Source organism: Diadema antillarum, unplaced genomic scaffold (assembly GCF_040938485.1).
Source record: "Diadema antillarum isolate AM-2024a unplaced genomic scaffold, OU_Dant_1.0 seq00000872_RagTag, whole genome shotgun sequence".
NCBI lineage: Eukaryota > Metazoa > Echinodermata > Echinoidea > Diadematoida > Diadematidae > Diadema > Diadema antillarum.
In genome coordinates this window covers 3,802-75,890 of record NW_027271738.1, presented here as the reverse complement: position 1 = coordinate 75,890, position 72,089 = coordinate 3,802, and the positions used below count along the sequence as shown (strand labels likewise).

The window sequence follows — 72,089 nt, the reverse complement described above, 5'->3', positions numbered from 1 at the left end:
ATCTTTGGGGAAGCGGACTTGCCAGGGTAATGTCACGTTGACATGATTTTTGTGAGGTCAACTTGACAAGATAGCGTGTTTCGCCATGTCGACCTATAAAAGTTGATAAGAAAAGTTTATATATTGTGCATGGACAAAATATAAGTGCAGTTAACAGCAACATATCAGAATAGAAACAAGCCTTAACGCATGTTAATACACACAATGTGAGCAGGTAGATGAAACTGAAAATCGTGTGAGTAGGAACCCCCCCCCCCCCCCCAAAAAAAGAAAAAGAAATGTCGCTATGGAGACTGATATGCCTCCGCCATAATGCATGGTTCTCCCACTACAGGTCTAGAGTACGTCTTGACAATGTGAGAAGACAATTTCACATAATTGCCAAAAAATTCAAAATGACATATTTGTCACGAATGTGTTGAGTGTTTACTGTAGTACTTTCTTGGCACTAGGTTTCATTTTGGATGGATGGATAAATTGCTTTTAAAAGAGAGCAGGCATTCAGGGATTAGACCATTGTCACTTGGACCTTTCAAAATATCTTCAGACATTGCATAAATATGGAAAGAAAGAGTAAGATTTTGAGAATTTGACCTAAACCTTTGACCGTAATTGACCTTTAACCAATGATCCAAAAAGTCTCAAGAGAGTCACTGTCAGGATGCACATGCATACTATACTACATGTAGTATAGTTCTATGATGCAACTACCCCGTCCACCGGCCAGCGCCGCCTATTGTTCCAGATCGTGCACGGTAACGTCAGGACAATGTCGGGGTAATTATCCAAAATGGCAAGTGTAGAATTTATCTCGACACCGTCCGAGCAACATTTTGCGGAAACCGTTTTGACAGGCATGGAAAAAAAAAAGATTACCAGGAGGTTACCCGGACGGTAAATCTAGCTTGAAAGGCTCTGTTAAAATGGGGTTTTATACTCTTTCGAGTCAATCATCCTTAGAAGAGAAGCCCTTTCTTCATTCCTCAGGACTTCAACTCAAATGAAACTTACTGAGACTTTTTGATAGATGTCGCTGAGATTGTTCACATCTTAGTGGCTTTGGAGAGTTAGAACGGAGAGTCTTTGACTGCGACTTGGAATCATGTAGGCGACCTCGTCAACTCATTTGAGTCGAAATCATATTAAACCACGGTGGAAAAAAAAATCCTAATGAGATAGAGAAACACAAGGGGGTGTGGAAGATCCCAGCTTCTTTTAACCACCTTTTGTACCTCATATTTTCACATTTTCCCCATGTACCGCTGGACTTGAGTGTATACAGGATATTCCGTTATAATGAATGAAATGAAAATCAAGTCAACGGGAGGAATCTGTGTCGAAATACCAATTTCCGTGAGAATTCGAGGTATACGGGTACTTTGTTACTTGTTCGAGTGTATTAATGACAGACCAACTCGATTTTAAGACACTGTAACTGTATGTCGGCCATGGAATCGGAGGGGGGGGGGGGGGGGGGGGGAGGAGGGAGCTTCCAAAATAATAAGAAAAAATGATTCAACAGGTTAAGTCAGATGCATTGCTATGCCAGTGCATAAATCAACTATTGTTAGGCATACCGCAGGGGGTCACCCCGCGAGAACGACACCTCCGAGCTTTACGGCCCACGAGTTCGATACTGAAAAAAAAGAAGATCCATGAGTCATACAGCCCATGAGCTCGACACTAGGCACATCAAAAGCACAAATGCACCTGTGGAATTATTTTGTGCATCATTAGCAAACTAACAACTGAATAATTACTAACAGTTGGAACTCCACGTCTTAAAAGTCCTGGATATAAGCATTACGAGTTATCTTTACCAACAATCGACAGCGGTCGTCATTCTTCTGATTGTATTACAGATGTGAAAATGGATTTGAAACTGTTTCGTGCATGACACCCGTGACCCCCTCCCCGCACTCTGTTATTTCAATTATTGTTTACCTTCTTAGAACACCTTAGCTTGACTTACGTACATTCATTGTCATTGGCAATGGTTACGGAGACGGAAGGTCATACAATGTGAAGGGTTTACAGAATTTTGCAAGCGTCGTTCCACTCGATTCCATTTGCGAGGTGTAATGACAAACAAGCACTGTCATGTGCAAACATGAATTCCATAGGTTGTGAACTGATTTTTTTTCGTACATTGCTCTGAGTGCTTTGTGATCGTGTTATACATGTATGTTCATCCTATAGAGTTACGTACCAAAGTGATGATGTCACAGTCTTTTGTTATAGCTTGGGTTGAAATCATGTGCGCTCATGAACAATCGGGTGAGGTTATTCAGAACCAGTTTCCATGGTGGTGAATGGTTATGGCATCACACTTTGGTACTTTAGAAAGAAGAACGAGACAGATAACCAACATGCTGCCGGCTCAAAATGGCTGGGGCAAATCAGCAATCATCAAACGTGCATAACAACGTGATCACCGCATTGAAAAGGACAGCATGCAGCCAGCTATCTCACCACGATAATGAAACGCTGGGATACCAGACGTAAAGGCCGTCGATATTTTACGCACATGGCAAAGTACTCGGTATTGCAAACCACCAGCATTACCCATTAACAAACTGAAAATCAAGAACAAAAAACAATAACCACAGCAAAAACCTCAAACATGCAACCAAGACATCTATTTTACCCACAATCACCAGACGCCCTGACGTTCTGACGCTCAGCCTACCCCACCTTTAACCGAGTAACAACCTCTTTAACCGCAAGATCTACCCCACCCTTAAAGGGACTGTACAGTACTGGTTGAGGTAGGGATTCATGTTTTGAACATTCCTAAGTGAAATAATGAAAAGCCTCTTATGAAATATGAAAGAGCATGTAATTTTAAGAAGGATTCAACGTTTATTTGATGAAAATTGGTTTTCAAATGGCTGAGATATCAAAAAAAAAAGTGCTAATAATAAAAGGCGACATGCCACAACTTTATTAGGATCTCTTTGTTTCACCTCGTTTTTGGATATCTCGGCCATTTCAAAACCAATTTTCATCGAATAAACTTTTGATACCCCTTGGAACTGCATGCTCTTTGACATCTCATAGAGTGGTTTCTGAATATCTCGCAAAACGTTAAAAGCTAAATCTTCACCTCGACCAGAACTATACACACCCTTTAACCGAGCAATCCACTATCATTCAACACGTCCGTCTCCAGCCGCTCACTCGGGACACCGACAGAGGGCGCTCGGCCATTCTTAATATACGGCACTGCTTGACCGACTCGTCCAGATCCGTATGATCGAACACGAGCAGCACAAGCCTTTGCTCGCTTGTTGTGCTTCATCGTTCGGGACGGAGAGTCAATTACTTCTAAAACGACGAACCCTGACAAGCCACAACGTTCCTAGAACTTTGTTTGTTTTTTTTAATAAGGGAACTGCTGAGCTATGGAAGACATTTTGATGATGTTGTTTCAAAACACATAGCAAACAAAATGTCAATACCATGAATATGGCTTCTATGAAGAGAACTTGAACTTCATTCTGTTTTATCAAAAAAAAATCTTTTGTGTAACAACAAACTGAAGACAGTGGACGAGTACACAAACATGCAATACATAACACAGTGATGATAATGATGATGATGATGTTCGTCCTTCGGAAGCGAAGACGACCACAACTTCTGGTATCACTACATTCCGTGAGTGCGAAGATTACTAATCAGTCCGATCCGCGCCCTAAAATTTCTAGTGCAATGTGGACATGGAAATGCCAGGAAAGGCTGGGCTGAGAGGTCGCATTACTTTTTCGTCTCTGCCGTTTTTGTTCCTGCTCCTCCACACTTCTCACTTCGTAGCCTGATGCACCAGAGCTGACCACGAATCGCAAGGCACAGATCGGTCTTTTGCCGTTGGTTCCCATGTGTCCGCGTTAATGATACAGCATTTCATGGAAGCTTTTGGTATGTCCTTGTAGCGCTTACTCTGACCTCCTTGAGAGCACTTGCCTTCCATTAGTTCACATAGAGCAATCGCTTTGGCAAACGTTCGTCGGACATTCGAAGTATATGCCCCGCCCATCTGAGCAGGGAGCGCTAGAGCATCGCATGAATTAATACTCTCTATCTTTACTCTCTGAAGTATCTCGGTGTCTGGTACCTTGTCTTGCCATTTCACGTGCAGCAAGTTTCGGAGGCATCTCACGTTAAAGGGGTTCAGCTGCCTGGCATGCCGGCTGTACACTGTTCATGTTTTGCTGGCGTACAGTAGAGAGGGCAAGACGCCTACGCTGTACACATTTGGTTTGAAGACATTCCTGCCGAAAGCCGAACAGGCCATGGCAATTCTGTAGGAGACTTCTTCGTCGATGCTGATATTTCGTTACAGTGTGCTGTCAAGGTAAGCAAATTTGTCTACCACTTTCAAATTCTCGCCGTGGACCGTGATGGTTGGCTCTGTGTAGAAAATTGGAGGATAGCTGGCTGATGCATCACTTCAGGCTTTTTTTATGTTTATCGACAGACCGAAGTCGTCACAGGCGTTGGTCAGTGCTTTCTTGCATGTCAGACTGGGTACTAGCAAACAGGGCACAGTTATCAGCAAAGAGAAAGTCACGGGCCATATCCTCCTGAACTTTCGATTTTGTCTGCAGTCTCCGTAGGTTGAAGAGCTTTCCATCAGTTCTGAATCTGAAATTGACCCCGATGTCACCCTCACCATAAGAATCTGTCAGCATGGCTGAGAATATCATACTGAACAGGGTTGGGGCGAGGACGCAACCTTGCTTCACGCCGTTTGTGACGGGAAAAGACTCTGGGCGTTCACCGTCATCCTGCACGCTAGCTTGCATGCCGTCGTGGAACTGTCTGAGCAGTGAGATAAATATTGCAGGGCAGCCAAACTTGGCAATGATCTTCCAGAGACCTTGTCAGCATATGTACGGTACCGAAAGGCTTAGTCCGGTCTGCGAATGTGGTGTAGAGACCGACATCTTCTCCTGGCATTTCTCCTGGAGTTGACGCGCTGAAAAAAAAAAAATCATATCCACTGTGCTGCGACCCTGTCAGAACCCGCACTGACTTTCAGGTAGTAAGCCTTCCTCTAAGTGGTCGCTCAGGCGTTTCAGCAAGATTCTGGCAAAGATCTTCCCGGCGACAGAAAGCAGCAACATGCCGCGATGGTTGTCGCACACCTGTCCATTTCCTTTGCGCTCGTACAAATGGACGATAGAAGCATCCTTAAGTTCCTGTGGGGTTTTCTCTTGGTTCCACATGGACTGGAATAGCTCAGAGAGCTTTGTAGTTAATACGGTTTTGCCACCAGATGCCTTTTCCACAGGACATATTATGCTTTACTGTCTCTTCCACTTCAGCTTCTGTAGGGATACCGGCAAGAGAGAAATTGATTGGAACCTTGGGCAGCCTTGTGATCGCTTCCTCGCTGATGGCAGATGAATGGTTTGAGGACATTTCTGAAGTGTTCTGCTCAGCGTTCAAGAACCTTTTTCTGGTCCGTGATCAGTACGTTTCCATCTGCACTGAGGAGGGGAGACGATCTCGACAAAGTTGGTCCATATGCAGTTTCGAGCGCTCTGTAGAAATTTTACATGTTTCATTTCTACGATCAGCATAAGACTGGATCTCATCAGCTTTATCACTTAGCCATGCATCCTGTATTTGCCGTAGCTCCAGCTGTACCCTTCTTCTGACGTTGCAAAAAGCAGCTTTCTTGGACGCTAATGTCCGGTCGTTGAGGTGTGCTCGGTGAAGGTGATGCTTCTCTTCCAGCAAAGACTAAGGCCGCGTTTATAAGATTTTGCGTGCCTAGAATCACTGTTTTGAAACACTGTTTTGAAACACTGCTTCAAATCACAGTTTCGTCAGGAGAACGTCCTTCTCTCAGGTCTTTCAGTCCCGGCACGGTCAACAGAGTGCGCACATTCCATGCGCCCATAATTATTGGTATCATCTTTTTAATGATTAGGATGATTTACTGAAGACAGTGGACGAGTATACGTAAACATGCCATACATAACATATGATAACTTAAGAAGTGAAACGTCGAAACTACATAAGACCAGGGGTCTTGTCAAGGTAGTTCCCAACAAAAAGAAAAAAGATGAAACTATCTTCTTCTTCTTTTTTACGATCACGACATGAAACAGATGAAAAATATTACAAAAGCGGATAAAGATACAAAACATTTCTGTTATAGAATTAAGTAATGGTATTTAATTATAATCTACAGAAGAAACAAGCAAACAAGCCAACGGAATTATCTATAATCATCGTGTATTCCGTAAAGGAAAATCTAACCATCTACCAAATATCTTTTAAGATCCTTCTTAAAAGGTACAAGTATCTGTAGTCGGAGAATTTGTAACTGTATCTGGTAAAGAATTTCATAGTGAGGGTCCAATATGTCGTTCAATATGTACATCTCATCTACTTTAAACAAATGATATCTATTTCTATTTCGTGTATTGCGACTATGAATCTGATCATTAAAATTCAAACATACCAGAAATCATCTCAGATAACAAATTCATTTTTTAACATAATACATCAGAATATTAAACTTATTCAGTGGATATATATTCAAAACATTCATTTTCAGAAACAAAGGCATTGACTGCGTTTTGAATCCAAGAAATGAAGAATTCCTTTTCATTTCACACATTTTAAAGTGTTTTCGTGCAATATCCTTGTGTCCCGTAATAGTGTTCTATAATAATATTCCATAAATGGATTAGGGAAATGTGCCTCGGTAATAAAAATTTTGGATTTAGCTTCTTTTGGAACAATCATTTAAGCACGGTGTTGTATAACACGTAAATGTTGAGTTATTAACAAGTTTCTGTAACTTTGTATTTTTCTGTGGTGAATTGTTATCTGTATTTCCCCCGTTCCTCCATCTCTCAAACGAATTCATTTGTATAGAAATGAACCATTTTTACAACTACCAATCAAGTAAAATGTGGGTCATCTGAAAAGCTACACAGGCAGGAAAGCTAGACAGCTGGCATTACTCTGGGTCAGAGTGCGGTAAAGCATGCAGTCGGGTTTCTGATTGGATCCTGGTAGATTTACAGCACCCTCTCAAACAAAACTCAACTCAAACTGCCAAAAGAGTAGCGGGAGTCCTGGAAACCTCTCAATTGCAAGTGGGAAGTTTCGTTAGAAATTTTGCGAGGAGTTTTCGGGAAGTCAGCGGTCCTAAACTTAAACTTCGTGAAGTTGTTGTTTTTTTTTTGCCAATGTGACCGAGACTAATGATGCACTTGCGTTTAATCCTTATTTAGCGTGGTCAGGCGGCAAAAGATCGAGAAGTTTTTGATATCGCCAATTCTTCACGATCCTTTGTCGTCCCTTCACACTGGCAGACAAACTTCTTAAACTGTAGATAGAGAAGTTTGGGTCATTAGTGCGCGTGCGCAAGTGGTGGACTGGTCATGTGGCGAAGTTTTGAGTCTCTAGCGGTCACACTGGCAAAAGATCGAGAAGTTTCGCGGGAAGTTTGCCGTAAAATTGGCAAAAGTGGGATCTTCAACTTCTTGATCCTTTGCCACTCTAACCGCGCCGATTACTTCATATCAATTAAAGTTCCAAAACTGACACAAATTGGCAATACAAATATGAGCTTTCGCAAGGTCTTCGGGCATCTTTATTTTTGGGCTTGCCGAAGATTTCACCGCTCATGAAATTGCTGCCGTAGCCTGAGAAATTTCACTGGTAGCAATACGATGACTTAAGTGACCTTATGAATAACCCGATGTTAATACGATCCGTAAACCGAACTGGAAATGTCCTTTTTCGCGTGTCCATATTTGCTTGGTAATTATTTCGATACAACGTGACGCCCTCATGACAGTAGAACATCGGCCGCCCGCATAAAAGGTTACAGCTACACGTATTATGGTCATGCTATTATCGTCACGAATGCACACGTATCAGTGGTCGGAAGGGTATCACGCAGAGACCAGTCATGTTTATATTATTGTTCTTAATGTTATATCGATTATATCGACTGATGAATCGTTACAGAATCAGGAAAAGATTGCATAATATTATATTAGATATAATATGCGTGTTTTTTATGAAGCTGGTGAGATTTTTCTTTTTTTTTTCTAAATATGAAAATAGTTGTGATTATGATGAGTCGTGTATCCGTGATCGTTACAGCGATAGTAATGTCCCTGAACGCAGGTGCCCTTTAAATCAGCGTGGTTCTCGATCGAGTTACCCATAAGGATTAAACAGTCCTCACGTAGCGAGACTTTCACATGGTGCCCAAGCCTGTTTCAAAATTCTTCGAAAAGACGTTACGGTAGCAATGTCCTTGAGTTACAAGGGTAGCATGTTTGTATCATCGTCACAGATACGTGGACTTGGAGTAAAAAGTTAAAAGAGTGATCTATTTTTAATATGCTTTATTGCCGTTAGTTCCCCCACAGGGGTATCGTTTCTTCTTGGTGTATTCTTTCTGCCTGCCCTTTCCTATAAAGATCTCCTAAAGGCACACGACCCATGACCTTCCAAATATTATATTTGCAGCCAAGATGTATAACGTTCAAAGTGAAACTGGAGCTCAGGATACCTCCCATTTGTTGTCTTGTTTTGTTTTGTTTTGTTTTGTTTATTTTCCATCTGAGAAGATGGCTGGATAACCCATGTTCAGCAGCACCAGCTGGTCGTTCATGGGGTCCAGTTGGGTGCGACCCAGGACCACTTTACCGTGTTGTGCACCCTGCCTTTTGCGATTAATAAATTGATTATTACAGGGAATGTTTCTCATCAGTCTCATCAATGTGAATTCAGCAGCGAATACAGAAAGAGTAGAAAACCACTCAAGGAACACTTAAGGCAAAGCAGACAATAATTCCTTCGGTAGTTTGAAATGTTTTGACCATAAATTCCACGTGCTCGCCTTTCTACAAGTGCAAACAGCTCATGATGTCACAGCAGTAGAAAATTCTTCAGTGAAATCCTGTGTAAATTTTTTTGCTATGATGTTAAGGATCAAATCCTTTAAGTTTTTCTTTAATCTTCTTGTTATCAATAACTCAGGACTAAAAAAAAAAAGAACATTGATATTAGTACCGCATAAAAAGCTAGCATCTTACCATCTTACGCACATTAGTTCATAATTTTGCTCAGTTTAGCACCTAAATGTGAAATCTTTGGGATTAAATAGTTACCTAATTCGTGTAGCCTTTTGTCGAAGCAATTCATTAACATCTGCGACAGAGCGCATAACTTCTGGGTGGCACGGAACATGGATACAAAGGAGAGATTCTGGTTTCCTCTCCTTTTCTAACACCTCCCTAGTTGTATCACATTTATATACCACAGTACTTGTTTTCACCGTTCTCATTGACGAAAAACCACATACTGCAATATATACCGCGGGCAGTTGGTACCGTTCTCATTCACAAAATACCAGGCCCGTAACTAGGATTTTTATGGGGAGGGTTTAGAATTAGAAAAAGTAGACCATTTCCGGGTTTAATCAGCTGACAAGAAAAAAAAAAAGGCTCCCCCGTGCAATTCCATTCGTTTCTCGTGCCACTTCCGGGTTTCATCGGCTGACAAGCAAAAAAAAAAAGACTCATTTTTGTATCTATTTTTCTTTTATCTATTCATTTTGTATTTGCATTTAATTTTCTTTCTTTCTTTATTTATTTATTCATTTTTATTTCTTTATATTTGTTATATATATATATATATATATATATATATATATTTGGTTGTTTTTTTTTTTTTTGGGGGGGGGGTGGACTGCTGGTAACGGGCTGCTGAACCCTCCCCCCCCCCCCCCGTCCTATAATTACTGCACTCATTCTGGCCCGAAACTACACCTCTCCAACTTTGAGAATATAGTGGTGTGTCAGATTGGTCACGTGAGAAATACTGGCATACCGCTGTGTTATATTTCCTGACGGGATTCATACTCAAATGTCACATGCGGAATACGCGCGAACTTTGAATTACCACCCTATGGATACCATGGTACATGTACTAGTATTTCGCGGTCCTGTATTTGCGTCGGGTTTTGGGGTTGACATTGCAAAATAAATACCGCGCGGAATATCGCGATATTTCAGCTCAGTGTGGTCGAGAATAGACTTAATAGTAATAGGAGAACATCGAAATAAAGAGTCGATAGGAGAGAAGGACTTTGCAGACCTTTAATTTGGCAGCGATGAGAAAAAACTGTGATCTCTGGAAATGCGTTTCATAATCACATGTTTAGATTCATGATCTTTTCTCTTTTTTTTTCATGCACAGAAGAATTCCCCCCAAATTACCAAACTTCAAAATAGTCCAACCGAGGATATGGGGATAGTCAAATAGAATAAAAAGCAATTTATTTTGTGAAAAAAGCTAAAGACAAAATTTCATAATAATAGCATAATTATCACAGACAGACCATCTTATTACAGCGTAAGAAATATCACGTATGGATGTTATGATTGGAGGAATGCTTGCGACATAAGGTGAGGCTCAATATTGCATATAGTGTCTGGCATAATCATAATGGAACTATTAAAGTTCAAGTCTACACCATATAAGAGGACCTCATGGTAGAGGTTCTATCTACATCATGATGTGGAGGAATATCACATTTTTACATGCTCTCACGTATCGGTGATTTATGTGGTCGCAACCATTTTAATATCCATATCGGCAAAGGTAGTGATGTAATAATCACCTAACACGTCTCCCATTGAGGTAGCTGTACACAGGCCATGACATGACAGTATATATAGTGAAAAAAAAAATGAAGTTCATGCTCAGCATCAAATTATCGTAGTCTTTGTAATAACCTTGCCACATTGACTGTAATGAGAGCTGCGCAGCTCCCAATTCATCGGCCAAAACACGTTTTAATGATATTTTTGTGTTTACAATAAAAAAAAAAATATCGTGAAGAGGTGACATCATTAGTCCCAGTCACACTGGCAAAAAGATCGAGAAGTTCAAGATCGCGATCTGTAAAATCTCGAAGCTTTGCCATTTTGACAGTGACTATAGACTTCCAATTTTCTGTGTGTGTGTGTGTGTGTGTGTGTGTGTGTGTGTGTGTGTGTGTGTGTGTGATTGAGACCAATATTGCTATTAGAGTGGAAATCCGGAATTTGTGTTGAAATTTCTGTCCGACTCTGGTGAATCGTCTTCCATCATATTCGTGATTTCTACAAACATCCAGTGAACAATCAATTTAATCATATAACGTCTTGTATGTGTGTACTATTCCCATCTTTGCCCATCTCTGTCCGTGCTACATGAACCCCAGAAACCTTCAAGACACGACTCAAAACATATCTATTTTAGCGATACTATTATAGGTAATTGGTTCTAACTGTTTTTTTTTTTTGTATTCTGTAAAATATGAAGAGCTTGCTTCCAAAAGGCGCTAAATCCATTGAAAATGATGGATTTAGCGTCTTTTGAAAGCAAACTTTTCAAATATTGTTACGTCATTCTATATTTTAAAGTGCATGGAGCCTACGTGACATTTTATAGGATGTATTACAATGTCGTATTCTGATTAATACTTGTAGAGCTTTAGAACGTCTAAGTCGGGCATGATATAAAACTATCATGCCCGAGATATTTTCGGACATGAACAGATTTTCGGGATCGTGTCGTCAGTATAACCTTTATGTGAAGGCCTTGAAGCTTACAATACACTTTTTTTTTTTCGACACAAACGTGAACGCACGAGAGAGGTCATCAACACCGCTTTAGCAGGTATTGCAACGAAGATAATGAAATAAAACCATTCAAAATCTAGACCAACTCGAGTGACACCTTGTAAACTGTGACAAAGACCTGCAGATTTCAGGTTCGCCCTTCTTTTCTGCTCTTTTTTTAATGTACTTTATCTTCACACGTTTGATGGAAGGTTGGAAATCGCGTCAGCCACTTGTGGCAAGCTTAAATCTCGCTCATTTACTTTTTATGCGCGGAGGAATGGGAACTGATGATAGCAACTGAATGGCTGACGGTTTTCGGTTGATGTTCGTTATCCCGAAGGTTCGCTAATCCGAAAACGAAAATGAAGTAAGGTTTGTTAATCCGAAAATGATGAACTTTATATTATTTTTGGATGAACGAACCTTCGGAATAACGAACCTTATTACATTTTCGGATTAACGAACCTTCAGAATAAAGAATCTTGGGAATAACAAAATGTAACCCAGTTTTCACTCGTGTGTTTACACCTTTAGTTGCCTCAATCGCTGGTCTCGAATAAGACTCGTGCTGCAACATGTAAACCTTGGCCAGGACGTCCTTCTCAATGACTTGTACGAAACTGTCGAAACCTCATGTTGAGAGCTTGCCGTTTCGTCTCGTACCGAGAAGAAAAGAAAGACGATTCATTAAAACTCACTTATAGGTACCTCGCGTCAATAATCTTCTCTGTGTACATGCCATTCTTAGCTTCTGGAATACTACTAATAACACGTTGTAGCCATCATGATGTCATGAAACCTGTCACTTTAGAGCCAGGCAGCCACAGATGGGATAATGAGTAAACACAAAACCAGGCCGGGATAACTATTTAACCACACAGTGTGACGTAGAGTGCATCCTTTGATCTGATGATGGACCATGTACACTCCGATGGCGGTCCATTGCTGGAATGGTGTGTGTCATGATAACACTCGTACAACAGAGGGCAGCTGTATACTCAATTTATCTGATAAAAGTGTGGGAAAATGTCATTGTTAACGATAAGTCAGGGACCATCAAATGCCCTGTGAATCACATACTGGAGACTGGAGATTCTAATGTCTGAATCCCAACCCCTCCCTCCAACACACACAAGCGCTAACACACGCACACACACACACACACACACACGAACAAACACCCCCCCCCCCAAAAAAAAAGCATCTTTCAGAGCGACTCGACTTTGTTGTGTTCTTTGATCACTAAATGTTGGTTTGAGCCAAGTCCTGTTGCATGCATAAATATCTGAATTGAATTTGTTCTCATTTTCTTTCGATCCATTTAAAATATATTAAACTACATGTAACAGTATCGTTAGAGTTGCCTGAGGGAATCCAAGGTCAGAAATTTACAACTGAAATTTAATTTGGTAGTCTATAACTTGACCTTTTTGATAGCTTTATCCCCCTTTCATTTCAGGTATACCTGATCGATTATTTATTTCTAATCATATTACCAGATAATGAAATAGTAGTAGTGGACAATATCGTATGAAATTATGGCTGGAAATGACACAGAAAAAAAAATGAACCCTGACCTCTGACCACCGTCACGTACATGTGTACGTGCAAACATTGCATTTGTTTCTTCCTTGTCCATCAGCTTAATCACCACTTGACATTGCTGCCTGAAGTAATGCCTGGAATGACATTTAGCCATTTTCAATGACCTTTGACCCTAAACTTGAGGGATTTTGCCCTAAATCTAATCAGTGCATCTTTATCTTATGCACTAAAGCCCTTTTCACACTTGTGTTTCTTAACCCCGTACGTTCTCTGACCCAGGACTATCGTTAGTCCCGTACCATTTTTTTCAGCTTTTTACAATAAATCCCAATAAATCCCGTACTAAGCTCTTGTCCTGGGCTAAGGAGAAAATTGACCTTTTTACACTCGTATTTCTTAGTCCCGTACTTTCCAAACTACATGAATATTCATGATTACGCTGTGCACTTCACAAGTGCACGCACGCACCGGCAGCACTTGATTACCTCGTTTCTGATTGGTCAGTGGGGGTCGGACTTCGTCTCCGTCGCTTAAGGTGCAATCACACATCGCCGGTTCAGATGGCGGTTCATGGCGGTTCAGCAAATCGCCGTGCTCCGCCAAAGACCGTGTTTACACCGTACACAAACCTAGGTCATCCGTCACTCATCCGCCATGAACCCCGAGAACGGCGGGGAACCGCGGGGAACACCCAGAAAAATTAAACATGTTTAATTTTTCGTGGCGGTCTTGGCGGTTTGAAATGGACCGTGTTCACATCGCCGTTCATCGTGTAAAGAACGGCATCCTCCGTGTTTGCACCGCAAGATCCGTGATGATACCGTGTTAACACCGCCATAATTTTCAAGCGAAAAGAAACAATGAACTTAAAAGAGAATAATGGCTCCGGCGACACTTCGTGGCGGAGCAATAAAAAATGGAGAAAAAAAAAGCAAAGATGAACCCATAATCCAAGATCGGGTAAATATATTGAATGCTATAGTTTCTTTACTAGTCTTCTTTAACACATATACAGTAAGAAATAAAGTTTAATGTTCAAAAAGTTGTTAGGTATGTTGAATTACCTCATTTACATTAAAACCATCATTTACATTAAAAGGTGAGTTCATATTTTTTTATTAAAGCTTAACAGCTTACAGTTATACACAAAAGACTTTGTATGTAAATATGTTATGTTGATACAGATAATATTATGTTGAAACTTAAGAGAGTAGAGGGAAAAGCAATGTTGAAACTTGAAAAAAAAATCACCATTATTGTGTTACGTGAACCTGTAAGTAAAGAGGAAACTATGCACACATACTGTATATGCTTCTTTGATAATGTATAATGTACATATGTATTTTTATTGACTATTGTTAAAGATATTATTATTATATTATCATCATTGCCGTTCTTATAAAGCGCACAATACCTTTGGCAAGGTCTCTATGCGATTAAGAGGGGGAACAAGAAGATAAACAGGAAAAGGTAATTTCAGAAACAGCAACATGCTGCATTAATCATCATTTGCAATCACTATGTTACTATTTTAACAGATAAGTTTTTAAAAACATTTTGGACTTATTGATGGAACTTGCATGTTTTATCACTTGGGGTGCTGTTCCACAATTCTGGGGCGGCATAAACTATCGTTTGTCATAGTAGTTTGTTGTAATGGATCGAGGGTATCACATACAGATTCCCCTTACGATTTAGGAACTCTCATAGGCTCATATTTCACAAGGAGCTCTGAAAGGTAAGAAGGAGCAATTTTGTGAAAACATGTATAAAGAAGTAACAAGATCTTAAATTCAATACGCGAAATAATTATGTGAAAACTTAAAAAAAGAAAAAGAAAGATGTTGAAACAAGCAAATACTTGTGCATCACTCGATAAAATAACCTGCAAATGAAGAGGAATCTTTGGAAACTTCGTTGGATTCTGCTTTGATATGTATGTCATTTAATGACAGTTAATACAGATATTTTAAAAATTAAAAGAGAGAAAAAGCACGTTGAAACTTGAAGATAGTTGCTTGTTGCATCACTTATATCAATCTGTAAAACACAGGGGGCTACAACGTTTCATAATTTCTTTAAAATTGTGTTTAAGTAACAAAGCAAAACGCTCCTTGTTGAAAGCCATTGAGGACAAGTGAAAGGGCTCTGATTGCATCCAACTACATGGCCTTGGTATGGACTCCTCCACCTTCCGGGGAGATCCGTGTTCCTACCGCGTCAATGCGCGTTTGCTCCGTGTTCAAAACGTGTTGAGAACGTAGTCGCATCGCGTTTAAGTGCTTTCCGCCATCATTGGGACACGGTTCACGGCGGTTTGAGAACCGCCATGAACCGCCATCTAAACCGGCGATGTGTGATCGCACCATTAAGGTGCAATCACACATCGCCGGTTTAGATGGCGGTTCATGGCGGTTCAGCAAATCGCCGTGCTCCGCCAAAGACCGTGTTTACACCGTACACAAACCGTGGTCATCCGTCACCCATCCGCCATGAACCCCGAGAACCGCGGGGAAGTGCCAGAAAAATTAAACATGTTTAATTTTTCTTGGCGGTCTTGGCGGTTTGAAATGGACCGTGTTCACATCGCCGTTCATCGTGTTAAGAACGGCATCCTCTGTTTGCACCGCAGGATCCGTGATAATACCGTGTTAACACCGCCATAATTTTCAAGCGAAAAGAAACAATGAACTTAAAAGATAATAATGGCTCCGGTGACACTTCGTGGCGGAGCAGTAAAAAATGGAGATAAAAGCAAAGATGAACCCATAATGCAAGATCGGGCAAATATATTGAATGCTACAGTTTCCTTACTTCTTTAGCACATATACAGTAACAAATAAAGTTTAATGTTCAAAATTGTTAGGTATGTTGAATAGTACATCATTAACATTAAAAGGTAAGTTCATAATTTTATCAAAGCTTAACAGCTTTTAAGATGGCCAGCAACGTGTTACACACAGAAGACTTATGTAAATATGTTAGGTTCTGCTTTCGTGATTATGTATGCCATTTTTGTAAGACATGTTGATACAGATATATTAAAACTTAAGAGAGTAGAGGGAAAAGCAATGTTGAAACTTGAAAAAACACCATTATTATGTTACATGAACCTGTAAGTAAAGAGGAAACTATTCACATAATACTATATGATTATGCTTCTTTGATAATGTATAATGTACATAATATGTCTTTTTTATTGACTGCTGTTAAAGATATCATTATTATATTATCATCATTACCGTTCTTATATAGCGCATAATACCTTTGGCATGGTCTCTATGCGCTTTAGAAGGGGAACAAAAAGATAAACAGGAAAAGGTAATTTCAGAAACAGTAACATGCTGCATAAATCATCATCTACAATCACTATGTTACTATTTTCACAGTTAAAGGACAAGTTCACCTTCATGTACATGTGGATTGAGTGAATGCAACAATATTAGTAGAACACATCAGTGAAAGTTTGAGGAAAATTCAACAATCCGTTGAAAAGTTATAAATTTTTTAAGTATCTGCGCAATTACTGCTGGATGAGAAGACTACTACAGTGTGTGATGTCACATGCGTACAACGATATAATGAAAATAAAAAGAATTTCACAAAATTTTACTTCTTGAATAAAATGCACATTTCTTGGACTTGTTACTGATGTATGTTAAGGATAATATTATTCCTATTGCCTTCTGAAAGCGAGAAGTCAAGTAAGTTCTTTTGTTACGCGAGAAAAGTGAATATAAGGTGAATTTTCTTTATACTTTCTTTATACCGTTGTACTCATGTGACATCACAAGCTATAGTAGTCTTCTCATCCAGCCATGACTGTGTAGAAACTTTAAAAATTCATAACTTTTGAACGGATTGTCGGATTTTCCTCAAACTCTAACTGATGTGTTCTACTAATATTGCTGCATTCACTCAACCCACATCTCTGTGAAGGTGAACTTGTCCTTTAAGTATTTAAAAACATTTTGGACTTATTGATGGAATTTGCATGTTCTATCACTTGGGATGCTGTTCCACAGTTCTGGGGCGGCATAAACCACGTTTGCCATAGTAGTTTGTCGTAATAGATCGAGGGTATCACATACAGATTCCCCTTACGATTTAGGAACTCTCACTAGGCTCATATTTCACAAGAAGCTCTGAAAGATAAGAAGGAGCAATTTTGTGAAAACATGGATAAACAAGCAACAAGATCTAAAATTCAACACGCCAAATAATTATGTGAAAACTTAATTAAGAAAGAATTAAAAAAGAGAGATGTTGAAACAAGCAAGTACTTGTATATCACTTGATAAATAAACCTACAAATGAAGAGGAAACTTTGGAAACTTCGTTGGATTCTGCTTTGATAGGTATGTCTTTTTAATAACAGTTAATACGGATATTTTAAGAATTAAAAGAGAAAGAGAAAAGTCACATTGAAACTTGAAGATAATTGCTTGTTGCATCACTTATATCAATCTGTAAAACACAGGGGGTTACAACGTTTCATAATTTCTTTAAAATTGTGTTTACCTCACAAAGCAAAACGCTCATTGTTGAAACCCATTGAAGACAAGTGAAAGGGCTCTGATTGCATCCAACTACATGGCCTTGGTATGGACTCCTCCACATTCCGGGACGATACGTGTTACTACCGGGTCAATCCGCGTTTGCTCCGTGTTCAAAACGTGTCGAGAACGTAGTCAAAGTTCTTTCCGCCATCATTGGGACACGGTTCACGGCGGTTTAAGAACCGCCATGAACCGCCATCTAAACCGGCGATGTGCATGTGATCGCACCTTTAGCCCCGGATTATTTTTTCGTTCTGTTTACGCTCGCTTGCTTGGCACCGCAATTGCGGGGTTAGTACCGCAATTGCGGTGCTAACCCTGCTTTTTTGCAGGGCCAGATAGTACGGGATTATCGGTGGGGCTAACCCACTTTGGCAAAAACAAGTGTAAACAGAAAGTGGGCTAAGGAAAGTGGGGCTGGGGGGGGGGGGGCTTGCAAACCCAACGGTGGGGCTAAGGGGGGGGGGGGGGCCTAGCCCCACCGTTGGTACGGGACTAAGCAAAAATTTGCAAGTGCAAAAAGCCCTTAAAGGGGATGGCTAGTAACCGATCAGTGGGAATCAGTGGGAATGCTGGAGGATGATTGTTCCAATCCTTGTGGGATTCATTTAAGAGTACATTATATATCTATTGTTGTGTGAAAATCATTTGCTTCAGAATGGTCTCATATTCAAGTAATGTGCAGTGTAATGTTTCCAAGTTAGCGTGCCTGGTCAGTGACGGGGCATGAATCTACACATTACTTGAAAATGAGGCCGTTCTGAAGCAAATAGTTTTCACACAACAGACGTACTTTTAAATGAATCCCACAAGGATTGAAACAATCATCCCTCAGCATTCCCACTGATTCCCACTGATCTGTTACTAGCCATTCCCTTTAATACAATAGCCAGGTGCCAAGAAAATTTATTGCGTTTTTTTTTTTCTCGCTATGAGGACTGGTGTCGGGCACAGGCATAAAAAGAGCTGAAAAGCTTTTAAAACTGTAATGACAGCTGTAATGCTGCGGCGATTATAAATTATTTCATCTGCCTCTATTATCTGTTAAGCAGCATTACATTCCCTGTTTCATGAATATTGACCCCTGCATGATTGTTCTGATAATTAATAACTTTTTTAATATCATCATTATCATTACTCCTTTTTGCATCGCATTTCTATGACTTTTATTTTTTCTTATGCGTTTGCTTGTTCGTTCGTCATTAAACACAGGGGATCCCGTGGATTTCAAACCCGACTGCCGGAGTTCCTTTGGCTCAAAGTTTTACTGTAACTGGACGATGACAAACATACACGCGACTACTTTCACATTCAACGTCAGTGATCTGTCTTATTATTACACTTACGGTAGTCCGGAAAGGTAAGGGTAAAGGCCACCACACACTACGCGACTTTCGGTCGCACGACTGACTGAAATAAATCACAATAGCTTCAGAATAAACAATTCTGTTTTATTTCAGATTCAGAATCGGTCAGTGGTGCGACCAAAAGTGCGATGGCCTTAAGTCGTTTGAAACGGATACGACGCCTTCACTATTAAATAGTACTGCTGCACATTGCTGTAGCGTGCAGTAACCCTCTTGGCTCGGACCAGGAGCGGACCGAGTCGAAAATTTTGAGTTTATGAATGGGTGGGGGCCAAAGTGGCCCGCGCGAGGTGCGAACTATTTTGGCGCTGCTGCAGCTAGCACCAGGTGCAGACCAGGCGCGGGCCTGGCGCTGATTGAAGAGTTTATGAACGATAGCAGGCGCGGGCCAAAATTCCTTTCACGGTCAAAGGTCACAGCTTCCGCTACTCAGCTCATAGCGCGCGGCACGCACATCAATTATCGCGCGAAAATGCACTTCCGCTCTGTCCATGACGCGTTCAGTTATTACCATGGCAGTTATCCCTTTATAGTCCAGTCAAAATATGAAATGACCCACAACTAATTGCAACAGAAACGATTCCACTTGCATTTGACCCGGAAGAGCTATCAAAATAACATATTAAAAGTTCCCTAAAATTCGAGTGGTGGATCAGTGTCTAATTTGCATAAATTCAAAATGGCCGCCAAACAACCTATTTATGCCTATATCTGGGGATATGTAACCCACAGAAAGTAAATTCCGGTGTCTAATCCTATGTTTTTTAGGTCAAGGAATACAAATATGTTATGTATAGCAACTTTCAAACATCCTTTTATATAGTTTTTGCATATATTTGCATATAATTACATGCAAAATGGCCGCCATATTGCCTGCGCAAGCCCGTATCTTCGTATATCATTAATGTAGTACACTCAGGAATAAGTCGCTATATATCTGGACATAAAACCGCAGAAAATAAATTCTGGTGTCTAAACCTATAGATGTTTTTTAGGTCAGGGAATACAATTATGATATAAGCAGTAACTTTCAAACTTCCCTTTATACATTTTTTTGCATATATTTCCATTCAATTAAATGCAAAATGACCGCCGTAGTGCCACTACAGGCTTATATTTCTATCTGTAAAAGGTACCTAGTGATGGTGTCTGTGGTCTTAATTTTACTACTGAGAATCACTGATGTAGAATACGTTCCACTCAGCAATAGTTACCTATATTTCACTAAAAATTTGCATATATTTATACATAAATCTATTCAAATTACTACCGTGAATATGATTTCAGATATACGAATACAAGCTGCAGAAGGTTGATTGTACTGTAATGTCTCATCCAAGATATCAAGGGAAAATTGTTATACCATTTAAAACCTTGATGATTATCCTACACCTAGTGTGTATATTCTTGCATTTATTAAAAGTATTGTATTACATTGTACTCACATATTCTTGAGATACAGCCTCAAAACAGAGAACAACTGTAAGTAGCATCGAATAGAACATATCTTTATTAACTGTAAATTCAACTTATCTTCCAAAGTGTGCTCAATAGGTACACAAATATTAAAGTCTAAAATTATGTAGTAGGAATCGTTAAAATATTTCATGATTGCATGATATCTAATGTATTATGTTTTGTAATTTGCCCTCATGTTTACTGCTTATTACTTGTGTCTATGTTGCAATTCTTTATTTCTTCTCTCTTTTTTTTTTGCCAAGGGGGGGGGGCATGTCATCAAGTTCATAATTATCCATAAGCTACTCTACAAAAGTTTAATGAGTTTGGACATATCTCATATAGCTTTCAAAGTGTGCTTACGGTACACAAAAATTGGTCTTAAATCATTCAGCAGGTTTTTTTTTCAAACATCTTTTTTCTTACCTACGATGATTTACATCCATGTTTAGTTGATACTTGTGCCCTTTGTTGCAAAACTTTTGGTAAAGGCATGTTTATCAATGAGCAACATACGACCGTGATAATTTGTATGGAAGTGGATTTTGTCATATTTTTGCACGGTTTCACCCAGTGACTCACTGAAAATGTAAAACATTGTGATTTACAGCCAGATACAAAGAAAAAGAAAAAAAAGGAAATGCCTTAACATTTCTATTACTAGTACTCTGGATTCATCAGTCGATCAATACAAACAGCATCCTTCTCATTGGCTTCAAGCTCATACAACACATATAAATTCTTATACGTCTTACTTTCACCATTTTTCATGTTGTATCTGCAGCTTTATTAAAAGAAATGTTTCCTATTGCATTGAGGCTTCGCACTAATAACATTTTCACCAACACACAGTTGTTGTTTTTTAGAAATGCGAGCAGCATGAAGGCTGAATTCAATTTTGCTGGCGAAAAAGCAGTCTTAAGTCAGATAAAAAACAAAATACATAACATCATTTTCTGTTCCTAACCCTTCCAAAAGGTCCCTTCCCTCCAGCTTTTCTTCAAGTTAAACAGTGGAAGGGAAATGACATACAATCATTGGAATTGGGACGATTTTAGGAAGATGTTTAATCAAAAATATGTTCTGATCACTACAGAAAAAGCTGCAGCTATTAAGGAACTCCTGAAGAAAGTCTGATGCAACTGCAAGACAGGATGTTAGCAACTGGCAGTGTATAGTTGCAGGGCAAGCAGATTTGACTGCACACAACCCATACCAGTGTCAGATGCGGGCCATTATGTATCAGACACTTGTAATGTTGTATTTCTAAAATATGTGAGGAGTGAGATTATGCTGTTCTAATTGGTGACTAGGAATAAGAAGCATTCTCGAAAGACATCGACACAGTTTACAACAAACGTGAGACTTACCACGCTTCAGTATGAAATGGAGCCGAGATCCTGTTTGCTTTAAATTAATCAACTGCAATTTCACACCATCCTAGTCCAGAATTTGTGGTAAACACATAAAACACTGTGAGTGTAAGCTATAGTTTTGTATACTCGTGTTTCTATTTTGAGAGATCACATTACATACCTTAGTATCTGTATTATCACAAGCTAGAAAATGAAAATGATGTACAGGAAACGAAAGTTTTCTTGAAATCAAGTGACTTTGATCCATTAGATTTTAAACTCATCTTAGCCAAAGGTTCAAGACGGCAAAAAAGATTCAAGCTAATATTGCAAATAGCCATCATTTATATTCTACTGTCCGGTCGTCGGTCATGCATACATTTTCAAAAACCATTTCCAGCTAGGTTCTCTTAAAAAAAACCCCATGTAATGACAGATTTTCAACAAACTAGGCAAGTAGCATCCCAAGGATGATAGGCTTTCAAGGTGTTCAAATAGACACCATATTCCGAAAGGTCCCAGAACCCCGAAATTAAGGAATCTATTATAAAAAAAAAACTCCCGTCACACACACACACACACACACACAAAAGTAGAACCAAGTGTAACAGAGCTAGGTATAATGTACAAAGTTGAATATCTTGAAGATTGCATATAGATTTAAGTTTACTTTCACAGTTTAACTTATTTTCGAAATATTACACATTATATATATATATATAATTATATATATATATATATATATATATATATATATATATATATATATATGACAGCAAATCTTGCACATATAGACGTGGCTGGTGTTGGGTAGCACCCCTTTAATCATCGAGTGTGGTCTTGTAGTGTTGTCTGTGTACAGACAACACTACAAGACCACACTCAGCACCAACACAATCCTGAAGAAGGGCTTTTCGCCTGAAAGCTCGATGATTAAAGGGGTGCTACCCAACACCAGCCACGTCTATATATGCAAGATTTGCTGTCAATAGATTTACTGTTCTTGCACTGCCCCGCCATGTTGTGGTTAAGTCCTTTGATGTCAGTATATATATATAATGATACTTGTAATCAATGTGTTGGTACCAGTACAGAAAGATGACGAATCAGGGTGGTAATGCATTTCAGTCCAACAGTGCTATTTAGTCAGACCAAATTTTCGACGCAAACATTCGTCTTTCTTCACAATTGTCATTGTCGATCCTGAGGAAGATGAATGTATCCGTCGAAAATTTGGTCTGAATAAATAGCACTGTTGAACTGAAATGTATTGCCACCATACTTCGTATGTATATATATATATATATATATATATATATATCACGGGTACCATCTACCCCAACCCCCCCCCCCCCCTCCACCCCAGGCCACAGGATGCCCAAAGGCACCTTAAATATTACCTATAGGTGCGGATGCCTTGGGGCTGGGACCAGTTATTGGGGGCCACTTTTGATTTTTGATCCTCTTTTTGAAAACATATGGTCAAATTTTCAACAAACTTAGTACTGTAGGTGCATTTATCGCTAGTGTCATGAATATATGAACATCATGCCTCCCTGGGCCATGGAGGTCCCTAAAGGCTTGTAGAAATGGCCCTTCCCAAAGTCTTCCAATTTCCTCTCTCCCAAGTAATAGTCTGTAAGAATGCATGGAAGGTGAACTTGAGATACTCGAGTGAGGGCTGGACCCCTGGGTCTTTTATTCAGAAAGTGAGTGAGTGACATGGTATCCTGATATGACAAGAACATTCTCTAAACAAATGTCCAAACTCACGAAGCTTTTGTAGAGTAGCTTATGGATATAAGCTACTCTTAATTTGAATAGATTTATGTATAAATATATGCAAATTTTTAGTGAAATATAGGTAATTATTCCTGATTGGAACGTTTTCTACAACAGTGACTTTCAGCAGTAAATTAAGACCATAGACACCACCACTGGGTACCTTTTACAGATAGAGATATAAGCCTGTAGAGGAATTATAGCGGCCATTTTGCATTTATTGAATGCAAATATATTCCAAAAAATGTATAAAGGGAAGCTTGAAAGTTACTGCTAATATCATAATTGTATTCCCTGACCTAAAAAACATAGGTTTAGACACCAGAATATATTCTTTGTGGGTTTTATGTCCAGATATATAGCGACTTATTCCTGAGTGTACTACATTAATGGTATACGAAGATACGGGCTTGCACAGGCAATATGGCGGCCATTTTGCATGTAATTATATGCAAATATATGCAAAAACTATATAAAGGGATGCTTGAAAGTTGCTACAGATAACATAATTGTATTCCTTGACCTAAAAAACATAGGTTTAGACACCGGAATTTACTTTCTATTGGTTACGTATCCCGAGATATAGGCATAAACAGGTTGTATGGCGGCCATTTTGAATTTATGCAAATTAGACACTGATCCACCACTCGAATTTTAGGGAACTTTTAATATGTTATTTTGATAGCTCTTCCGGGTCAAATGCAAGTGGAATCGTTTCTGTTGCAATTAGTTGTGGGTTAACCCACTTTTTGTCGTATTTTGACTGGACTATTACGTGACCGAGTTTATGAATGGGTCATCGTAAAAGTAGCGCTGCTCTGCTATAGTTACTGAATGCAAGCTTTACTGCTTGAATCATTTAACTCGGACCAGGAGCGGGCAAAAAATGCATGAGTTTATGAAAGCGGCATCAGTTCGTTTTCTTCACAGATTCGACATCCCAATTGAAATGTGTGTGTGTAAAATGAAACAGGAATGCAATTATCACGTTTACCTGGTAAAAGGTTAAAAAAGTTAAAACAAAAGTGGACATTGCCTAAAATAGCGTAAACTCTTTTAAACATAACAATGGAATTCAAAGAAAATGGGTACAATAATTATAAGACATACGTAAATTTTTCAGTTTTTTTTTTCTGCAAAGATTTGTATTTCAGTAGGAGCTACATCATGATTATTATGCAGATTGATAAGGGTAAGGATGCCATGACTTTACAAGTCTTCGTTTCTCACGTGAAGAAATCTTCAGTTGATTTCCTAGCCTAACTTTGCCTAACGCAAACTTAGACCCCGTTTACAGTGCGAGGCTCGGCCGCGGCCGAGCCGCGGCACAGCCCACCTTCATTTCAGTGTAACGCGCGAAAGGCCAAAAATGCGAAGCAAAAATTGGCCGCGCATTTGGCCACGCTCTGGAGGTGGTCTCGGCCGCGGCCAAGCCGCGGCCGAGCCCGGCCTTTTCTCAGTGTAAACGCAAACTGGGCCAAATGCGCGGCCAAGTTTAGTCTGGCTTCCAAACCCTCTGCCTGTGCTATTTCGCTATTCAGGATATTAACCCCCTCAACGTCGAAAACTAGTATAGTTTAAGGGGGTTTTGTCCTGCAAAGGATTTTTTCCTTCGGCAAAGGCCTTTGCCCGAACGGCGACTTCGTCGCCGCGGAATTCATTTGGCAAAGGGTCTGAAAACCAGACAATACCAAATTACAAGCAGAGCGCCACTACGACAAAATATTGAAAGGTTTGAATCAAAAGCGCGGCCGAGCCCGGCAGCGTGTTTTTTTTTAGACGGCACAGATTGGGGAAACTAAAAATCTATCGGGGACCCTATCCCTAAACCTAACCCTAATCCTAATCCTAACCCTAACCATCAAACCCCAACCCCAACCCCAACCCCAACCCCAACCCTAACCATCAAACCCCAACCCTAACCATCAAACCCCAACCCCAACCCCAACCCCAACCCCAACCCCAACCCCAACCCCAACCCCAACCCCAACCCCAACCCCAACCCCAACCCCAACCCCAACCCCAACCCCAACCCCAACCCCAACCCCAACCCCAACCCCAACCCCAACCCCAACCCCAACCCCAACCCCAACCCCAACCCCAACCCCAACCCCAACCCCAACCCCAACCCCAACCCCAACCCCAACCCCAACCCCAACCCCAACCCCAACCCCAACCCCAACCCCAACCCCAACCCCAACCCCAACCCCAACCCCAACCCCAACCCCAACCCCAACCCCAACCCCAACCCCAACCCCAACCCCAACCCCAACCCCAACCCCAACCCCAACCCCAACCCCAACCCCAACCCCAACCCCAACCCCAACCCCAACCCCAACCCCAACCCCAACCCCAACCCCAACCCCAACCCCAACCCCAACCCCAACCCCAACCCCAACCCCAACCCCAACCCCAACCCCAACCCCAACCCCAACCCCAACCCCAACCCCAACCCCAACCCCAACCCCAACCCCAACCCCAACCCCAACCCCAACCCCAACCCCAACCCCAACCCCAACCCCAACCCCAACCCCAACCCCAACCCCAACCCCAACCCCAACCCCAACCCCAACCCCAACCCCAACCCCAACCCCAACCCCAACCCCAACCCCAACCCCAACCCCAACCCCAACCCCAACCCCAACCCCAACCCCAACCCCAACCCCAACCCCAACCCCAACCCCAACCCCAACCCCAACCCCAACCCCAACCCCAACCCCAACCCCAACCCCAACCCCAACCCCAACCCCAACCCCAACCCCAACCCCAACCCCAACCCCAACCCCAACCCCAACCCCAACCCCAACCCCAACCCCAACCCCAACCCCAACCCCAACCCCAACCCCAACCCCAACCCCAACCCCAACCCCAACCCCAACCCCAACCCCAACCCCAACCCCAACCCCAACCCCAACCCCAACCCCAACCCCAACCCCAACCCCAACCCCAACCCCAACCCCAACCCCAACCCCAACCCCAACCCCAACCCCAACCCCAACCCCAACCCCAACCCCAACCCCAACCCCAACCCCAACCCCAACCAAAAACCCTAACCCAACGTTTTTCCCATAAGTTTAACACGCGCCATGCCCCAATCTGTGCCGTCTTAAAAAAAAAAAAAACGCAGCCCGGCAGTGTAAACCGACAAAATTGCGGGGTCCGGCCTCGCAATTGAGGCTGGGCTCGGCCGCGGCTCGGCCGCGACTCGGCCCAGCCCCGCACTGTAAACGGGGTCTTAGAAAGAACAAATTAATACCCTGCATATCACTTGTTCCGCTGTCAATGAATTTCTATAGGGCATAAAGTCGCAGCTGCATTATGAATGCAGATGCAATCTTATGACTTACTATGCATTACCATATTCCATAGGCTTGTCATGCGATGACATTGGCCTTAAATTTTCCGTCCGGCATCACAGACAAGTGTACTGTTCCATTTTGTCCATGGGAGTGGTAGCTTACGAGTATAAAGGGAAACAGTGTTTATTATAAAACTGCACACAAATGTCTCTTTTATTTTAAAGTTGAGATCAGTTTATGGTAAAAGCGTTTTTTTTTATTTTAATAATTGGTCAAAAAATAAAACAAAGTTCTCTAGTGTCGCGTGATTTTATAAAGCAGTAAAATCAATCAGAAAAATTACAATGTAGACGAAATGATGATGTCTTCGACGTATAACTATGTATGGCTGTAACATCAAAGATGTTTTAAAATCGCTTGGTTAATCATAACACTTACATGTATAATCATTCTCAACATTGGTCAATCTGTAATGAAATATCATGATTTTATTGTAACAAATATTTGATGAGATAGTGTATTAAGATTTGATGTCTCCTTTTTTTTTGTAAGTGAAGATCATTTTTTTTTTTGACGTGGTTTCAGAACACTGGATAATACAGATACTTGGGTAGCTTCCTTGTTCGTTATCTAAATCACAGAGGGTAGGTGATAGGGAAAACTTAGAGAAAACTCCTGTAATAGTTTCTCCATGCATGACAAGTCCTGGCTTGGTAGAAAAAAAAATGATTATGCACACCCTTTTGAGCAGAAAAGGGATTATGTCTTGTATCGTATTTATATCGCTATAAAAGCCTTTGATAATGATATTGTAGTTTCGGTAAGTATTTTCATTAACTACCATTTTGTTGTCATCGCTTTTTCGCTTTGAAGACACAGTTCTTGGCTTAACTATGTTCTTTTTATCATCATCTACATTCCAACTCCAGCGACGGGATTGAATTTGACCGGCGTGTCTGCGGCTTCAATGATTCACTGAGTCACTATTACTGCCGTTTTTCAGTCAAGCGATCTCCAAACGCTTGTCAGAGGGACCTCTCCTTTGTCATCAGTGCCTACAACTTCAGCAGACTCATTACATCGAAAACGGTTAAATTCAACAACGCGAAACAAAGTGAGTACTGGTGTGTGGTAGAAAAAAATAACAGCTTCTTCATCCTGTTCTTAAACTTTTACTGCGGAGCGGGAACGGAGCATAAAAAGCAAGCAAGCAAGCAAACAAACAAACTTGTGGAACTTAAAATTTTCTAATGATTTCGAGAAGCATTTATACCGATTACTGTCACACTAATCAGTCGTTTGAAAATTAAATAATGTGATGATGACTGGATAATCAATGCAAATATTGTGCCATCATTTGTTTCCCCAATATTTCAGTAAGTATAGAGTCCCTTCATCTCTTCGCAATCGTCGCTACTGAAAAACAATTCAATGTACTTCATGAATGATAATGACTGCACAATGTGATGTGACCGATAGCACGTCTTCATCTTTTTTTTTTAATGTTCATAGAAAAACTCTAACAAACAAATCTGGAAATCAAAGTCAGTGAAAAGTTATGCTCAACCAAACAGGAAACTCTTGATATTACGATGTCTCCATTCCATCTGACTAGCCTGAATATGACTGTGATCACCGCCTTTGTTTAATGGGAAAGCTAGAAAAAGTTTAATATGATTTTTGTCCCCGCCAAACGAGTTCGAGCAGGAGACTATGAAACGGGCTCCGTACGTGTGTGTGTCCGTGTGTCCCGTCCGTCCGTCCGTTCGTCCGTCCGTCCGTTTATGAGCCAATTTTGATTCTGTTTGCTTTATATGATAGCACTACATGGGAGCTTTGAATTTTTTACGCAGAATTTCAGTTGTGACCTTTGACCTTGACCTTTGACCTATATTGTACATTTTGCTTCAAAATGCTACTCCTTCGCCATTTCTAACCCGATTTTGATTCCGTTTGCTTTGTGTGATGGCACTAGGTGAGGGCTTCAGAACTTCTACACAGAATTTTGACCTTTGACTTCTTTGACCTTTGACCTTGATTTTTGACCTATATTGTACATTGGCTACAAAATGCTACTCCTTCGTCATTTCTAACCGGATTTCGATTCCGTTTGCTTTATGTGATGGCACTTGGTGAGGGCTTCAAAACTTCTACACAGAATTTTGACCTTTCACTTCTTTGACCTTTGACCTTGATTTTTTACCTATATTGTACATTTTGCTACAAAATGCTACTCCTTCGCCATTTCTAACCTGATTTCGATTCCGTTTGCTTTATGTGATGGCATTAGGTGAGGGCTTCAAAACTTGTACACAGAGTTTTGACCGTTGACTTCTTTGACCTTTGACCTTGATTTTTGACCTATATTGTACACTTTGCTACAAAATGCTACTCCTTCGCCATTTCTAACCCAATTTCACTTCCGTTTGCTTTATGTGATGGCACTAGGTGAGGGCTTCAAAACTTCTACACGGAATTTTGACCTTTGACTTCTTTGACCTTTGACCTTGATTTTTTATTTATATTGCAGGGGCGTCACCAGCTTTTTTTCAAGGGGGGTGCGTTTTGACACTAAATGTAACGAGATTTTTTGGACAGACATTATTTTGGAATATAGGAAGCTCTCAATCCCTAGACTTTTACTGTTTTTTGAGGGAAACCAAGCGGGGAAAGGGCACCGGCGTAGCTAGAATTTCATCTTGGGGGGGGGGATGCGAGGGAGCGAGCAGGGGGGGGGGGGGGAGGGTGTGTAAGTGCCTGTTGTCTGGCAACTTACTGGCAGCAACATCAGGTGAATTGCATAACGATTCAATGCGAGCGAGCGAAGAGAGCGAGCTTGAAAATTTTGACATTTTACCGTCCCGAAACTGCCGTTTGGAGCTATATTTTTTTGCTTTGGAAATTAAGGGGGGGGGGGGCGCACCGGGCGCAACTGCTGACAATTACTGGCAGTAACATCAGAAGAATTGCATAAAGATTAAATGCGAGCGAGCTTGAAAATTTTGACATTTTACAGTCCCCAAACTGCCTTTTGAAGCTATATCTTTTTTGCTTTCGAAATCAAGGGGGGGGGCATCGGGCGCAACTGCTGGCAATTACTGACAGCAATATCAGGAGAATTTAAATGCGAGCGAGCGGAGCGAGCGAGCTTGAAAACTGTGACATTTTACAGTCCCCAAACTGCCGTTTGTAGCTATATTTTTTCGCTTTGGAAATTAAGGGGGGGGGGGCCCACCGGGCGCAACTGCCGGCAATTACTGGCAGCAACTTCAGGAGAGCGAGCGAGCGGATCAGGGGGCGAGCTTGAAAATTTTGATATTTTACAGTAAAAAAAAACTGCCGTTTGAAGCTATATTTTTTCGCTTTGGAAATTAAGAGGGGGGGGGGACGCCCAGTGCGCCCCTCCCCCTGGATCCGCCACTGGTAGCCAAGGGTGTGGGTTTATGTTCATGACTGGGGGAGGTATGAGCAGCGTGGTGGCGTCGAAGTGACCAAGCGGGGGAATTGTAGGATGCCCATTGTCCAAAATCTGCACTTTAGAGCATCCCCTAATTGTGCGTGTTTGTTTGTGTGTGTGTATTATATACATGGAAAAGTTAGGAATTAGCCCAGGTCAAGTCTTTTTATTGGCAATGCAAGACATTTTTATATAGACTAGCATGTAGGGAAGCAACACTGCAAAATCAATAATCTATAGCTTTGATATAACGAAGCGTATGGTACAAAGGTGTACATTCTACATAACATTGCCCAACATTGTAGCGACTCTTTTTGCCGTTCGGATGTCTGAGTACACTGCGCACATCCTGCTTATATGCAGAATGCCAACCAGGAATCACGCTGAATCACTATCTTTTGTCGGGTCCGGGCTTTTTGAACAATGTAGTTTCACACTATACACCTATTTAATTATGGTTAAAAGAAATCATAGAAAAATATCTTATTTCTTGATCACCCTTTCATTCAAAAGCAGCTTACTAACCCTTGAATAACTATTTTGGTAAGTCATTTTTTTACCAGCGGATTTGGGGGGGGGGGGGGGATCCCCCCCCCCCTCCGTAGTTACGCCACTGCTTTTGAGTGAAATAATTGGACATATTTCCAACAAAAAAGCAAGAAAATCTTTTCATCGCGGGAATTATGATTATGTGGGGTGGGCAAATGGTGCGCTTGCCTTCCAATATTTTTATGGGGGCAACATTTTTTTTTCTTTCAAAAGCAAGAAAATCTTCTCATTTCGGGAATTATTAATTACGGGGGGGGGGGCAAAATTAAAATATGCTTGCCCTCCGATATTTTTATGGGGGTAACTTTTTGTTTTTTTGTAAAAAAAAAAGTTAAGAAAATCTTCTCGTCTCTGGCATTATGGAGGGGGGGGGGTGGCCAAATGATATGCTTGCCCCTCCATTTTTTTTTATATTTTTTTTTAATGAGGCTAAGGCTCGCTCTTGGGCTGGCAATATGGATTGGTCAGAAGTAACGTACATAGACCCTACATACTTGTAAGTAGCACACTTACATGCAAACGTGTACGTGCTCCGTATCGTACGGATGTACAGTACGGTCGATAAAAAGTAAACACTGTATAGAATACTAGTAGATATGTATAAAATCAGTGCTGCCAGAACCAGGGGTGCGAATTGTTTTTGCCCACGATTTTTTTTTTTCCCCTGGTGCAAAAAAAAAAAATAATAATAATAATAATAATTATTTAGCGTCTGGCGTTGAGGTCGCTCGCAGACTGAAGTTTTTTTTTTCTTTTTTTTTTCTTTGTTTTCAAAGGATCTGAAGGGGGTGCGTTCGCACCCAACGCACCCCCCCCCCCTGGTGACGCCCATGTATTGTACATTGGCTACAAAATGCTACTCCTTCGCCATTTCTAACCCGATTTTGATTCTGTTTGCTTTATGTGATGGCACTAGGTGAGGCTTCAAAATTTCTACACAGAATTTTGACCTTTGACTTCTTTGACCTTGATTTTTTACCTTTATTGTACATTTTGCTACTAAATGCTACTTCCGGCGGGAACATATATTCCGCACCGCGTAATTTCTACTTTTCCTTGTTTCTTCTTTTATGTCCTTTTATTTTGTCCTATTAGATTAAAACTTTTAAACTATATATACACTTTTTCTCTTCATCATTGAAAACTAGAGCATGGTAAAAAAATTTTATAGTGATGTTTTGTAGTGGCTATTTAAAAATTGTTAGATTATTCGTACATTTTAATAATGGTTTGTTTGGCACATGCCTCTCGTTTTGTATTGCACAGAACATCCGCAGTGCATAGTATGCAGAACTTCTTTTTATCGCCTCTTTGCTCCGTATCTCGTAATAAAATCGAGATTGTGAGTTCTGAGTAGCTAAATACCTATTAAATTTTGTATTTAAATCTGGAACTCTGCAATAGCAAAGTTTGGGTCAATGACATGAAAGCGTTTAGTTTCGAATACCTGTAATTAATTTCGGGCCACCACGAATAGTGCTGCAAAATGATTCCAAGCACTGAAATGCGTTGAGTGTGTACGTCTGCATGGAAAGATTTGTTCATTGATCCTGATGAGAAGAAACACTGGTCTATACATTTGAACAGAATTAGTAACGTAACATTTTTTTTTCCTACTCACCTGAGCCGAGTGGCTCAAGTCACCAAATTAGCAAGTTTTCACAATGATCTACCTCAATCGATCTTCCTCTTGAAATTTTGGCCAAGAATGCATGGGAAGTATAGTTTGGGCAAATACTGGTGGTATCTCACAAGCGAGCTCCTATAATGGCTGGGTACGCTGGCCCAAATACTGAAATTTAGTAATTGAGAGTGCACGATGGGCTGATTTTGACATACTTGCCAAGTATTGGGGGCGGGAGGGGAGGAATTGTTGGTTCTGATGGGGAATTGAACCACGATGGCCCTGGGTCTTGCCCTCATTTATAACCTGAGTTTGCGCAGGATTGTCCGTGACTTGTACAGTTTGCAGCATCTGTATACTAGTAATCCTTGGTGACATTATACCAAACTTAAGCAGGGATCATGAACACTGGGCGATACCAGCTGATATCTGAGTTTGTACGTGGCAGTGATGTCAACAGTATTAACCAATCTTTGCCAAATTTGGCAAAGTTCGGCCAAATTACGAGGGTGCATATCACCAGCGGGCCTGCACCGATCACCAAATCTCCAGATAGTTGAAAATGCTATTCCCCATGTCGGGTGCCACGAACGTCTATTGTTTAAAGTCTAGAATATGTGACATCGCAATGAAACTAATGCTGATATGAACATCCGTCACTGCGCTGAGACTAGAAACTTAGGAAGATGATAAGCTAGGTGTATTATTTGCTTGAAATGTGACAAATTATGAACATGATTATACTCACCAACAGTTAAGATCAAGCCGCCAAGATCGATAACAGTAACTTCCATCAGTCGACAAGATGCCAGCCTTAAGTGGACTGCCCCGCCTGACAATCCCAACCCTGGCAACTGCTCGACGCCAATTCTACAATATGAGATAGAATGCACGGCCTATGACTCTGAAGATAAAATAGAATACGAGGTGAGCAGTGGAGAGTTGTTTGAAATGGCAATAATTGCTATAATAGATCATAGACCCATAATGAACCTCTACCTAAAGATACAAGAACCCCCTCCGTTATTGTTCTTTCCGTTTTTGCCTCCAGAAAACATCAAAAGGCCCATAATGAGCCTCTACCCGAAGATACACGGACCCTCTCTGTTATTGTTCTTTCTGCTTCTTTTTTTTTGCCTCCAGAAGACATAAAAAACTGGGTTACAGCTCGTTATTCCGAAGGTTTTTTATTCCGAAGGCTCTTTAGTCCAAAGATTCGTTATTCCGAAGGTTCATTGTTCCGAATTTCATTTTCGGATTAACGGATCCTCGGAATAACGAACCTTCGGAATAACGCCACAAATGTTCGGATTAACGAACCCTATTTCATTTTCGGATTAACGAACCTCTAGGTATAGGGAATTTGTGTGTTTCGGATTAACGACCCTTCGGAATAACGTACCTTCGGAATAGCGAACCTTCGGAATAACGAACAGCACCCCAAAACCTGAGGCAGCAAAGAAAAAAAAATGTTCAATAAGTCTTAAATTACTTCTTCGAAAACATGAGATTTCCTCTCATTTTTCGGAATTCTGCTTCATCTATATTAAGTGCCAAGGGCAATAAAAAAAAAGACAATGTTACCTCAATATAGTTTGTCGAGCGAATTGATGCTCAATCTACATAGGACCATGACATCAGAAACTGTTGAATGTTTGCACTGGCACGTTACATCTCGATGATCTTCTTGATTTGTTTTGTAGACGAAGCAACACTATAATCTACGTGGTTTGAAGTCTTTCACCGTGTACAGAATACGCTTGAGAACACGGTCAATTTACAATGATATTGATGCATTTGGGCCTTGGTCTGAATACGTCAAACTCCGCACTCTTGGAAATGGTAGGTAGATTGCATGAGATGTGTCACAAAACTAGAAGAAGAAAATAGAGCAAACGAACAGACAAACCTCATTACGAGCATCATGTGTGGTTGGATGTTGTGATTATCAAGCACAGATTCTCAGAGTATTCATATGCATGTTAGCATAGTTTTCTTTTAAATGTATTTCAGAAAATAATTTGTCTATTACAAAGTGACATTTCAGCATGATAATTAATATCTTGTTATAGATTGCTTTTCCCATTGTCCCCCACTAATTGAATTGAATTTCATACTATTTTTATAGTACTCCCCTTTTAGACTAGAAATATTGCATCGCAAATTTATATAATTTCATCAACAAGTAAAAAATGATTTCTATCAAACAATACTTTAGTTCGGATAAAAGAAAATAACACGGGTCTGGCAAAGGGTGGCGGAAAGGAGGTATCAGTAGGATAATCGTAGCACCTAAATACTTGCTACAATCTAACAATTGAAACATTTAAACAGATGATGTAAAGGCATCTTTCCTTGACTTTATGAACAAAGTGTCGACGTTCAAAGTAGGTTTAAATCTTTTTGAGTAACCATAACGTTTACAGTTTACACTGAAGAGCATATCGATAAAGATATTTACTGAACTGATTTGATGAACTTGGAAGAACGGACCCATGTCATGCTTTACAACGATCCATATTTCTCTGTGACCACTTAAACAAGTCGAATGGAGTTTTCTGCAATATGTAGGTAAGAAGTTACAGTTTCATACCCTAAAATAGCATTCACATTGTTTAATCATTTTAAAAGTTATCAATGCTGAAATCCTATTGTAATTTTTTGGGGGACATACTTTATAACTTTCCCTTCTTCATCTCACCTAGTACCACAGGGTGAAGTTAAAAACATAAGTCACCGTAGCATTCCTGTCGGGGGCTGTCCGTGTCTTCGTGACGTCATAATGCGATGGAATGTAAGTCCGAAGTTGTATAAATCAATTATGAATTCACCACGTAATTCACGTTTTGTTGTGTTAAGATTTTGAAGATCTACGATCAAGTATAGACGGAAAACCTGATGTGTATTACTGATGTGAACATTGTGGTGGACAATGTCCTCACCTCACTTTTTTTTTCGTATATTATTCGGTGGCATCTAATTTTACTGTTTTGTGAGAACTCAATGGTGATGACACTTTACATATATAATGCCCTAACCTTATCACGTTGTGTCAGATATTCATGACACTTACATTGCAGTTTGCATGATTTTACCCTGGGGTGAGTGCATCATTCTGTATCGATAACAAGCATGTTTCATTGGAAATAAAATTTCATTTGAATCGAATGGATGTGAATCATAATGCAGACTTCGACAAACAGAGTAAGAATCAGACGAGAATATCGTAGAAGCTTCATAAAAATGACAGACTTAGATTAGACAACAATAATCGGATATCAAAATTTCTCAAGTTTTCACCGAGCATGCCAAGGAATGATGCAACCGCGCCATGTGTAGGTAAACTGAGTTAACAATCTCAACAACAGTTGCACGGTTCCACAATTGTACGATTTCTTGCGTTCTGATTGGGTAAAAACCTTACATCATTTATATGCACATTTGCATGGTTGTATTATTCACGACCTCTTGCGCCCGTCATAGCTTCCTTATCGATACACCCTGTCACATCGCGAAGTTTAATTTCGCGGAGTTTAAATTCTCAAAGCTTAAGTTTTTGAAGTTTTGCCAGTGTGGCATCGACTTGTAAAGCAGATCAACTCAAAGCCAGTCAAAAGGAGTATAACTCTTCGCTTGTTGACTGCCGTAGGTATGTTTTTCTCTCAATCTTGTAATACTATTGGCAAAAGCTTGTACTGATGTACAAATCAGGAAACAACGAGAGAACATTTTGTTGACTTCGGGTACGAGGCTCAAAGAATTATCTCAGACACTTTGAGATCAGTTGATTGCACAGGAGCAGGAGATACCATACTAGGGACCTGAAGAGCTCAAATTTATTCCTATATATCCAATATTAATATACGAAGAGTTGGCACTGTCTCATTGTGGTTGTGGTTATGACTTAAAGGAAACACTTTAAATCGTTTCCTTTAAGGCGCTTATCTGTGGACAATATTGTTGAACTCTCACTTTCACTATTTCACACTGTTATGCATGTAATACGTCAATGAAGCAGAAATGTCAGTCTAAGGCCCGTGTAACATATTCTTCTCATTTTTCCTCTCATTCTTTCATTCTTTTTTCTTTCTTTTTTGTTCGGCTCCTGGTTGGCTTCTGCTTTACCACCAGAAATTAAGCAAGGAACAAGCCCAGAGTGACGACCTAACCTACATCGTGTATCTCGACTCTCGGACTTGGGAGACCAATCAAACTGAAATTCGCATCACAGGTACAGTAGCTGCATCCAGAGGCTGATGCATTTGTGGCAAGATGTGGGGGAAGGGTGGAGGAGGGGAGGGTTGTAGATTAGGTCGGGAGTGTGGGTGAGAAGAGGTGTGGAACTCGTAGAATGATGAGACATTTCAAAGGAATTCCATTGGAGTGAAGTGAAATCCAATCATACTGATCAGGGAAATCGTTAATCAAGTGAACTTTACATATTGCTTCTTTCTTTCCGTATCTCCCTCTCCCTCCCTCTCTCTGTGCTTCAGGACTCTCGCGTTCTGCCGATTATGAGGGAAAAATTACCTGTCGGAATGAACAAGGACCGAGTGGTAGAAACACCAGCTTTTACATACAGCAGGCTGTAGTGCGTAAGTTTTCTTCCTACTTTGACTAGAGATGTTGATAATGATGGTGATGTTATTTATAATAATTGTGATGATGATTATGATGAGAAATCGTCATCATGATGATGACAAGAATAATTGCATTGATTTACACAGCGTAGAGAAATATCGTGGGTTAAACAACTTGTCCAAATAATGTGACCACTGGTAAGGATTCAAACCAAGGGATGCCACTGAAAGGGGAAATCCACCCTGAACATTAGTTTGTGTTAATAGAAGCAGGAAAATGAGAGGAACAGGACGGTAAAAGTTTGAACAAATTCATGTATATTTATATATATATATATATATATATATATATATATATATACACACACACACACACACATCAAATGTATTCCACAGTAAAAAGGTACATTTCAGGGATGTCGCTTTACTTTCTGTTTCCAATGTGCATTACCCTCAATACAATAATATCATTTTTTTTTCTTGAAGAAAAATTTAATGACGGATAACCTATTAAAATTTTGGCCAAAATGAGCAATCTTTGGGGTAAACGCTGCAGAAATCTATGTAGGCCTATACGTCCGTACTAACATAATATTTCTGAAGGTCAAATAATGAATGCTCACTGAAATTTTGTTATTTTTCAACTGAACAGCTTCATATTGATTAGGAAAGATAAAAAGCCCTAAAATTCTGTTGAACATTGTGTTTTATACCATTTCTAGGCTCAGTAGTGAACGTATGTAACATTCTAAGTGGAGAAATGGTATAAAACACAGTGTGTGACAGATTTTAGGGCTGTTATAGGGCTAATTAATATTAGTCCATGCATTTCAAAAACACAACAACCTTAGTATGAAGTATGAAGTCTTTATGCCAATAGCTGGTCCCTTTGCTCTCTCCGTCCGTCGCCAGAGATCATTCTTGCACTGGGCCAAGATTATGATATAATATCACTGACCATATTCCACCACCTAGGTCATATTGATCAAAGAACAGAGATTATCCTCTTACGACGCATTTGATCGACATCCGCTTCATGCATGTCATGGTTATTTCACGACCATGCAATGCCTGCAGGAATGTGTGAACAGGGGGAAGGTATGAACCTTTGAGAAGATTTAAAAAAAAAATCAATACGTCTGTTTATATTTTCTTTCCATCTTCATTCCCTCCAATACTCTCTCTCTCTCTCTCTCCCTCCCTTCCTCCATCCATCTGTCACTCAAAATGATATGACAGCGGTTGGAAGCTACAGCTTAAACTTCTCCATGCAGAACTCTACGGCGATTACTTTTTACATCCAAAAGCCCACTCGGAATATTGATTGCATTCGACAGTGGATTATAAAATGGCGTGAATCTCGCCTTGACAAATGGTGAGTAGAAACGTTTCCATAATTGACTTGTGGTTTAAAAACCCCTGACTTCCAGTGCCGCTCATGTGCTTTAAAATTATTGTGATAAAGTAGTTCCAGAATTTGCATTTTATGGAAGACGTCGGGTGATCATTAGAATAATGTTTTTTTCTTCAGATAATTAACTCATAAATTTTCGAATCAAGGGACCCGTTTTCATTGTCGGACGAATGGATTCTTGTCCATTTCGGATAGTCAGACTTCCGGAATATAGGAGCAAAGAATGATCGGTATAACGCAAGTTCGGAATAATGAACCTTCGGATTAACGAACCATCGGAATAACGAACGGTAACCCAGAATTAGAGAGGTATTGTATTCCTCTTAGCATGTGTCATAAACAACTTCAGAGGATTCATAATAACAAATATTTGCTATTGTGACATAAATAAATCCACATGGCCTGTACACCGACATGGATTTCACCAATTTAAGCTCTTACAGTTTATTATTATCTTAAGCCCCTTTCCGATTTCCTTCAAATATCACTGATGTGTTCTTTAAATTCCCAGCTTCAAGACCGGTAGGCCACAAGGCTCTCTCAGGTTGCCACAATGTCGGTACAAAAAAAAAAAAACCCACACACAAAAAAAAAACACAAAAAACATATATATACATATATATTTGCATTCCATATATCTGGGCCTCGAAAAAAGGCTTATACAAATAGGCTAATACAAAGTGAGCCTCGGGCTAAAAAAAAAGAAAAAGAAATGAAAGAAAGAAAGAAAAAAAAAAAGGTTATGAAGCCACGTTCTGAATCATTTGCTTCACGGGTCCACATGGGGTGAGTTATACCTCGACGCGCGAATTAACTCTCAGTCTGTTGCTGCCTTGCTTCAGGGACAGTCAGCCGGAGCTCACAACAACGGACCGTGTAATAATCCAACCACTCACTCCCGGCACTTCCTACAAGGTCAAACTGAAAGCGGAGTACTGCAACAATTCTACCGAGAAGCTCGCCGAAGGAGATACCTCCACGTTGAAATTACGTGAGTGTCGACTTCTACAGAGTTGAACCATGTTCAGCTTCGTTAGTTACACTATTAAACAATGGATTATGACGAGTTCTAAAAATTGTGGTAGGGAGGATTGGAACGAATGAGTCCCTTACGCGATAATCATGGGGACAAAATCTGCAAAACACTCGGTTGAATGTTATGAAGAAATTCAAACATTGTGTGAAGAAGTTAGAAATTTTTCGAAGCCTTGTTAATTTCTGTTGGTCTTCTGTTCATGATGTCAGAATATAGGAATATAATTTTTACAAATTCGTTTAATCTATAAAGTGCATTTTTTTTCATTACTGAGGTATGATATGTGTAATGGCTAATGATTGCATCGTATGATTTCGATCTACTCTATTCATCTTGGAACTTCTGCCCCTGCTACTCCTATTACGTTAATATTGGTAAAATTTCCCTCCGGAAAAAATAACTAGTGAAGTATTCAGAACCCTACAGCGAGCCGGTTCGAGGACAGCTATACATACACTATAACTATGCTTCATAATCCTTATCCCCCGCCCCCTCCCTTTTTTTCCTTTTTATTCCACCACTGGAAATGGATCAAGCAGTATGCCTTTGTTGTAATTCTGACATCTATGTAATGAAAAAAAAAGTCTGCTAACGTAGAATCATGTTTAACAGAATGAGGTATACAGTGATAATGAAAAATAAGTCACTTTTTTCGAGTTCGTTTAATGTATGTCTCCTCGCATTCAGAACACTCATCAACACCAGAAAGCACAAGCATGGATTCGACATCGTCCGGTAGGTAAAATTAACGTGCTATTAATTGATTTTTTAAATCGAATTTTCCTACTTTTTTTACAATCATTTGCATGTATTTCGAAAGCATGCAGTATATCACGTACACTGTATATTTCATGAATACTAGTCTATTGTGTATCTCTGCATAGTTCTGTGGAATTCATAGCAACCATTTCTTTTTCGGTTATTTCTGCTAATGAGTGGAAAACAGTGATTTCCCAAATCAGTATAGCAAAAATACGATCCTCCAAAATCTCATGGTCATCAAGACGAGTGCCTCTCACTCGGATATTTGACTGGGTACTAGGTATTTTAACAGGAAATTAATTTCGAAATACTTGCATTTCCTTGAATCAAACTGACACACAGTGTAAATGATAATGCTATCTTTTACTTTTCCGTCATTGCGTATAGCTTCGACTGAACAAGCACAATTCTCGACTGCGCAAACAGAACTCCGCTCTACAGAACAGAGTGAGTGTGTATTACTTTCGTCTACATTTTCTAAGTCCTTTCATTTCAGTGGGTGTTCTATCGGGTGCTGTTCGTTATTCCGAAGGTTCGTTAATCCGAAACACACGAATTCCATATACCTAGAGGTTCGTTAATCCGAAAAAGAAAAAGGGTTCGTTAATCCGAACATTTGTGGCGTTATTCCGAAGGTTTGTCATTCCGAAAATTTGTTAATCCGAAAGTGAAATAGGGTTCCCTATTCTGATGGCTCGTTTATCCTAAAATGAGATAGGGTTTGTTATTCCGAAGGTTCGTTATTCCGAAAATGAAATAGGGTTCGTTATTTCGAAGGTTCGTTGATCCGAAATGAAATAGGGTCCGTGACGAACCTGCGGAATGACGAGCTTTGTTTTATTTTCGGATTAACGAACCTTCGGAGTAACGAATCTTCAGAATAACGAACCTTCGGAATAATGAACTTTCGGACTAAAGAACCTTCGGAATAACGACCCTTCGGAATAACGAGCTGTAACCGTTCTATCGTAATGTGGCGTTCACAAGCCATTTATCTTCAGTTGTTCATGAGGCTAGTATCAATGAAAGACAATCTAACTGCCCAAAGAGAAGGCCCTGACTCTAATGATCAAAACTGCCCTAAATGTAGTGTAACATTGTTCGTTAATGCGTGCACGTTCGGTGTGTCAAACACACAAAAAGTAATAATGGTAGAAGAATCAAAAGAGATGACACATGGATGAGGTGTACATTTCTTGGAAATAGCAACTTTCTAAACTTCTCCTGATTACTTGCGAAATAAGTTCGTGAGGATGGTTGATGAATATTGAATTAAGATAAAGAGTTTCTAAGCACATCGCAGGGCCGGCGCTGCGTTTTTTAAAGTGAAGGGGTCCAGTTTATGGGAACATAAATTCTTCATTTTGAGGATGGGGGGAGAGATTTTGGATGACTGTTAAATTGTGTCCCTAAATCGGATGACAAGCAAAATAATCATCAGTATCATCATCATTATCACTATAATAATAAAATAGGGGGTTATCATTTTTTTGGTACAACTTTCGGAGTTAATCGGCTGACTATAGCTGGCTGTCAAACAAACAGACACAAACAACAACAATAAAAAAGACTTAGTGTGCAAAAGTCAGCTGACAAGCTTTACAGTGTGTAAAGCCACTGCTCTAAAAAGAAAATCCCCTGCTGACAAGCTACATTTTTTTTTTTTTTTTTTGCAAAAGAGTGTGAAGGGGGGAGGTGGGCAACTTTAAGATGATACTCTACTTGCTAAGACGTAAGCTTACATTGGAAGTGCAGTGCTATGAAAATTAATGTGGAGTAAGGTCAAAGTTAAATATTGCGTAATGACCCAAGTGTGGTAAGTTGCTTCCCAAGTTCGACTTCCTTCTTTTACATCCTAGCTGAGAGTCAACCCCATCGCCAACCCGTCGATCGGTCAAAGCAACCGCCTGCGCAACTGCCGGTGTCTCTGACGCTTGTTATAAGTGGCGTGGTATTTGTGATCGCTTGCATCATCGCTTGCATTGCCTACAAGACCTTTTTGCGACCCTCGATGAAACTCGATTCTGTCGTTTCAGGCGCCTTGACCAAGGTCAACGTAAGTCGACAGTTCTTTCATTCTCGGTCGTGTTTGAGCGGAGGCGTTTTAAAATGGCTCCCGAAAATTCTGAAAATTCCAAAAGTCCTACAATCAATCACTGATTTTTGTAATTTTCTCATTGCCTTGCTGCGCACATAAAAGTTATGTTTTCGTATGATGCGCAGGCTAAACTGTTCAATTAAACCATGGCATGTACGTGCCAAATCGAATAATGTAATTCATGAAGATCTGATCTGAAAAAAAAAATGTTTAAAAGACAGGAGGAATAAGATATGGAATGGCCCTAACCCTGGACACAAAAAAAAAAAAAATATATTTTTCATTTTCAACAATGATCCCGACATTAATCGAACCTAAGCCCACTTGGAGGTGAACTTAACCTTGAAAATGACTTAAGTTCGTCTCTATAGCAAAACACCAGACAAACAAAAAGTGACAATCGGTGAAATAAAACAAAAAACTGAGAAATGAGAGAGGTATAATTTCTTTAAGAAAACAGACAATATTCGGTGATGTTTTACGCGAGCTCCCCCTATTTTCCTTGTACCAGACGAAAAATTTTCATTTTCCCCTAATAAATAAATGCGTATTTAATCTTATATGCACTCTGACTTGATACAACCCTGTTCCTCTCGCCGACAAACTTGTATGTCCCCCGTCTAATTCTTCGCAGTAATTGTAGCACCGACCTTTAAATTTTGGGAAGTAGAGTTCATAGAGATTTTAGCTTCCATTATCGAACGTTAATGAGACTACACGTAGCAGCTGTGCCTCTCTTTGTAAATATTAACTCTGATCTACAACAGAGTGTACGATGTCTCATTTCATGAGATGGCCCTGAGATCAGGACTGAGTATTTTTTTTTTTGTAGTTCATATTTATCTACCGTTCTGCATTGTAACAGAAAAGCTGTCAGGGTCGACACTCCTGGAGAAAAATGTTGATACAAGAACCAGAACGCTTCGACCTTATCCGCACGAAGCCCCCTCCCCCAGAATCTTCTCCGGACCCACCGAAATCTGCGGACTTTAGGCGGCCAGACACCAAATCCAGCCCTTATATATCCATGTACAGCGTCGTAAACACCCGCCCTAGTTGATTTTCACCTCAGTTGACAATACAGCGGACTCCCGTTATAACGAAGTCCTCGAAACCGGCAGTTTTCTTTCATTATACAAAGTTTTCGTTATTACCGCAAAAAAAGTAAGGAATTAGAAAACATGGAGCCGATAATGTTGCGGCCTGGGTTTTTACTTCGGTTGGAACCGGAATTTGTTATAACAATGTTCGTGATAGCGGGAGTTCAATGGTACTTTCACAATCAGGATCAAGAGCTGGAATTTGTAAGTTTGTGTTTTGAGAGGAGAACAACGAGGGACTAAAGAAACAAACGAATCATGAATCACACCCATCTCTCGGGCAGAACACGGTCATAACTGTGTTTGTGTCATGAAATTGCCATGGTTTTGATCTATGAAATTTAATAGAAATGCGAGCGAAAGGCGTGAAAATTGTGTAGGCCTTTGCAGAGACTCCTGGTAAATGCATTCTACATGTATTAATGTCACAAGTTTATCGTTGGGTAGAAGCTCCTGCCGTCTTTCATTATTGAAAGGATCCGATGATTTTCAGACTTGCAATTTTGATATCTATAGATTGGTCATACTGGGTACAGGGTTTCAGAATGGAATATTTAGTGAATGGGATGATGGATAAGAATGTTTTTTTTTTTTTTGTTCAAAGCAAGGATGATGACAGAGCAGCTTTACTTAAGAGAGCATGACTGGGCGCTGTAATGGAATGTCATTGCTGCATTACTGGAATATGTGAGGCTCCTACGTCATCATCCTCGTTCTGTGTATTATGTTTTGAGTTGTTTGGAGCATTGGGTTATCTGCTCAAACCATAATAAGTACAACAAATATGCACATGGCAATATCGATTTATGTACTAGTACTACATTGTATATAATGTGAAATTACATGTATAATCGTTTGGAATGCCCGTTTAAGCGTGTGTATAGGCATTAAGACGAATGACTCGGCGATGTCATGACGACACTGTAAGAAGTGTAGATACTTTACTCACGTGATCTGTGACGCAATGTGAGCACCAATGTTTTCATAGTATTTTGGACAAAATTCATGAGCCAGATTTGCTTGTAGGGCTTACGAAATGTTGATTTCTAGTGAGCCACTGAAAAAAAATAACTTTCGCTCAAACATCTCATCAACTAAAGTGGCTAGTTTGTGTTTTGCATTTAAGAAAACAAGAAAGAGAATCTTCTGTGCCCTCTCTGCTGATTATAAAGGCGGTTGCCTATTATATGAAGTTGAAATTGATGTACATAATCTTCAAATTCTGATTGTGCCTTGAATCTGTGACTAAACAGACTTCTTGTGTATTTGTGTCGTATCTGTGGAAAATAGGTGCGTTTATTGGAGTTATCTCTCGATAGTTCAGAAGTTGAGTAAATCTAAACGGAGACCAATGCAATGAAAATTTGAATTGGATCTTTCAAAAGGCATGCTAGACCAAGATGTGCCCAGTATCATATTAGTACAAAGACTTGATACATTTCCATACTTACACATTCCCTCTGTCATGTAAAACATGTTTTCAGCGAAAATAGACTGTAAATATTGATTTCATATGTAATATGTATGTATATATGCCTTATAAAGATGTGAGCCAAGCAATGGTAGTACAACGTTTCCATGCATGACAAAGTCATGTACATTGAACTGATAGGGACCCCGTTCCCAAGGAATAGGGCGTAAATATGCCAAAAGAGTAAGACGGAGAAAACAAGGAAAATAAAAACACTTCAGTAAGAAAGAACGAAGAAAGTAGGGAAAGATAGTATCAAGAATGAGAATGAGAGAGAGAGAGAGAATGCTCAGCTCATTGAAGGAAGCAGACTTAACCAGAAGAAGAGTATGAAGAGGAAGAGATATGGAGAGAGAGGGAGAGGGAGAGAGGCTATAGGAGGGATTTACCCTGCGGATGGCATTGGTCTGTCAAAAGCACAAAGAATCTATAGAGTTTGAATTGTAATAATGAATAACAAATTGATAAGCGTGCATGTCGTTTTATGTATTGTTTCTTTGCTAGTCACCATGATTATATAGGTATGAAGTACTGTACACGTCACAGTATCGATAAGAGAATGCTTACGACTGGACAGTTAAGTACAATGTGATTATAATTTGTTTTGTTTGTTTGTTTTTTAGTTGTAGGGTCCTTTCTGTCGGTACAATTAAAAAAACGTTTTCATTTTTGTTTGTTTTTAGCTCACCTGAGCCAAAGGCTTAAATAAGCCATTACGATCTTGCGTCCGTCGTGCGTCGTGCGTCGTTTCGTCGTGCTTCGTCCACGATGTCATCAGTCGTGCGTAAACTTTTTACACTGTCATCTTTTTTCTGAGAACCCCATGACGGATTTTCACCAAACTTAGCCCTCTGATTTGTGTACGTGTCAATCCCCTTATTTTCGTGGTAATGTCGGGCAACATCGGGGTATTTACCTTAGCTGGCTAGGGTAGAATTTGGCAAAAGTTACCGCGACGACTTACGAGCAACATATTTCTGGAACCGTTTAACAGGCAGGGCAATAAAATATTACCCGGACGCTACCCGAGCGTCGTCGCGGTAGCTCTTGGTTGAAAGGCTCTGTTAAAACGGAACTTGAGGCTTGCCCCGATGTGGCCATAGATAATGGTTGCTGTAAGTGCATAAATTAAGCATTGAAATTTGTGAGAGTGTGCAGGTGGATTTAAGACAATGACAAGTCAAAATGATGTTGATTCAACTGTGACTATTACATGATATTCATTTACGCATGATGTTTTAACATCACAAATACATGGACGATGAACATAGTACTTTCGCTTGTTTTCGATCGTATCAGTAACGACTTAATGCATATTTATTATGACTACTTGTAATTTCTACAACTGTGCTTCGAGAAGTATGTCCTTGTCTCTGCTATTTTAGTATTTTTGAGTACGAGTATTATACGAGTATTTTTGCTGCAAAATATTGTATGATAAGCGAACATAAGTATGTGCACATGTTTTTGAAAAGAATGCCTACTGTCATGTATGTCTATATGAGTTCCGTGGTCTTGTGTACAAGACCGTGGCAGACTACATAGAAAGACCCTGGATTTCATGTTCATTGATAAAAATGCTATTTCACACAGTCTATACAATGCGAAGAAAAAACGTTGATATAATAATAATAATAATAATAATAATAATAATAATAATAATAATAATAATTGTTTTGGATATAAACTCCAAATTTTATTGTCCAAGAATGGAAATTCATTTTGCCCAATTGATCGTGGGCCCGGCAGCCACTGAGCAGCGCCAGATCGACGTTGCTCTAACCTTTTCAACTGTTGAACGGCAAACAAGGCAGCAGCAACTCCCATCTTTTAACGTCTTTTGGTATAACGCGGCCGGGGTTTGAACCCACGACCTCCCGATTGTGAGGGCAGCCGCTCTACTCACTGAGCCAACACATCGGTAGTTGCTCGGCCCTATATGTTTTTCTACAATAAGCCAACACTGTTTATTTGGAACTTTCAATCTTGTCTGAACGTAAAATAATATAGTATAAAGTGATGTTTCTATAAATCAGATGGACTGATTTGTGCAAATGAGGCCTTGAATAAAAGCGATGTACCATGTAGCAACCTCTGTGTATATAACTGATGCTCTAATCTCTCATGTAAATTCAAAATCGTGCAAGTTTGTAAAATTTGGGGAGGCATTATTGTAGAAAAACATATAGGGCCGAGCAATAATGTGAAATGTATGAGGAGATTAACAAAATAATCAGGCTTTTTTTTTTTTGGCGGATGCCTTTGATTTCTCATCTTGTAGCCTCTTAGTTGAAAGAGTGGGGGAAAATTCACTCTTGATTTCTTCTTTAAAATAAAAGGTATGACCTATGTTTGACCTGAGATATACTACACCCGCACCTAAACATTCCAGATTATTGTTCTTGTTGATAGGACTGAGAGCATAGAACTCTCTTTTATTTTTTTAGAATTTTACAGTTATATTCAATTAAAAACAAAAACAAAAATGAAATTCAGCGTTTTTCACACGCAACCGGACATTGCCGGATGTAGGGATGACTTCATTCATGATAACAAGGTGGTGACAAGTCGATGAAAAAAAAGAAGAATTATAGTAAACTGAAAAAAAAAAGTTCCCCGTAAACTCCTCGAGGGCTTGCAGTGGATGGAAGAAGTAAATGGGGTGTTTAATCACACCAGGCGTTCGATCAAGTGTGAAACAAATTGAAACGAATATTTAGGGGAAGGGGTGTAGTTGTTTTTTATGCATATGACGGATTCTTAATTGCCTGGTCCATTTTCTAACAGGTGAGAATGATTGTATATCTAATTGAGCAAAAGTACTTCATGCAATGTACATGTGGATTATCTAATTTTGTGGTACTGTCTGTCAGTTCCAAGTCGATGTTCGTACATTGTAAATGCAATTATGTGTATGCAAGAGTTCATATCTGTTAAGGAGGATATGATTAGATATGTAAACATATTGAACAATTAATTTATTTCCACGAGAAATATACCAAATGAATCTTTAGGCGTTGGGAAAAATAACAAATATATAGACTCTTTCGTTTATCTTGACCACTATTTCATTAATACCTCGAACACTTCCATGAATAGTCGGGGTTTTTTTCTGCACAATAATAGACAGCGTCGTTCGGTTTATACCAGTATTTCACTTAAAAGTCAAGACCGTTACTTATTGTGTGTAGAAGATGCCTTCATGTTTACTCTTTTCACTAATTTCCTCTGCGCGATCCTGCAAAGCGACGTTCGTACCAGTAGCCCTGCAAGGGCGATGGTACCGAAACTGTGTACGTGGCTGGTTCCCTGCACAATTGCATTCACCTTAAAGTGATGGTATTAGTTTGGTTGGGATGGGGTTTCAGTTTTCAACTTTTTTGTGAGATAATGAAAAACATCTTATAAAATTCTAAAGAGCGTACAATTCTAAGAGGAACTGAAAGTTTATTTGATGAAAATTGTTTTTAAAATAGTTGGCATATCCAAAAACATAGTGGTCCTAATGATAGGTGGGACCCACCTTATATTAGGACGACTTTGTTTTGCTGGTTTTTTTAATATCCCAGTCATATAAAACATATAATAAACATTTAATTCCTCTAAGAATTGTGTGGTCTTTTACATTTCACAAGTGGTTTCTGATCATCTCACAAAAAGTGAAAATTTAAATCCCCATCTCAACCGAAATTGTTCCATCTTTTTAAATGAAGACGTCGAACTACAAATCAATAACGTTGTTCAATTGACTTTGTGGTATATTTTGTATGAATAATGAATGTGGGAATCAAATCAAATCGAATCAAATCAAAGTAATTACAGAACAGCAATGGTCCATTGCTGTACTATTAAACTTCTTTTTTTTTGCAATTTTTCGAAGTAAGACAAGGTTGGTTTGACTATAATTATACCTATTGAAATGTATCATATAAGAAGGGATTGATGGCTAGCCCCTCTCCACATGCTCGGGGAATACTGATAAAGGGGAATTCCAGGCCAATCATAGTCTAAAAAGAAAGTCAAATATGACGAGCACATCCCTCAAGTGAAAACTTGGTCAAAATGGGATTAAAAGTAAAGAAGATAGGAAATTTCAAATATTCGCTAATTCTCGGAAAGCAGTTATTGGATAGTTGATATGAATAATCATTACGTGAGTGACTGAGCTGACGATATCATCAAACCCCAAGAAAATGACGAAAAATTCAATTTGCTACCAAAGTGTAAAATATAATGTTATTCCTATGTGCAGAACTTCAAAATGGTGACAAGACATATCAGGATTTGGGACTGGGGCATATTTGCTTTTGAACAAAATACTTGAAATTTAAAGATATCATATACAAACTTTAAAGTAGGTTGTGAGGGACTGACATGATCAATTTAGTATTTGCATATTCATAACATTGACTGTTCAAGAACTGTTTCGTGAAAATTAGCGAAACTTCAAAATGTCCTTAATTTTCATCCAATTTTGATCGAATTTTCAATTTTTGTGCGAAGAAACTTTAGCCATTTTTAGACTAACTTACAGGAGATCCTGAATTCCCCTTTAGTAAATTCGAACACGCTAGTTAAGCACATTTTGGTGTGGCACTGTATAAAGCTGAGATTTTGTACTTTTATGCTTTTTCTTAGTGTTTCGTATGAGATGTAGTAGAATGTAGTAAACATAATTGAGGGCTCTTCTTTTCATATGGGAAATTTACCAACCTCGGCGTTTCATTCTTTTGAATTACCAATAAAATTTACAAAAAGAAAAATCTGTTTTGAGTTTATTTTTTTATTTGGTATAAAATGTGTCAATTACTGCAGAGAAGACTTCCAGTTTTCCATTCCTCGTATCGACTAAACAAGCCAAGAAAGCATTTTTACGTTACTGACGTCCGGATTCGTTTGTGCATACATGGAAAACGCGCAGTCCTCTTTTGTTGAATATGTGGTACATTGTCAATAGTAATATGAAAAAAGCTCGTGGCATAGCTATAGTCACGCATACACAGAGTACACGTAACTCATGTACACAGCTAAACTGCCTTTGTTACCAAAAACAAAAAATGCTATTTGAGTACATGTGACAGGAAGTTTATGAATGCAAATACGATAAAATTTGTAAGATTAGTAAGTAACAATCGCTGAATGAATCTGAAAAAAAAAAACATCAACAAAACCATTCCGCTGCAGGTTAAGAAACTGAGTGGAAAACAAAAGAAAAGAACGCTTAGCGTTATCGTAGGTAGATGTGAAGTAACATTTGAATTTGATAGTTGTCAGAAGATGGCTACTTTGCTACAGGACAAGATTCCCAAATCAGGAGAAACTTTCACTCGCGTTTCGTCATATATTATGTGTCTCATGTTCATAAATGCTTGATTTTACTACATACATGCTACATATTGACTTACATATAGCGCGCATGCGCACACAGGCAGACAAAAACTGTGAGTAAAAAATATTAATATTATTTAGTATTAATCTGTGTTACCTAAGACAAAAGAGATTATTTAACCTGAGGACTGCTTTTGTAATTCTACGAAAGAAAAGTAGCCCTCGTCGATTCTTGGTAAATGGTTTTCTTAGGTGTACTGTGTTTGGTTGGTGACAGAAATTACGTACATGCAAGAGCTGTCTACTTCCTTAGGTTATTTTGTTGAATTGGCATAAATCAGTATCTTCCTCTTCCATGAAAATGCAGCATAACAATAGTTGTCTCCATTTCCGGCTTACTTTCTCTTTGTTTTGTTCTTTGAAAGCCGTTTACACTCAATAATAGTGATGTGTTTACCCTCACTTCAGTACACTCATATGCACACTCTATACACAGACACGTGAACAAAGTAGTATTCATATTTTACATGTTATAATAGAATGTAGTCCATTAATACACACAACGTATACATATCTTACCAATTAGCGTATATACCTACGAACATACTTGATCTGAGTCCACAATCTGCACTGGAACACGGAGAGAAACGTTCGGCTGCAAACGGTAGGTATCCTGGGTGGTTAAAATTGGACCCCTAAACTGAGTGTATCAATTTTGATGAAATGCATGGAGAAACATGTTTAGCCTATAGGGCCTAGTGTGATATCCACCATCCTCGTGTCATGTTTTCCCTGTTTGTTTTCATTTCGTCATGTGCACATAGAAATAATATGCCCAAAGATATTAAATAATTTTATTGACGGACAGCACAAAATCTGCCACAATTTTCAAACCCAGAAGTTCAGTTCAGTTTTTGTTTAAGTTTTCTCCATCGCAACATAGTCAATAACATAGATGCACAGTGTACATGGAATTGAATAATTTCAACATAAGTAATCAATACAAAGGGAGGTGCATTACACTTTACAGAAGGAAATCATACAAATAAGCATTATAAAGATAAATTAATCGGAGGATGGAGATGGGGACCCACTGAAAAGCGAAGCTTGTAGATTGTGGGCCCCAGATGCAATATACAATGTTCAAACGAAAAAATAAGGAGATATTCGTGGTCACCAAACCCAAGTCATATTGAACGATCGGCCAGATCAAACATTAATACATACATGCCGTTTGTACTTGTTCATAGAGCTGATACACTAAACATGCTAAATGAAACATAGAAATCCAGTAAAGACGAGACTAACAGCACAAACAAGCAAGATACAAGACAAGTACGTGAACTAGGACACACCCAAGTACGAACAAGAACACTACAAATGCAACAAATTTATAAACAACGAAAATCGGGACCGGTGTTGAGAAAGGAGAAAAGAAAAAAGAAAGTGGAGCGGGTACAGAAGAACATACATTTGGTAGAAGCATTGAAATGCATGGGACATTATTTTCTATTAAGCCTTAAACTATGACTCAATGACAATAAATACTAATTATATGAAATTGCACTCATTCATTCGATTTATGTGATTGCAACAATATCTACTTCAGTTTCCTTTTAAATACAGCTAATGATGGGGCATTTTGAAATAATTATTATCACCCAATGCATTCCAGAATCTTGGCCCGTCATAATGAACGTATTTTGTGCTAACATGGACCTCAACTAAGGTAAATGTTTTCCAGTCTGAGTTTAGTGCTATATAGAAATAACAAGCACAAACACGTGGCAGATTATTATCGGGTTAATGGCGCGGTTATCTCCTTAATGTGAGAATTGCGACAGACTGCTCCTGCTGTTGGGGGCTGCTTGGTGAACGTCTCGTAAAATTTCCGCCGGTTCTCGTCGTCTGGTAATCAGTAGTCTCCAGATCTTGCCTTCTTACATGTACCATGGGACTCTTGTTCGCACTCGTTCTTCTTGCAGCCATCTCCTTGCACGGTAAATTTTGTCATGAATTTTGCTTACCCGACTGTAATTGATTTGTTTTGAGTTGTTCTTGCATGCCAAAGCCCATTTCATTTGACATTTATATGGCAACTCTACAAGCATCGTCGTCTGTTTATCTCCGCTTTTCAATTAATTCATTCAAATAGGGAATGCATCTTATTTAATCAGTCATAAAAGAATAGTAAAGACATGAGAGAGGTTAGGTGAGGAGGTCTTTGTCTTTGGGGCCAAAATGTAGAGGTATACTCAAGTTTGGGCTAGTTACAGATTCACCTTTGTCAGGACAGAGCTAATGGATAAGAAAAGATGGCACACTGCAGCACGAAGCTGTATCCATTTTATATCATCTTTGTCACAAGGAACGAGTGCTGCTGGGCACCTTCAAATTTACAAAATATTGTGTGTGTTAGAATAACGAGTCGGATTGTACAAACATTTCGTGAGTGACATTCGAGTAACATGCATTATTCTATGTGCGCCACAAGCTATGGAGGCATGAGTCAAGGAACCATCACTGCGTGATACCGATTTGTTAAAACAGACTTACAACAGAGATAAAACAGTCTCAGAATACCACCCCAGAAATAGTACTCGAACTCAATACTAAATAGAATATTTTGACAAAAGCGACCGTCGCACAGTGGGCCAGAGAGATACCAAAGTGCGCCAAAAGTCACTTTGGGCACTTGGATTTTTTAATTTTTGACATGCGCTCTTGAGAGGAAATACTTTGAAGAATATTTCACTGAAATATTTAAATCAGATATGAACATTAAAGGGATATATTTCCTACCTAAAGTAGCAAAATACAACATTTTAAGAGTTTCAAAGCAAATTGTAACCTCTTTAATGAATACGTAATTTCGACATATAGTTTTTGAGATATCAACCTGTAATTTCTCCCACATATTTCTCAAAGTTTATCTTACGTTATGAATGCCGTAAAAATGCAAAGGAACCTAATCTTCATGAACATTTTCCGGTAAATATCCTTGAAAAGAGGGTAATTATTTGTCTTTTTTAATATATCCAAATGAAAAGTTTAGATTGCCACGGATTTCCAACTAAATTCTATTACCACAACATTTCCTGATGTCTCAGCTTTAAGCTGATACCAGATTTGGCTGCCACCTTTTGCCACTTTTTGTGTTAGAGCCGATTTTCCGCGGCACATTACGTGTATTTTGGACCTGGCAGCCGCTTAGGAATTCTGTTATCATACGGCGCCGCATGAGGGCGGCATTATATTTTAAATCATTTTTTTTTTCTTCTTGCACGTTAAAGGCCCGCAAACATGATTAACACTGAATAAGAGGTAAACAGAGTTATAAATATATGAATAGGGTTAGTTCCGGCACCTAAAAGACCCTTCTTTCAAAGATAAAAGAGTACATAATTGCACATAACCAAGGTCATAGCCATATTATTGTCCATATTGTCATAGCCACTGCTGTAAACAAGCTATTCCCTCTGCAATACATACTGTATGGACACCTAAATACTTCGATCCTACTCTTGACATGCAGATAGAACGTTATACACCTAAACACAGATATTCTATTCTCATCGGTTACTCTTTGGAAGCAAAGTCTGTTGCTATCCGGCTGCTCACCAAAGTATATCGGATCGCAGTCTGATGAATCCGACTGTGTCGGTCGACTATCAGGTCAATGTCAGACATTGCTCGCGTGATCCTCATCGGACGATCTTGCCTCATGGGATCATGCCCGACCTGTCTGACATTGACCTGATAGGCGACAAATACAAGTCGGATTCATCAGACTGTGATCCCATATACTTAGGTGAGTTGCCGGAAGCAAAAAATAAAAATAAAAAATGCTTCCGACGACTGACTGAGGAGAAAAAAAAAAATCCTTGTGGAATGGGGATGAATCTATAATTTCACATGATAGTGATTCCGATAGATTTTTCATTAAAAAAAAAATCTTTTATTATAGCTTTTTCAAGTAAACCTTCATACACGGCAGACTCATTCTTAGTTATTAAGTCATAACCTTTCATTCTCCTGATTACTGACTTCACAATTTGTTATCTTTCCAGTAAAATTAGACAAAATGGTTTTTTTAGTGTTGCGTTTGTATAAATTGATATGGCATAGGCCTAAGGTTATAAAGCAGAGAGATTGATTTGATACCACACATTTATGTCCTGCTAGAATAGAGCGAAGAAATTCACCCAAAAGTACAGCGTACATCACAAACTTATTCTAATTTACACGGACAACAGTATTATTTTGCAGTACGTGTGTATGATATGGAACTTCCAGCGCAGCATGAATTCGATCGCCAAATGTTTATACACTTTCTGTGGCCAATTATGTAAGCATCTTGTATTCAATGGTAGTAGATAAGCAGTGTCAGTGAATGTGAAAAGATAAATGAACCCCTTTTCAAATTAACCTTTAAAGAAAATAAAACAGCCCAAGATTTGCACTGCTTTATTAGTCATTTACAGACCGATTTTTGGTAGCCAATGAAAAATCAGCATCACAGTGACGTAATATGAGTTTGAAATTATGTTCAATCAATTCTACGCCCCAAATTACCCCTAGGCACCAAATTTGGATAAAAAGAAACCATGGGATATAATTTTGGCGCACTTTGAGCTCATTCTGGCCCACTGTGCGTCGGCTTTTATAGCCCTGCTCTCCAACGACGGCGGCACCCATGTTTTAAAAATTCATGACTTCTGTGCGGATTGTCCTATTCACTTTAAACTTGATTTAGTGACGTGTTCTGCCAATATATATATACATGTCATGTATACATGTATATGTACGTGTATATATATATATATATATATATATATATATATATTGAAACAAGGAAGGGAAAACTGACCAGTTTTCGCTATATATATATATATATATATATATATAAATCGCATTTATTCAGTTCATAAAATCTTCGGTTTAGTTTCCCTTTAAGAAAGATACTGTTAAAATACTGATAGCTATGGCATTAAAAAATGATTAAAAAACAAAGAATGAAGAAGAAATAGAGCTTCAATGATGACTCTTATACTTCTGCTGCTACCGATAAAAATGAGAATGATGGTAGAAATAATGATAATCATTACCGTCATTACTGCGAGTTTAACTTTGGAACTGTTAAAACCCACCAGAGCAGCGAGTGGGTTTTAAACTGTTCCGAAGTTAAACTAGAGCATCCAATTCTCATTGATCCATGAAATAGGCCTGAGCATCATTTGTGTTATAAAATGGGCCGGTAAATTCATGAAATAAAACCATCTTCCCCATCATGCGTTTGGTATACCTATGCAACACTGTACAAGACTTGAGCCATGCGTTCGGATTTTACTGGACGCATGGCTCAGTATGGATCAGTAAAAATCAATGCATGACAACTTGCCGATCAGATTGCAGAGATTCTAAAGCCCATTTTTATCATTCTTTCTATACCAGCAGGGACTACACAGTGCTACTAGGGTTTTCTTTGCCAATCGACACTCAAAGCACACAATACGAGGTTAAAGAAGTACTGTTGTGTCAGAAAACTCAGCACTTCCAAACCTCCATTGTAAAACAATTATCAATCCTTTGAATTATTTGCAGGACCATTTCTTTAGGTAAATCGTAGATATTCCATCACACACAAACAAAATAAACTCTTACAGGCACACGCACGAACACACACACACACGCACACACACGCACACACACGCACACACACGCACACACACACACATCAGAAAACCAGTGCTTCTAACGTGGACATGCATCCGTTTGATCCTCGCTTTGAAGTTTGTATCTTTATGTATTGACTAGTCCGGTGTGCTGAAATTTGCTACGATGATGTCGGCTGTTTCAACAACGACACGTGTTACCCCTTCGGATTCCCGCCAAAGACCCCCGAGGAGATCGGAACGAGGTTCTATCTCTATACAAGGAGCAACAAGAACGACCCGCAGGAAATAAGCCGCAAGGATGTGGCGGGTCTGCGCGCCTCCTTTTTCGACGCCCGACGTCGGACGAAGTTCGTCGTCCATGGCTACACGTCCGATTCGTTCTCCTCGTGGGAAAAAGCCAAGAGGGATGCACTCCTTCAAGTGGTAATTTCTGGAGTTTTGTTAAATTCATGTTATCTTTTGCCTTTTTGATTTACTTATATTTATATACATCTATATCTAGATTATCTATTTCTCTCTGTATATGTGTGTGTGTGTGTGTGGGTGTGCTTTGATGTGGAAAGAGAGAGAGAGAGAGAGAGAGAGAGAGAGAGAGAAACTGAAATGAATCTGTTCGTTTTGAATGTCAAAACTGTCGGTTTGCAATGTATCTGGGATTGTTAATTGCCAGTTTGTATTAATCACATTTCGAAGACTCAAATGAAGGTGGTGGACTGCAGTTGAGTCAATGGGTATTATGACCTAACAGTCGACAATGTAACAGTTTTAGTATGGCTATTTGTTTTGGACGTCATTCACACGATTTGTACAACTATATTACGCCATTCTGCTCATTCGACAGAATGAAGATTAAATAAGTCTTAAATTTTTTGTTTTTATATTTCATTTCGTCAAACCTGAAGGAGGAAAGATCTGATAGATGACCAGGCCATGTATCATAAAAAGTTGATATGATAGCAACTCTTGCTGGAATGGCAATTGTCATGGTAACAACAAGAATCCAGCTTCCTGATTGGCTGTTGCTATTGGAAGTTGCCATTCCATCAAGAGTTGCTACCCTAACATCTTTTACGAAATGGGGCCCTGGTCCTGTTTCATAAAACTTGTTACCAGAACAACTGCCACATTTCTATGATATATTTGCTCTCGGCCAATCATATACAAGGATTTCAGTGGCTTATAGCAACTATCGTAACTTATTTTTGATAGCAGGTTAATGAAACGGGGCCCAATACTACCGACTTTCAGTCGAGCTTAGTGAACAAACAGATTGTTGGAGAATTATTACCTCTTCTGCGTTACCAACTCACACTATATAAGTTTTAAAACACTTAGATATGGCATGCAGAATCCCTGTTTGGGAGCCGCAATATAGTTTTTATCGTGATTTCTCCATCTGTGACTTCGCACCACGCAAAAACAGTCATGCAATACTGCTCGACTTGTGGTACACTCAGATATTATTAGCATGCTGAGATGAAAGTAAAATAAAAATAATACAATGGATATGCAAATAAACAGATAAAGAAACATGGGGCTTGGAACGCTGGAAATCTCTCTAACATGAATTTGCCAGTTCTTCCGAATCAGTTTCAGAATCAAAATCAGTTCTTCCGAAACCATTTACAACTATACGTTGAATCATCTCTCTCTCTCCCAACAGCAATTCATTAACCTCGTCGTGTATTATGTAACTAACATGAATGTTTATTTCTAAGATTTATTTGTTTGATCGAGCCCAGTACACAGCTGCATAGGTTCTCGCACCTTCTTTTGCCTCAGATATTTATTAATCTTAGTCATGACAGTTGTCTACAATGACCACCAATACCATAATTATTATCAAAACTTTATTACATATCAATATGATTATTCTAAGTATTCTGTCATGAATATTTTAACAAAATATCATTTCTCAGCACACAAAAAAAAGAAAAAAAAGCCCCACACAGGAAATATATTTTTAAATGCATGCACTTATGATAAAAATGCCAACTGTGCAAACTTAAAAAAAGAAACATTAAATGATAGAAAAGGGTGAAATCCCTCACATCTTCCTCCGTAAGGAGTTGTGATTTTCGGTTAAAAAATTCAATAATGAACATTACGTTTTGTTGGTAAATGACAACGTGGGATTTATTCGTATCAATGTAACAGGAGAATGTGAATGTTATCTCCGTCGACTGGGGCACCGGTGCCTTGGGCCTCTACAGCAAGTGTCACTGGAACGCACGGGTGGTAGGGCGAGAGATTGGTCTCTTGGCGAGGTTCCTCAACCTCGAGGCTGGCATGTATTATAAGGACGTCCACCTGATCGGCATGAGTCTTGGGGCACACGTGGTCGGGTTTGCCGGCGAGTTCCAGCCGGGCTTCGCTCGTATCACTGGTGAGAAGCAGCCAAGCCAAAATCTTGATAATGATCATCCTACTAGTATCCGACACTCACAGAGATGCCGTAAATCAAGAAAAGAAATTAATTGTATTTGGGGTTGGAACGATATCGCTATGGTATTTTTGGAAAGGGAAGTGCTAGAAATGAGCTCTATGTGTTGTTAATGCATGGCCGTCATTACGAAAGACTTACATAATAATTGAACACTGCTACTCTAACTTTCTGCATATCTGAATTTTAGAAGAATTTACATTTTCGCGGATGAGTTTCATTACATTCATTTTATGAATATACATATTTTCTACAGCAAAAACGTTAAGAAAGCTAGCTACTGAATGTGGACGCATTTCGTGATAAAACCTGCTTTAAACAAAAATGTTGAAGTTCATCATGCAATCAAATGATCGAGTAACTAGTCAAATGAAATAGGAAACTTGAACATATGAACATATTAAAAAAAAAAAGATTCTTAAAATATTTGCCCAAAGCAAATTCCATTACTCTTAAAAATACCCAACGTGAGGTATTTATATCCGGAAGTTAACCAACGACAAATAAACTCTTCAACAGGTTTGTATTATGATGAGCGACCGCACGTATTCCAAGTTTGTGTCATTTCGTAACGAGTGTTCCAGGATTTCTTTCGAGGAGATCGACGATAAAGCTGTGATTACGTGTAGAAAGAATTTTGTTTTCACAGGAGGAATTCTTGATGATTTCTCAAACTGTTTCTGGAAACATCGTCTTGTTAATCATCCGGGTTAATCACCTCGAGTTGCATTTAATTTTCGCCAACGGATTGACTGCCTTGAACTGGACAAAATGTAATAGACCTACAGACCGAGAACTCATACTCGTGCAATATCCATCACCGTGTTCTTATGTGTTCTCATCATTTTTGTAAATACATTTTCATATTCATACTGCAGGTCTTGACCCAGCTGGACCGTATTTCCGTGATAACAGATACGATTTTCGAGACCAGGGTCCTGAGTGCCGTCTTGATCCCACTGATGCTCTCTTTGTCGATGTCATACACACGGATGGCAATGACATCCTGGGTGCCGGCCAAATTTGGCAGGTATACAGAGGGTATAAAAAAAAGATAATCCAACTTTAGAGGGCTACCATTTGTCAGCTATGAAGAGCAAAATGTTAATTGTGAGGAAAGAAAAACTCTTCCTCTTTCCATTGAAAGCTAATTATGTTGATAATTGTCATGCATGACTGAGCACATAAACTTTAAAGGCAACAATGACAAATTGCACTTTTTCCAAATTTTCCTTTTAGTGTAAGGGAACAATGCATGCCTCACTGCATGGATGAGATCTGGCAATGAAAGTTGCCAAGTAGGCCAGCCTGTACGAATGCAGGTTTGTGTTTAGTGTTTGTGTTTAAGGTCTGTGTTGAGGTCTTTATTGAGGTATTCTCCTAACATTTTATGGTCAACAACCTGAAACATGGCCTTTTGTCCGATAACTCTCCCACAGAGGCCAATACACTGTCCATTTTTCTATGTTCATATTCAACACATAGCTCCCATTCACAAACCATGTCTTGAATATGATGAGGGAAAATGGATAGTGGTTTTGCCTTAATGGGAAGGACCGAGTTATCGACAACGTGGCCATGTTGAAGGTCATGAATCATAAAGCATTAGAAGAAACCCTAAACACGAATTTGCATTCATGCAGGCTGGCCTGATGATTTAAAAACTTTCATTGACAGATCTCATCCATGCAGTGATCCCAGACATGCATTGTTCCTTCACAATAGCACTCAAACTCGGAAAAAGTGCGATTTGTCAATGTTGTCTTTAAATTCAATTTGCTCAGTCATGCATGACATTTTTCACCATAATTAGGTATCAATGTAAAGAAAAAGAGTTCTTCTTTCACTATACAACCAACATTGTTCTCTCCATAGCTGACACTTAAGAAATGGTAGCCCTTCAAAGTTGGATTACCTTTTTTTTTATACGCACCGTATAGGAATGAGTGAAAGGCTGGGTCATCAGCAATACAGCATGTTTCACTTTCAGTGTGGTTTGTTTCTGCGTTTTCCATGAAAATCACATGATATACGGTATATGTACAGAATGTATTTGAACAAAGAGTAAGGTGTAAGCATGTGCGTTTGGTGCATATAACGATTAATTTGTCTTGCTGTCGAGCTATATATCTTTCGCCTGCCTATCCATTCTGAATCCATTCTATCTATAAAGCAATGTAATTTCCGACTTATATAACTACACCTATCTTTCTCTGTCTTACCACGTATGTAATTTTTTTTTTGATTTGTGTAACTCAAATGCATATCTATAATCTAGCTTGGCCATCAAGATTTCTATCCCAACGGTGGGCGACATCAGGCGGGCTGCGAAGGCCCCGATATCGTCTCCGGCTGCAGTCACATGCGAGCCGAGTATCTGTTTACCGACACAATTTTGGAGACGTCCTGCAGTTTTACCGCCTACCCGTGCTTCAACTGGCTGCAGTTCGTGCGGGGAAAGTGCCAGGAGTGCGGACCGCTTGGCTGCCCCACCATGGGATATTACGCCGATAAGAACACGATGGTTAGCGGGAAGTTCTACCTGCGAACCAACGGACAATCGCCATTCTGCAGAGACGAATGAAAACATATCCCTCCCGTAGAATCAACCTTATACCAACAAACCAACCAAACAAACACACACGAATTTAATTTAATTGTGGCAGTTGCAGTTTTTCCTTTCTAGTATGATTTGTCTCGTAATATTCATAGTGTTATCTTGCATTGTAATTATACTTTTAGCTAGTTTCTTCACGTATCAGTAATTCATTCTGCCACTATGTCTACAGGCCACTTTTATTTTCTTTCTACAAGGCTGCCAAGTATCAGTACATAAAAATTCTACAGGAGTAAAAAGTGGTCATAAATCGAAACTTTAATGGACAAAAAGAGGATGGTACTATTCTTATCAAACAAGAGTTTGCTTCCCGTAATGATTTGGAAATGACACGATACCCTATGCATGATTGTTTCTGTAAAGCTGAATTTTAACTTAACTGTTCATCCAAAGTTTTCGACTGAGACTTTGAGTTTGTTCTTGATTTTTTTTGCTCTAACTTATACGCCGCTCATTTTCAAATCTATTTTCAACTTTTTGATGGCAATATTAATGTTGGTAAAGAATAAATCTGTACATGGTACTAGACGAGGACGTATGGTGGGACAAATTTGATGGTAAATGTTTCGACTCGCGAGTCAACTTTCATGCTTAATAAACATTGATAAAGTTGGTGATTGTAATGAGATTGCCGGTGAATATACCATATCCCCTATCAGTGAACACAAGAAAAGTAATCGAAAAATGTACTAGAAATAAAGGAAGAAGGCCGATAGCAGTTTAGCAGCAGATCTCTATAAAAAAAAAAAATTAAAGAGTCAAGACTTGTTTTTCTGGCTATCAAAAAGACGCAAGTCACCCTAACCGTATACCTGTACAAATAAATAATGTTGGCCCTGAACATGACTGAAAAACTCAGTGGACATGCATGAACAATAAGAAATGACATCTGTAAAAGTGTTTACTATATAAAAAATAATAATGCATGAATAAGTATTCAAGTGAGTGTAAGCCATGTCAACAGCATATACAGTAATCACGAAACATATCTGACTGCTTCTTGGTCAAAGCTGTAGGCAAGGGATGCAGCTTCACAAAGCGACCTTGGGTATACACAGTTATGGTTGGCAAGAGGAAAAGATGGTGGCAAATCAACATGTCACACATATCAGTGGCGGATCCAGAGGGGGCGCAACCGGCGCACGCCCCCCTTATTTTTTGTTAAAAACAAAAGAAATAAAAAGAAAAAATGAAATGAAACCCGGAAGTGGCACCAGAAATATTAGTTGACCCCCCCCCCCCCTTTTCAGAATTCCTGGATCCGCTCCTGTATATCATCAGTGATACCAAACAGACCGCCAGACTTTCTTATTGGAGTAACAGCTACAACTGAACTTTTTAAACCTCGATCACCATGTCCGTCCGAAACTAAAGTCTCGAAACTTTTTGCCCCACGTGGGCTCTACATGTTACACAATTTACATAAATACATATTCATGACAGTACAAATACTGACAAAATCTGAAAGATTTAACATTTATCTGTTGACATAAATTACAAATAAGTTACAAAATTAATTTCAAAATTGATGCAACCGTACTTGATCTTGTATTTTGATTTTAATCGATAACATTTATCACACCAAAGTATTGTATCAGTTTCCATATCCTTTTCCACATATCACGGATGGACAGTATGCAGTTGACACGACTTATTCTCATGATTGAATTGTTCAATTTTTCATTTATAACTGCTATCATAAAGTGATACTCCACATTATCACGATTGTGTATAATTGATTTTTCCAGAAGGTGTTGAAAAACAATTTATATCACATTGGTCCAAGTAAAAGTGAACCAAGTTAGCATTGGTGAAGCTGGGCATTACAAAATTAAAGTAGACGATCCTTATGAAAATTATTTATGTCCGACAAATTCAGAGAGATACGTACAACTTGTCAGATGTAATATATATGTTAATAAATCAAAATATGGAATGGATCTTAGAATGACTGACATTACAATGATTAAAATGACTACCATGCAGAATTCAAGATTCCAATTTGTTTCCTTTTCCTTTTTGACTTTACCATGAGAGCGGAGTTATACTCTGACTGATATGAATAAAGATAAAAACTCATATGCATCAATGCATTATAGACATGACATGTATATGAGTGTATATTTGTGTATGTTATTCTGTCCCTCTATGAAAAGCAAGATTTGTCGTCACTTCGTACAGATAGGTTCGTGCCATGATATCACGAAAAAATACATAATTCGTAGTCTCATACAGATTTAGTATGGCTTTAATGAGATTGCGTGTACTCCACCATTAAAAAGAAAAGAAAAAAAAGGCATTTCAACGTGGAATGGTAACGACAATAGTGAATATTCGGAGGGTCATCCAACAAGGCCGACACCCACGAGACATACAGCCCACGAGTTCGACACTGAAAAAAGGTCAATGAGCCACACAGCCCACGAGTCAGCCCGCGAGTTCGACACTAGGCAAATAAAGCCATGAGTTCCACATAGATAAAAACAGCCAACGAGTTCGACATTACAACACTGAGCTCAATGTGTCGGTATTGTGGGCCATGTTTCATTTATGTTGGACTCATTTATGTTGGGCTGTATGACATGTGGACTGTATGACTCGTGGGCTGTACGATTCGTTGTTGTCGAACTCGTGACGTGCATCCAATATTCGTTGTGTTAACAAGAGGGCAAGCTGTCTTACAGAAAGTAAGGACAAGGCTTCATTGATAATGATATCTCCTTGCGAAATTAAGAGAATCAGAATGGGCCAAGTAAATTCAAATCATTTCCCTATCTCTAAAGAACATAAGGAAACAATGCTACCAGTGTCAGGTGAGATGCGAAAAAGTCTTAGGAACACCAAGAGAAAGGAGCAATGAAGAGGATAAGAACTAGAAATAAATCAAGGAAAAGAAGAATAAGAAGAGGAGAAGGAGGAAGAGAAGAAGAAGAAGAAGAAGAAGACAAACAATAAGGAGGGAAGAAAGTGAAGATGGACTCGTAGTACATAAAGAGAAACACAAATTGTGTTGGCTAATTGATTCATAAATATAAAAGACAGTAGAATAATGGGCGCTGGCTAGATGAGCTGAATGTCTGCCTTGGATATCATATGCTAGTAATGTTATGAGAATTTTGACATCACCACGGCACTATTTATGACACTGGCATGATGCACGTGCGATTCATGAGTCTCACCGGAGGTGTCTATATGGGGTCTAACGCAGAGCAGGTCCTCATCACCTTTGCCCGTGGGGGAAGATTGTACCAGCTATTACTGGGACAGGTGTAGAGATCCCATCGTGTATATCGTCTGAAATTTATTTCACGTGTTACAATGGGTGCTTGTTATCACGATACATCGTAATTATAACAATAATAGCAGTTTAATTACCCCTAACCTTCTCTAATCCTCCCCCCCCCCCCCCAGCTTTCTCCCTCCTACCCTCGTTAGTAGATACAACACGTGACGGTTACTGAATTCCAGCAGGGATGATTCAATAACAAAATAAATGGCTTTTAACATAAAACTGCACCTGGATGAATTTCCATTCATTTTCAAAAATCTACATAATCTATAATTGGTGTTTAGCATGTTGTGTTTTGAAATGTGTGAACAAATAATACAACATTCAACCATATGTCAGTAACAAGTCGAGGGAAGCGTAGGCCTACTTATCCTAGAAAAAATAACCGTACATGTAACTATATTCTCAATTTTCCCTAATTTTTCCTGTGTTAGAATAATGTAATTTTCGGTGTGTTCATAACATAAGTTATGGAAGGTACAGCGACAAGCAAGCCTTCTCTTAGCATTTCTTTTTTTCGTGCCTTATATCTTAAACGAAGGAATTACCAAGTATTGGCACTTTGTTCAATAGATAAGTTCCATAGATTTCTTTTATTGGGTCAAAGTGCGCAAAAGAAGATTATCTATAAAATAGGATTAAGTTGCGACTTTATAGAGAGGTAACCGGATTGCAATGATACGAAGAGCATTTCTCGTTGTACCGGAGTAAACAATAAGCTGTAAGTACATTGCTTTTATTTCTCACAATTTTCGTTGCTTTTATTTCGCGCTTATGCATTCACTGAAGATCAGTTTAGATAAACGCATTCAGGTTGAAATTAATGTAATCTTTGTCATTGTCATATCATCATTATCCTGATACTTCTATTACCCTTTAGAGACTAAAGTTTCTATAAATACATTGAACAGTAATTCGCTTCTGACCCACTGAACTACAATAATAATAATAATAATAATAATAATAATAATAATAATAATAATAATAATAGTAGTAGTAGTAGTGGTAATAATAATGATGATAATAATGATAATGATAATAATAATGATAATAATGATAATAATGATAATGATGATGATAATAATAATAATAATAATAATAATAATAATAATGTCTTATTTATCCAGGGTAGCCTCTTCCAGCGCTGCCGCTGTTCTACCAGAGAGCCCTGCTATTATCATTACCCAAGCGTTGCCAGTACTATTACACCAGTGTCGAGGGAGACATCGTGGGTAAAGCATCTTTATCCAAGGACGTAAGCACTGGGCGGTATTCGAACTCGTGTCCTCCGATCGGGAGTCGGGAGTCTTATCTACTATGCCACAGCGCCCCAACAACCATCACTGAAAAACAAGGGAACGCCGGACATCACTCTGTTTATATGTGGCGTGTTATTATCAGTAAAGTATTTGCTAATCTGGTTTATGGATTATATATTACACAACCATAACGGAATCTATCTAAGGTATGACCAAGCATGAAATGGACATGATGGGTGTGACTGATATGAGGGTATACTGTAAATACTCGTTTGAGTGAACAGGTGTCAGAAAATCTCTTCACACCCGTATTTGTATTCATTTCGAGAATACCATTGAAGAGGAGCGGTCAGGAAAACTGTAGGGCCTATAATACAGCGATCTGTTCTTAGTTGCCGCCCTGTTGTACTCAACAGGATCTTCAGCAGCCAAAATTACACATCATCTACCATGGTTCTCTTCCTCCTTGTATTGGTCTTCACACTCGGGCATCTTGGTAAGTATGGAGTTATGTATATATAGCAATACATTTATCTATAGTAAGGAGATGGAAACTTAATCATTGTTGTTAATATCACAATTTATCATTATTATCAATATTGAATAAACCTTTTAGTTCTTTGCTTGTTGGTCAAATAGTATGAACGTGTCTAAATCAGATGCCAAATGAGGTGTTCCTCAAGAAATACTTCCTTCCACCCTCCTTATTCTTAACCGACAGTCGATCTATCATTCTTTCCGTGATATATCGTTTTGCTTTTGCTTTGCTAGTCATTATTGACTGTATTCATGAATTTACTTCTGTATTTATCATGTTTACTAATGCCTTTAGAAAGCATTTGCCCAACATTAGCTTTCTTATGCAAACTATTAATGGCACATGTCATACATGGAATATTTTAGCCCACGCCGCTGAAATCTGCTACGATGGTCTCGGCTGTTTTACCGATGAGCTGGAGTGCCATCGGCCCGCCTTCCCGCCACAATCTCTGGAAGAAATCGATCTCCATTTCTACCTGTACACTCGCCGAAACCGCTATACGCCCTACGAACTCTTCCGAACTGATGTCGACAACATCCGAAACTCGAATTTTGATCCGCAGAAGAGAACGAAGATCTTAACCCATGGTTATCTTGGCAACTACGAAGAACAGATGTACGAAGACCTTAAAAATGCCTTCCTCGACAGGGTAAGCATGTCTTATTTTCTCTTTCATCCTCCTTTTTACTTTGACACACCATTACGAATTGCGAACTATCATGAAGGGATTTTTAAAGGGCATGTTGCTTCTCAGTCCATTGACACATTGCATAATACTCATAGTCGATGTTTGATTCTCCCAAACTTAGACAAATAATTTGGATGAAATACCATCCCCCTTTTTTCGTTTCACACTACGAAACCGTCTTCTTGTTCTGCACATACTGTGTTATGAAGATAAAGCAAAGATCCCCAAACTTTAATGTACTTTGCATATCAATCAACTAAACTGCTTCTCCGTATCCTTTTCATGCAGCGCTTGCCAATCATATGAATCTGGGTATGAAGTGTATTCCGTGATGTGACAGCAATCAGAAGATGGAAGCAAAGTTAGATTGCCATTCCGTCATGGAACCAATTATTTAAGAACTTTTGTTCTGCAAGTCTAATTATAATCACACAGTCCTCAAAGAAAATCATTACTATTCATAATTTACGATTACTAAGCATGTTTGTTTTTCAATACTTGCTTTCATCCTGCCTTAGTTCGCTTTCTATTATAGTTCTCATTCCTCTATTAATACATGTTGATTTTCTTTCCCCTGTTCTCTTTTAGTCCCTTTTCCTTTTGTCTTTTCTCTTTTAGTCCCTTTTCCCTTTCTCTTTCCATTTTCTTTTGCTCTTCCTTTACTCACTGGGCATGTTTATTTCTCTCCTGCATTCCAGGAAGATGTTAACTTCATTTTGCTTGACTGGCGCGATGGTGCAGTCGGTCGCTACTCCGTGAGCATGCAGAACGCCCGTGTGGTCGGCCGCCAGACCGCTTCCCTCATCGAGACCTTCAACGTCGAGCTCGGGGCTTACTACAAGGACTTCCACGTGATCGGCTACAGCCTGGGCGGTCACGTCGCGGGCTACGTCGGCGAGATCATCCCCGGACTCGGCCGGATAACCGGTGAGAGTTTAAAAATTGAGTTATGCGACAGTCTGCGGCAATGAACTTTATAGTCCAGAAAGCAAGCTTGTTCCTGCCGAGCACATATTACGCACCGAACATTCTGTCCTCTATCGTGTCCATCTTAAAATCATCGTGGTTACCGTGAGAGAGTGCGTTCACGCAGGGAAAAAAAAAAACAAAAAAAAATCTGATATTCGTACGACACCAAACGAGTTAAGACCACGTATAAGGAACATGAAGGTTTATAATCTTAAAAAGACACTGAATTTAAGTGTCAAAATTGGGGCTCATTATCTGCATTACATTGTGTTTGTGGTTTTTTTTTCTAAGAACCTATCCCAAGTTAAACAGACTCTTGACTGCACACAACCTGTAAATCCTATGAGATATAGTGGTTCTATCAACTTACAAATTAATTATTTAACAATATAACATAATAATGGTGGCGGATGTCGAACTGGATTATATTATGTATCGCACTTAACCTTGCTTTAGAGGAAACTATTACTGATGGGTTTATAAACTTAAGTATCATGTTTCTTCACAAGGCCTCGACCCTGCTGGCCCAGGCTTTCAGTACACCGACGTGAAGGAGTGTCGGTTGGATGAGAGCGACGCGATGCTGGTTGACGTGATCCACTCTGGTGCGAAACTTACCGGAACGGCTATTAGGGTAAGACGAGGAGAAGAACAGGGGCTTATAGACTTGCCATGTGCGAGGTGTTATTGTTTGTGGCTGCCTAAGGATTCGTGCCGTTTGTGACCAAGAACCAACTCACCGAGAAAATGCAATGAAATAATTATGAAGTAAACTGGATCTCAGCCTCTCAGGACAGCAATCAATCAAAATGTTGGCGATGGCGAAGGCGTTGGCAACCAATATGACGATCATGACGATCATTACGACGAATGACCACAGTCATCATCGTTTTTATATCATTCAATCTACATCTCCATTAATCATTGTTTTCACAGCAACTATCTCGATGATGACGACGAGGATATTTGATAGCACGTTGAGAGTACATGAGCTAAGCTAAAACATCGTCCAATTTCTACCCCTATTTTGTTCCAATTCTCTGGCAAGTGTCTGGTGTTATTTCTATTTTCTTAAAGTAAGTTGAAGCCATCAGTAAATAGTTCGTACACTATACTGTGATATCGTGAGATGACAATCAATACACGGCTCTGGTAATATCTTCAAATACCTCAAATATTGTTGTTGGGTTTTTTTCCATAGCTGGGACACATGGATTTCTATCCCAACGGAGGTGAGCAGCAGCCGGGATGCGGTGTGGACGTGACGTCTAACTGCAGTCACGAGCGATCTCGCCAGTTCCTCCTCGAGAGTCTTACCTCGACGGACTGCCAGTTCACCTCCTACCCGTGTGACAGCTGGAACAGGTACGAGAACGAACTCCAAAGTTTATTTTTGTCTCGTTCCTTGTTTTTTTTTTTCTGATACGGATTCACAGACAATTCCATGTCCTACTTTCCATTTATGTCTCTATCTCATACTATGACGCTACCACTACGATTAGGGAATACCAAGTTTTCATGAACACACAAACGAAACGCATAAATTTAGTTTCTAACTTTTTTTGGTGAGATAATGAGAAATCTCTTATAAAATTTGACAGCGCAGATAATTTTAGTAGGAACACGTTTATTTGAGGAACATGTGTTTTGAAATCGCTGAAATATCCAAAACAAAATGATGCTAATTAGGATCGCTTTGTTTTACTTTGTATTTTGGCTATCTCAGGGATTTCAAAACCGATTTTCATCAAATAAACTTTGAATTCCTCTTGGAATAGTATGCTCTGTAACATTTCATAAGTGGTTTCTTAGTACAATGTATCTCGCAAAAAAGTTAAAAGCTCAATCCTCCTCTCCACCAATTCTACACCATCCCTTTAAGAAACATTGCAAGCACATCTTGACCTCACCACAAGGGCAATATGGCTCTCCCTGCATCTTGTTCGTGCTTGAAGACTAAGAACAATAATAACGCAAACCATTCAATTTTACGGCGAGCAGGGGTCCTATATATCATATTAAAAATGAAAATAGATACATGTACAACGAAACGCTGTTCTTCTTCTTCAGGCAATATTGATCGAACCGAAGCAATAATGTGGCCTTCACAATGAGCTCCTGTATGGAGACAATTATTACTACGAGCTTCCTAGTCATGCTAGTGGAGACATTTTAAGTAGAATAGGTATAAATAGCATTGTTGTTGAGATCTGTAATATCGCTTGATTTATCAGTACTTGCTTGAGCAAATTATTTCTGACAGGGCCCCATTCTATTTTTGCATGAAACAACAACCCAATGAATGCGATGAATTTCATTTAACGCAGACTTTGTTCAGATAAAACTATCCGCTTTTCGGCAAATACTTACAAAATTAGTGAAAAGTCGAACCCACCATACAATACACTCATAAGCATCTGCTTTTATGTAGGCTCCCATCGCACACAATTTTGTTCACCCATCATAAATGTAATGCCCTTGAGATTGATTTCAATTAATTTTGTGTCCTGTAAGCGTGATCAGTCTTTATACAGTGAATTTGTAATTCATGTGTTAATTTACATTGTCATGGGTGGATGTTGTAAATACAACACTGTATGATTTATGTGAAAACTTGATAAATGAAATGAAATGAAATAGTGTTCATTCTCAACATAATTATTAGTGTCGTCGCATTCCAGGTACCGTCTCGGCGCGTGCACGTCGTGCGGCGAGGACGGGTGTCCGGTCATGGGGATTGATGCCGAGTTGACTCCGATGGATGGAACTTTCTATCTGGCGACTAACGCCCAATCTCCTTACTGCATCAACTAATGTCTTACATTGAGCTATCATCCATCAATGATCTTTTGAACGGTTACAGGAGACTCATGACCATATCAGGTATCTCTCATACACGGCAGCGCACCCAAAGCTGCGGAGTCATTGGGATATAGATATTATATCACAAAATCATACCTCAGGGAAACTTCAGTCTTTAAAGACTGGTTTTATGCTCAAATGCTCTGTGTTTGATATCAGCCAAAATCGGAGAAAGTGTCTCGCAGGATTATCTTTCCAAAAGTCATAGAATAAAATAAGATCATGTCACCTATAACCTCTCCGTCTTTGTCCATTTTGATAATGATGATGGTGATAACACTAAAATGCCGGCAATTAAGTACTTCTACTGCATTCTACAACTGTAACGACAACCAGGACAATAATTAATGACAAGAACTACCATGTTATTACATGTAGACTCCTACAGTGCTGTAGTTGCAATAAGGATTATATAGTAGCTGTGTGGAAGTTATCACTATACACTGAGCTACGTTTTTAGCACAACTAATGAAGGTATTTACGATGCAAATATTCAAGCAACAACAATGAACCCTGGATTGTTTTCTTTTTTCAGTTCTATTGAATTTAGTGTTTATTTGCATTTGACGTCAAGAGCTGCTATTTTTTTTTCTTTTTTTGGCACAGTAAATTTAACTTTAAACAAAAGGTGCACGGACTTTTTGTGTTTTTTTCCTGGTGGCAAATGTATTGAATTCGCTGCTCATGAGATTCTGAAATCCCTGTCAGCTTTTTACATTCCCCAGTGCGTTCACGCACACAGTGGACTAAGTTTCGTCGTGTATTTGAAGTTCAGAGTTTCCACAAGCGATTGTACTACCGAATTACACTACCAGCTGCTTTTAGTAATGACTTGATGGTAAACTAGAAGCTTCTCTACGATTTTAACAAACCATGGTGAACAATGCATCGTCTTTGAAGTTTTGTTTTGTTTTGTTTTGTTTTTGTTTTGTTTTGTTTTGTTTTTTACGAGGAGGGAGGGACCATCTACTCCATCTGAAAGAACAAAGTTCATGGCGAACGTCCATGACCTGGCCCATTTAACTGGGGCAACTACAGTTGAAATGTTTTATCTTCGACGTGCCTGGCACTACGATAGAAACACAGATCACGTTTCTTCACCAGAATTGACCTTACTGTTCCTCAGTTCCTCAGCCAGCTGAGGCTTAACAGTAGCGAGCTATAGATCTGCGACGCGAACGGTAAATGACATCGCTATTAGGTGTTCCCATTGTTCAACCCGCTAGGCTGCGTCGTCTTAGCGTCGCAGTTCTGAAGCTTGCTGATGTTTCAATCAATCAGAAAGGAGTAAGTTCAATTGTACAT

At 39.3% G+C, this 72,089-nt stretch overlaps 2 protein-coding genes across 2 annotated transcripts; both read left to right on the top strand.

The window, feature by feature from the left end:
* The first annotated feature begins 32,925 nt into the window (after positions 1 to 32,925).
* On the top strand, positions 32,926 to 61,143 carry LOC139740682 (pancreatic lipase-related protein 2-like). The gene is made up of 7 exons (XM_071651253.1): positions 32,926 to 32,959; positions 33,404 to 33,576; positions 36,781 to 36,880; positions 56,256 to 56,539; positions 58,274 to 58,502; positions 59,438 to 59,589; positions 60,838 to 61,143. The coding sequence occupies exons 1-7, from the start codon at positions 32,926 to 32,928 to the stop codon at positions 61,141 to 61,143; spliced, it is 1,278 nt and encodes a 425-aa protein (XP_071507354.1).
* A 5,031-nt stretch (positions 61,144 to 66,174) lies between these two features.
* LOC139740681 (pancreatic lipase-related protein 2-like) lies at positions 66,175 to 70,736 on the top strand. Its single transcript, XM_071651252.1, has 6 exons — positions 66,175 to 66,220; positions 66,628 to 66,914; positions 67,652 to 67,880; positions 68,432 to 68,556; positions 69,124 to 69,287; positions 70,604 to 70,736. Exons 1-6 carry the CDS (start codon positions 66,175 to 66,177, stop codon positions 70,734 to 70,736), a joined length of 984 nt encoding a protein of 327 aa, XP_071507353.1.
* The last annotated feature ends 1,353 nt before the right edge of the window (positions 70,737 to 72,089 follow it).

Bases quoted from the DNA above. Each gene is read 5' to 3' on its own strand.
- LOC139740682 (XM_071651253.1), top strand. From the start codon at position 32,926: ATGGCCCTGGGTCTTGCCCTCATTTATAACCTGA. The intron at 32,960-33,403 runs GTTTGCGCAGGA...ACTCACCAACAG, and splicing joins TGCCCTCATTTATAACCTGA to TTAAGATCAAGCCGCCAAGA. The intron at 33,577-36,780 runs GTGAGCAGTGGA...CTTTACCACCAG, and splicing joins AAGATAAAATAGAATACGAG to AAATTAAGCAAGGAACAAGC.
- LOC139740681 (XM_071651252.1), top strand. From the start codon at position 66,175: ATGGTTCTCTTCCTCCTTGTATTGGTCTTCACACTCGGGCATCTTG. The intron at 66,915-67,651 runs GTAAGCATGTCT...CCTGCATTCCAG, and splicing joins AAAATGCCTTCCTCGACAGG to GAAGATGTTAACTTCATTTT. The intron at 69,288-70,603 runs GTACGAGAACGA...GTCGCATTCCAG, and splicing joins CCGTGTGACAGCTGGAACAG to GTACCGTCTCGGCGCGTGCA.